General features: G+C 39.7%; 1 protein-coding gene across 1 annotated transcript; it reads right to left on the reverse strand.

Annotated features, from left to right (window-relative positions):
• Positions 1 to 3,368: 3,368 nt before the first annotated feature.
• Positions 3,369 to 31,148, reverse strand: LOC311080806 (cell-death-related nuclease 7-like). The gene is made up of 8 exons (XM_084110944.1): positions 31,124 to 31,148; positions 23,935 to 24,041; positions 21,229 to 21,403; positions 18,289 to 18,373; positions 9,972 to 10,133; positions 9,720 to 9,896; positions 9,394 to 9,447; positions 3,369 to 7,717 (listed from the first exon to the last, which is right to left on the reverse strand). The coding sequence occupies exons 2-8, from the start codon at positions 24,033 to 24,035 to the stop codon at positions 7,236 to 7,238; spliced, it is 1,236 nt and encodes a 411-aa protein (XP_083967070.1). The 5' UTR covers positions 24,036 to 24,041; positions 31,124 to 31,148; the 3' UTR covers positions 3,369 to 7,235.
• Between the last annotated feature and the right edge of the window lie 39,398 nt (positions 31,149 to 70,546).

Here is a 70,546-nt window from a genome sequence, read left to right on the forward strand (position 1 = left end):
GTTGCTGTAATTGTGTGTTTTAGGGAGTTACGTGGAGGATTTTCCTGATGGTCAGTGAATGTGGTGGTGTAACTGTTGCTGTAATTGTGTGTTTTAGGGAGTTATGTGGAGGATTCTCCTGACGGTCAGTGAATGTGGAGGTGTAACTGTTGCTGTAATTGTGTGTTTTAGGGAGTTACGTGGAGGATTTTCCTGATGGTCAGTGAATGTGGTGGTGTAACTGTTGCTGTAATTGTGTGTTTTAGGGAGTTATGTGGAGGATTTTCCTGATGGTCAGTGAATGTGGAGGTGTTACTGTTGCTGTAATTGTGTGTTTTAGGGAGTTATGTGGAGGATTTTCCTGATGGTCAGTGAATGTGGAGGTGTAACTGTTGCTGTAATTGTGTGTTTTAGGGAGTTATGTGGAGGATTTTCCTGACGGTCAGTGAATGTGGGAGGTAACTGTTGCTGTAATTGTGTGTTTTAGGGAGTTATGTGGAGGATTTTCCTGACGGTCAGTGAATGTGGAGGTGTATATGTTGCTGTAATTGTGTGTTTTAGGGAGTTATGTGGAGGATTTTCCTGACGGTCAGTGAATGTGGTGGTGTAACTGTTGCTGTAATTGTGTGTTTTAGGGAGTTATGTGGAGGATTTTCCTGACGGTCAGTGAATGTGGTGGTGTAACTGTTGCTGTAATTGTGTGTTTTAGGGAGTTATGTGGAGGATTTTCCTGACGGTCAGTGAATGTGGAGGTGTAACTGTTGCTGTAATTGTGTGTTTTAGGGAGTTATGTGGAGGATTTTCCTGATGGTCAGTGTGGTGTAACTGTTGCTGTAATTGTGTGTTTTAGGGAGTTATGTGGAGGATTTTCCTGATGGTCAGTGAATGTGGTGGTGTAACTGTTGCTGTAATTGTGTGTTTTAGGGAGTTATGTGGAGGATTTTCCTGACGGTCAGTGTGGTGTAACTGTTGCTGTAATTGTGTGTTTTAGGGAGTTATGTGGAGGATTTTCCTGATGGTCAGTGAATGTGGTGGTGTAACTGTTGCTGTAATTGTGTGTTTTAGGGAGTTATGTGGAGGATTTTCCTGACGGTCAGTGAATGTGGTGGTGTAACTGTTGCTGTAATTGTGTGTTTTAGGGAGTTATGTGGAGGATTTTCCTGATGGTCAGTGAATGTGGTGGTGTAACTGTTGCTGTAATTGTGTGTTTTAGGGAGTTATGTGGAGGATTTTCCTGACGGTCAGTGAATGTGGTGGTGTAACTGTTGCTGTAATTGTGTGTTTTAGGGAGTTATGTGGAGGATTTTCCTGACGGTCAGTGAATGTGGAGGTGTAACTGTTGCTGTAATTGTGTGTTTTAGGGAGTTATGTGGAGGATTTTCCTGATGGTCAGTGAATGTGGTGGTGTAACTATTGCTGTAATTGTGTGTTTTAGGGAGTTATGTGGAGGATTTTCCTGACGGTCAGTGAATGTGGAGGTGTAACTGTTGCTGTAATTGTGTGTTTTAGGGAGTTATGTGGAGGATTTTCCTGATGGTCAGTGAATGTGGTGGTGTAACTGTTGCTGTAATTGTGTGTTTTAGGGAGTTATGTGGAGGATTTTCCTGATGGTCAGTGAATGTGGAGGTGTAACTTTTGCTGTAATTGTGTGTTTTAGGGAGTTATGTGGAGGATTTTCCTGACGGTCAGTGAATGTGGAGGTGTAACTGTTGCTGTAATTGTGTATTTTAGGGAGTTATGTGGAGGATTTTCCTGATGGTCAGTGAATGTGGTGGTGTAACTGTTGCTGTAATTGTGTGTTTTAGGGAGTTATGTGGAGGATTTTCCTGATGGTCAGTGAATGTGGTGGTGTAACTGTTGCTGTAATTGTGTGTTTTAGGGAGTTATGTGGAGGATTTTCCTGATGGTCAGTGAATGTGGTGGTGTAACTGTTGCTGTAATTGTGTGTTTTAGGGAGTTATGTGGAGGATTTTCCTGATGGTCAGTGAATGTGGAGGTGTAACTGTTGCTGTAATTGTGTGTTTTAGGGAGTTATGTGAAGGATTTTCCTGACGGTCAGTGAATGTGGTGGTGTAACTGTTGCTGTAATTGTGTGTTTTATGGAGTTATGTGGAGGATTTTCCTGACGGTCAGTGAATGTGGAGGTGTAACTGTTGCTGTAATTGTGTGTTTTAGGGAGTTATGTGGAGGATTTTCCTGACGGTCAGTGAATGTGGTGGTGTAACTGTTGCTGTAATTGTGTGTTTTAGGGAGTTATGTGGAGGATTTTCCTGACGGTCAGTGAATGTGGAGGTGTAACTGTTGCTGTAATTGTGTGTTTTAGGGAGTTATGTGGAGGATTTTCCTGATGGTCAGTGAATGTGGTGGTGTAACTGTTGCTGTAATTGTGTGTTTTAGGGAGTTATGTGGAGGATTTTCCTGACGGTCAGTGAATGTGGTGGTGTAACTGTTGCTGTAATTGTGTGTTTTAGGGAGTTATGTGGAGGATTTTCCTGACGGTCAGTGAATGTGGTGGTGTAACTGTTGCTGTAATTGTGTGTTTTAGGGAGTTATGTGGAGGATTTTCCTGATGGTCAGTGAATGTGGTGGTGTAACTGTTGCTGTAATTGTGTGTTTTAGGGAGTTATGTGGAGGATTTTCCTGATGGTCAGTCTGCTCTGCTGGAGCGCTGACGGACAAGTGACTTGCAGAGACCACAACAATGGAGAAGTGGACTGGTGAGACAACACTTCTACTACTACTACTACTACTACTACTACTACTACTACTACTACTTTGAAGTAGTTTATTTCTGTTCTTTTTTCAGCAGAACAATAAACATATGGGAGAATTAGCAGAGTGCAGTGAACTCCAGATTCAATTTCTGATTCAATGTCCTATTTCAGTTGCAAAACTAATTATCTCTGATATTTCTACAAGGTTCCCTCTTACCTGCTGCATTATTAAAAGTTTCAATGTTTACATAAAAAATTGCCCCAAAGCAGTTACATTAATGTACTTTTTACTGAACATGAACACACTACAACAGAATAACACAACAAAGTTGAACTCTCCAGACACTACAGTCAGAGAGTATTTAGTGACATTTCATTCAGATATCTCGACAGACAGAGAGACCCTTTTAAAATGGCCATGCCAGTTTTTCCCTTGCCAAAATGTAGCCAAACTTCCTATAAAAGCTAGCATGACCCAATTGGTACCAGTGGATTCCTCAGATCTTGTAGTTTCATATGATACAGACAGAGATCCATTCTGAACTGTAGTAATATATGTTGTTGTATGGTATTAAAAAGGTTTTGTATTTAGAAACCTTAAATTTACCATAATGAACCCTGCAGGTAACCTGAAAATTATGTTTTATTATTTAAAAAAAAAATAAGAAGTCAAAATGTTTATCACACTTTTATTCATTTAATCCGACAGACATTTCAGATCAAATTCTCCTGGTTCTTTAACCTCCTTTTGTAAATAGTGATAGAGGGTCCCAGACAGTTCAAGCCTAATTTAGCATTTGGAAAAACTTTGTGATGCATTTTTTTTTTGGCCACTAAACGAAGCTTAAAACACTATCAAAAGTTAGCTTTGGCTGCTTCTCACTTGCCATGATTACTCGTTTCACGAGTTCACATGTTAATGAAATCTGATGTAATATTATAATGCGTATTTGGCTTGCTGTCCGGGGGGAGGGCTCCGAGCTCGGAATTCGGCCCGACCCCAGGGTACTCCCCCCTATGAATGTATAGATCATAGGTATCTATGAGCAGACCCATCTGAATGTGAGGTGATGGGGTGGTGGCGGGATGCTGAGAAATTTGTCATGAGACAGGAGGTAAGGGAAGGCTTTATTTATACTGGCTTCTTCTTGTGCTGATTGGATGATTACCTGAACATGCTCCTCCCGAACTTTGTTACATAAAACTTCATTTGTTACTTTGTATCGCGTTACACCAAACACTGCTTTTACATGCCTTTATTTGTAGACTTATTCAATGAAAAGGGTTCTCAATTTGGTAGTGTGACTTTTACATTTTTAGTCAGAATTTGCGTTTTGAAGTATCTAAACTAAATGTATGACTTGGTTGACGTTGACCATTTGTAAGACCCGGTCTCTGTTGACCTCTTCCAGAACCAAGTCTCCGCTGCGTGTTGGACTTTTAAGGCAGAAAGCTGTTTTCCCATCAGGCACCGAGTCCTAGTTCACAGCCAACTGTTCACCAATTCCTCGCAAAGCACAATAGCACTTTTACAACTTTATAAAAGATTAAGTTAATATTACCTCATTCAAACTTCTTTTAAGGGAATTGTAGAGCCATTGTATAATGGATAATGGAGTACAAATCAAGGCTTCCCCACCTCTCTTGCTATTACACATGTTCTTACATCATAAAGTAAGCAAAAAGGAATCTAAACATGTTGCACTCTTGGTTATCATCAGGGCCAGACGGAATCTGCAGATGCAGAATTTCACAGATTTTCTGCAGATTTAGATTATTTTTTTAATTAAATGCAGAATGTTAACATATCTTCATCACATGCAGAAACACAGTCCTCTAAATTCCTGCAAATTTTCCTTTTGCATCACTGCCCAAAAATCTGCAGATTGCGTTAGTGCCTGGTTATGATGTACCTTGTGTTCTAAACGTATGACTGGTGTTTACCAGCTGTTACTAGAGACAGTTCAAAGGTCAGAGAACCGACCACATGGCTCGTTTGTTTAACACAAGCTTCAGATACATATGAACAGATACAGGGGTTACTATAGTATCATCTCTCAGTACATGGTGCATGGAGAATGGGAGCAATGTTCTACACTTTTTAAAATATATAGAAGAATCACAAAGTGATAAAATACTTCATAAATGCAACACTTTAAGAGTGTAATATACTAATACGAGAAAAGAAAAAAAAAATACGATCTTCAAGAAAATTATAAAATGTAACACTTTAAAAGTGTAATAAACCAAAGAAAGATTGGTTTCAGGATTCAGGATTATGTAATCATTCAGTAAACACACGTTAAGAGTGTGTACTATGAAAGTAATATCGGTTATTTAATTCAAGCAACATTATGATTAAAGCAAAAACTTAACACCGTAAAACAACCCGTTCTCACTCCCATCTGGTAAAATACAGACCCTTGGTCAGGTGGCTTTTGACTCTAAAAGTCTCCTTTAGAGTCAGATTTAGATGTGGTTGGTTGGCACTTTTGGTGTCACTTTTTGGTGCTTTGGATCTGGACGTAGGTTTAACTGACAACAACAGGACACTTAGGTTTAGGTTAAGATGGTTGGTGGGGTTACAAAATGTACGTTTCAGGGACACGCGGGACAAGAACGGGACCTGAACCCCGGTCTCCTGGGGGAAAGTCCTGTATTGTTTGACCCATCCCCCCCAAAACCTGCATCCTTATGCAGCATTTCAGCTTTCCTACCACTCTCTAGAGTTGCTACCGTTGTCTCTCCTAACACTACGTCATCTCACGGCGCCGCTGAGCTGCTGCTCTGCCCGCTGCGTTCCAGACAGACGCTGTTAGTGTTGGGTATCTGACGGTGAGAGATGCTGTCTAAGGGTCTGTATTTTACTGGTTAGGAAACAGGCTGTAAAACAGTATTTAGGAAAAACATGATTACTTCTTTTCAGACAATGTATGTGTGGATCATGTCTGTCAAACTACTTCCAGGATACCCACAATGTCAGCACACGTATGTTTGTTTCTTATTATCAACATTATTGGCATTATTGGCGTGGACACTCTGTCCCCCTCTGCTGTTATAATATAAATATAAGGTGACTATATTATTGTTGGGCAGATGAACTTGTAATGTTATAAGAATCATTATGATAGCTACACTGGCTAACTGTTGTAAATAAGTAGCGGTAAATCAGAAGGTAATCTACTGAGGGTGAGCTGTAAGACTGAAGTTTTAACTTATGACATGGTTAGACCTATTTCAGCTAGGGCAACCCTTAAAATGTTAAACGCATAAACTCTGACTTAAAGGGATACTTCACCTCTGGAAAGATGAATGTGTATTTAAAATAGGTCATTTATGTAGAAGAAATGTGAAGACATTTTTGAATTTGGAGCTTTCTAGACTGAGAAAAGCCAGAAAATTTATTTTTGGCTTATGTGGATGAAAGACAACAACTCCCAGAATGCACTTGCTTCGCTGCCCTAGGAGGCCACGCCTACCGGTAAGACAGCGCAGTTGAAAACAAGGTTAGGCTACCCTATGAGGCTACCAGTGAGTCTCCGTGACGAGTCTGCCTGGGATTTCGGGATCGCCCAAAATGTCCGGGATTCGGCTTTTGCGTTCTACAGTCACCATTCCTCATGTTTACTGTGGCGAGCAGGACGAGACTGAGGGCCGCGGGAGAACGGCGCGCGGCCGGTGGCGTCATTACTGAGACGCGCCGGGTCTCGCATCTCTCACGGAGGTGAGGGAATTTTCTTAGCAATGTTTAAAACGCACATCAACCGATCACTTGTTTAGCGTTCATGTAAACACTACATTCAGATTCACCGATTGGAATGAATTCAGTTAGATTGAAACAAAAGGTGTGCATGTAAACAATGAATGGCGACCGCAGAAAGCAAAAGCCGAATCCCGGACATTTTGAATGATCCCCGCCCGCCGGACAAGTCCGGGAAAAGGAGGATGGTTACCCATACTTACTCAGCTTTCTCCACAGAACAAGAGCCTGCTAGCTTAGCTTCCAAAGAAAGACGGCTGACACTGTGTACATTCTGTGAGTGAGATCCCTCTATGGGCGGGTTGAAAACATGCGGAACAACGCCATCTACTGGCTGTAGTCTTTAGCCTCTGGACAGAAAATCCTCCGATGACGCAAAATAACGATTTTTGAGTCATTGCAGGATTTTTTCCAGACAAAAAAATACATAAATCTCTCGTCTCAGGGGGATATGAGGGGGGAAAGCATGGTAATTCAAAAATACTACAGGTTTTCTACTAATACAAAGCTTAATGCTAAATCCTGAAGTATCCCTTTAAGTCAGAAACGTTCAAACTATTAACTTATTACATCAACACCGACTTGAATTGGTAGCAATTATAATTTTTTTGAAGTTATTTATATTTCTGTCCACCCTCTTTTGTATTTCACTATGGATTTAGAAATATATGTCAATACATAATAATTATAAAGTGAAAAACCGAAACACACTCAGACCCAAACACCAGAAAAAAAACAGGACTTGTAGACGGCGAGGAGAGGCGTATTTATCCTATTGATCATTAATCAGAGTCATCGTCACAGGCAGAGCCAGGGTCAAGTTTAGCTTTCTTAGAGGGAATAAGGTCAGGGGACGAGTGGTGACGCTTTAGGGGGTTTGGACTTGGGCAATCCTTAGTTCCAGCAATAAGAACTTTAAATAGGTCACTTGCCTGTTGATGTTCAAAGCACAGTGCCCCCCCCGGCCTTTCGTATTGGGTGACTGCTCTGTTTACATCAGCGATACAGATCAAATTATTATTATTATCTTTAGCTACACACCACTTGGAATGATCATTACAAGGCTCCCACTCAACCTCCCATTTATCATTCTCTTTACCCAGATCAGCTTTTACAGATTTAATATTGATCACTTGATGTTGATTTTGTTCGCAGTAGGAACCTTCACGGTAACACTGTTGGCCCCAGGTCTGGACTCTCACATCAATGTTGGATTTCTTTATAGCACTGTATCTCTTTGCAATAGTGAGGTAAAGATCTCCATCTGCAACAACAACAACACATGAGTCATGTTACAGAAACTGTTCACATCCTGACAGTTCAATACTGACTGATGTTACTCAAAATACTGTAGGACACTGCACAACACGCTCAAGCAAACTAAACACACACTGTGTGACTTTACAATTTACTGTGTGACGTGGATGTTATACGACAGTTCTGAGGTCTGTACTACGAAGCAGGATTTGGCGTTAGCAAGCTAACTTAAGGCTCAATCCAGGATTTTCTGTACTACGAAGGTGGATCAGTTATCGGGTTCAATCGCCGTGGTAACTCATGCTGAATGCCTAACCTGGTCGGGAGCAGGTTAAGTTGGAGATCAGAGATCAACAGGTGTTAAAGCCCCGCCTACTGACCAATCAATACTCGGTTGATAACGGCGTCACCGTTCTTTGAAGACCAGGCGGAGCTCGGTGCACTGAGCGAGAGAGAGAGGGGAGAGAGGGGAGAGAGGGGAGAGAGGGGTGCGCATATAAAAGATAAAACATTTAGAGACCGAAAACCCCGTTAACATTCCCTGATGGGTATTTTTATGAAATGTATATATTTTAATGGGAGGGAATTACATCTCGGCTATTTGTCGGCATCTTGAGCCGTGTGGTGCCAATGCGCACATCGGTTTGAATTATGTTTTTATATTTTTTATTTGCTCTCACGATCGCTTCCACTGCCAGGGTTGCAACTGAAATAACAGGCTAAAGCAACGGCAGTTTATGGAAAGCACCAGTGTAATTATGGTCAGATCTTGTTCCTGACTGATGGGGAAGTGATATTAATAAGAGTAATTTACGCATCTACAGCGTCGGCAATTTTTTTTTTTTTGCCAGCTTTCCTTCTTGTTTTAGGAAGCAGCGACTGTATTGTGTTTTCTCTGTAAAACCGTGTCTGTGTTCTTCATATTTATGTAGAATTATAGTTTGCTCTTCTTGTTTAAAATATGCGGCTCGGGTAGATGTTTGCGATTGGTCATGGTGCGCAAACACCGCCTCTTTTATGTGAACGCGTGCGTCTCTAGATTGGACAAACCTTGGACAAACTTGTTGATAACCACCTTCGTGACACCGGTCATCCGGGACCGCAGTTGTTAGGGTTAGTGAAGCCGGATTACTGAAAGTAATCCAGGCCATGTTGATCTTGCTTCGTAGTACAGGGGCCAGGTGCTGTTTACGTGTTTTAAATCCATAAATCCATAGACATGGTGAGAAAGCTCTGGCCCTAAATCAATCAGTTGTCAGGATAGAAAACTAAATGTCTCGTCCCGTGCTTCTAACAAGCTAATGTCAGCTCGACTCCAGTAAGTAAGAGACAGTGGTCAACGTCAAGAAAGATGTTTATATATGCAGCATTGAATTTATTTGCATTATGTTAAGGGAGGAGGAAGATAAACAACGTGAGCCCCTCAGTTTTCTACACCCTTTATGTCACACTTTTCCCTCAACATTCAGCAATGTGACCAACATGACATCATAACATACACGCCACTGTCTAAATTGGCGTGTCATACACTTCATGAGGTCAGTCTGATGTGACAATAAGCTAATCAATAAATCTGTTCCACTTCCATACTCAATGTTTAGAGTATTTAAGCTCTAATTGTTGAAATATATGAAAATGTTGAGTTTAAAACACTTTTAGTCACTGAGAACAACATTTAGTTACCAAATCTCTTTGAGTCCTTAAGTGTGTCCTGTCGAGGTGTAGTTTTAGTAGGTTCTGAAAAACAAACCGTAGAATTGTCAGTTAGTGTCATCTTCTTCACACTTGAGGCAGGGTTCATTTGTATTTTGTGTTTACAGCCCATAATGTCCCTGACATGTACAGACAATGTCAGGGACATTATGGCATTATGTTAAACTACACTAGTAAACTTCTCTCAACCAGTTCACATAATATTTGATTTCCACAGTAAAAATGTCTCTTTTCTTTGTAACTTTGTCTTTACTAAATTAGGTAATGTGATTCAAACCATCATGCAGATATCTTACTTTTATACAGTTCTTTAGCAATGCTACGGAACGATGCTTCTCCTTCTGCTGATGTCAGCTCCTGGATTCTATCTCCTGGTGATCTTTCCTTCTTTGTAACATCTATAAGCTCTTTAAGGAAGCCTTCTGGAATTTGATGATCAAACGGGAAAGCTCTGATGTTCAGCAGGTGTTGACCTTCAAACAACATTAACATCCTATTCAAATCAACCACTAAGACTATAAATATGAATATTTAACTGAGAACATTACCTATCTTTTTGAACTCCTTGTACTTGAATGTTACACAGATAAATGTCTGAGCATTTGCAGTTCCGCTGGATGGCCAGAAATTATTATCTCTTGTGGAAGGGAATTGTGGTGTGCTGTGTAAGAGCCAGACTCCTGTGGTGGTTTTATCCATCATCACAACTCCTGAAACATCAACAGATAGACAGACAACTATTGGCTGATAGAGGAGGATTGTTTAATATCATAATATGTGATTTCCTGAATGTTTTAATACTTTAAATAAAAGATAAAATACTGAGCTTTGTTGCTGCTCTGTTATTTACTGTTTTTTTTTATCAGCATGAGCCACTCTGCTTTTGCGTCACTATGATCGGTTGTAAACACAGATTCTCATTCAAATGATTCAAAGACAGCTGAAAAAGCTGAAGGAATTCAATTCAATTTTATTTATAGTATCAAATCATAACATTATCTCGACACTTTACAGATTGAGTAGGTCTAGACCACACTCTATAATTTACAAAGACCCAACAATTCCAGTAAAAAGGAAGTGAACAAATAGGAGTCACAGATCATTCTGTTAGGCTATGGTTCTGACCCAGCAAACAGAGAAACAAACACGGACAAGGAGTATGATTAACAAAAAGTATTTTTAATGAATATTCAGTTCTTTGGGTGTCCAAGGAAAGCAAACGCAGGGTAGGTCGGCTCTGGGCTGGATAGAGGCTGAGGCAGGCAGGCAGAGGAATGTCCAAAACTGTCATACAGTAATCCAAACGAGATGGTTGGAGTGACGGAGTGGATTGAGCTGGCAGCAAGGCACACCACGGCAGCAGGTCTCGCGGTGTAGGTCATACTGGTAGGTGCAACGATCTGGCGCCGAGGAGAGCCAAGCCCTGGAATATATACTGCAGGTTTGCTGAGTGGAATTGGAAGCAGCTGTGCAGGTAAGTATCAGTGGGATTGCCAGCAGCTGCGCAGAGAGGTAGACTCCCAGCCACGCCCCTTGACCTACTTCCAGGAGAGTAGGGTTGGGTATCGTTTGAATTTGAACGATTCTGATTCCGATTCCGATTCCTTGTTTCGATTCCGGTTCCTAACGATTCTCGATTCCGATTCTTTTAAGAGGCAGGGTCAAAAAAGTTTAGATCAATTTTAATTCTATGAACTTTTTACTTTTTATGAACTTTACTATGAATTTCTCACAGGGCTGTTTTCAACTACAATATAAATATCAAATCAATTTTAAATATTTTTTTTAGGACATTTTAAATGAGCTAGCTAACCAACGGTCTTTCTAAAGGGAATAGTCTGACCTTCTCCATCAATTGAAATATAAAAAAAATTGCATCACAATAAGTGTATTGTGATTGTCACTAGCATTTTAGTAACTAAACTGAATTTTATTAGGTTTAGTGACATGTTACAATGTTTACATGGTACAACTTCTGGTAAGCTACTCTTTTTATTATTATTTCAATTCAATTATTGTGATTTGATTTAATATTGACTACTTTGGATAAATATTAGGTACTCAAGATAGGCGTTAATTTAAAAAGTCTAATGCTGTAAACACACAGAGAGCCGTATCAGCTGGCAGTATTATTTAAGGTTAAAAATAACTCAAATTAAATATAATGCGTTATAAACGCATTATATAATAAATATGTAATATAGTAGGCCTACACATATAGCAAAATACTCTCTATAGCTCTTTTTTTATTGCCAACTATGTGCTATAGCCCATATTATGTTCATTAAATGACTTTCCTGAGGTAAATATGACATAATTGTTCTCCAGCTATGTTATTGACCTCTTCACGCTGATAAAAAACACTGACTGATCGATATTATGAGGAATATACATTTCGGTAAGTTGTACTGTATCTTTCAACAGTGTTTGTGTTTTTTTTTTACTATCAGCTAGAGATGATCGGTTCACGTGCGCTAGGGATCTGTCACGTCACATTTACAAGCGCCAAAACGGTAGGCCTATTTATTGTTTGATTTTCGTAATAAAATTGACAGAATCAGAGATTTTTTTTGTATAAAGTGCTCTGTCTAGTCTGTCGGTCTCCGTGTTCTCTTTGCTTCGCGATTTTATTGTGCATGAGAAAATGGATGTGTGGCGTGAAAGCGTGTGAAAAGTGTTAATTGCGCGAGTCTCACGGTGAATGCGTGAGAGTTGGCAGCTCTGCATGTGTAAATGTGTTTTCATGATTTTTTTTTTTACGTTCGCCGGCATCGCGCACAGTTTTCAAATGGACGAGCAGAGGACGAGAGAATATGGTTGCAACTTGCAAGATACCGAACAATAAGGAAACGTTTTTAAGGTTTAACGTCAGGGTTGTTTGCTCTAAATACATTTTATGAGACGCTGTGTGAGTTAATAAGGCAACTCACACAGTGTCTCACAGAATGTATCGGTTCGCAGTTAAGCATAACAATCCATAAACGTTTACACCTGCTAGTAATACACGCATTTACCATGCCGTGTGTACGTTACAGTTTACAAACTAATGTGGGGAAGTAGGCTACAGCTGTCAGTGTTCAGCGAGTTAACATTTGGCAGTTTGAAATCGATTAGGTAGTTACTTCAGTTCAGAATAGGGCTAGAAATTATCAAATTGGTAACTTAGACAGCGGTTTCTTCTTCCGGTCGGCGGACTGTGAATCGAAACTAGGAATCGAAATTTAAGATTTTGAACGATTCCGGGAAAATCGCAAAGCTATTCCCGGTTCCAATCGATACTCGATACTCAATACCCAAGCCTACAGGAGAGTAGTCAAACACCCATACAAACACCCAACACACAGTGGGGACAAACACACATACACACACCACTGACACAGTGGGGACAAAACAAGGGGAGAGAGGCACACAGAACGGGGAGAACAGCTGCCCACATAACAGATTCAATTAGAGATAAAATTCATCACCTTTTGCCCTCAACTTCAAATGGCTCACCTCTAAACGCAGGAGTGCTAGAAAGAACGATAAGACCTGACATATACTTAGACTGCTTTTATCCAATAAACCTTCAACAATTAATGTTAAAGGTCTCTTAAGCTAAGCCATCTACCGGTCTCTTAGACCCCATCCAAACGAGGCTACTTAAAGAAGCACTATTAAAGTGGTTAACACTACATTACTAGATATGATCAATATGTCTTTATTAACAGGTTATGTACCGCAGTCATTTAAACCTATTCTGAAAAAACCCACCCTCGATCCTGAGGTCCTATCTAACTATAGACCTACAGTAGATTTAACCTTCCCTTTCTCTCTAAGATCCTTGAGAAGGTAGTCGCTAATCAATTATGTGACTTTCTACATAGGAATGGTCTATTTGAGGACTTTCAGTCAGGATTTAGAAAGCATCATAGCACAGAGACGGCACTGGTGAAAATTACTAACGACCTTCTAACTGCTGCTGACGAAGGACTTGCCTCCATACTTGTCTTATTAGATCTTAGTGCTGCATTCAACACTATTGACCATACCATCCTGTTACAGAGACTGGAACATTTAGTTGGCATTAAAGGAATCGCACTAAGCTGGTTTAAGTCCTATTTCTCTGACCAATCTCAATTTGTTAATGTTAACTGTATATCCTCCAGCTATGCTAAAGTTAGCCATGGTTTTCCACAAGGCTCACTGCTTGGACCAATTCTATTCTCCTTATACATGCTTCCTCTACGCAATATCATCAGGAAACACTCAATTAACTTTTACTGTTACGCAGACAGACAATACTTCGCTAAACTTCAATTGTGCATTAAAGATATAAAATCCTGGATGACCTACAATTTTCTTATTATAAACTCAAACAAAACTGAAGTTATTGTGCTGGGCCCTAAACACCTCCGAACTTCATTATCTAAAGATATAGCTACCCTGGATGGTATTGCCCTGGCCTCCACCACTACTGTCACTACTGTTATTTTTGATCAGGATATATCCTTTAACCCTCTGGGGTCTGAGGGGTTTTTGGGGTCCTTGAGATGTTCTGACATGCCCTGACATTTGTGCTTTTTTCAGTTGCTTATAAACATATTAATGGCAAAGGTGTAAATTCACTCTATTTAGCACAAACAGGGCTACCATAATATGTGAACAACTTGCATGTACATGTTTGTATTTTTGAGGGAATAATGTTTATGCATGGTTTTTTAAAAAACAAAAAACTAAAGTTTCTGAAATAAGGCCATAAAACACATTCTAAATATATGTAAATAAGACTTTTGACGAATGGATTTCGTTGCCTAGAATTTTTTCTTCAAAATTATGTGAAAATCATCCTGCCTAATCATTCACATAACACAATACATTGATTTAAATCTTGTAAAACACTTTTTGTTTGGAAAGGCCATATGCGGGTGGGCGTGATTCACACCTGTGGAGTCAATGGGGCCCGCATAATGAGGCTGCATACGTAATGAGCCTTTCATTCAGGTGTGTGACTGAGCCACACGAATGCAAGGACAATATATAACTGGTTTGTTGTTTTTTCCACAAATTTTGCTTGCAAATTGTACAATATCCAAGGTAAACATTTCTAGTAATTGTGCAGTTAATTGTTCTCATACTGTATTTTCAGATTTGGAATATATTCTCTTCCCAAATGTGTCACTAATAAAGCTTAATAAAATTATTTAAAGAGAAGGCTTATAATGACCTTTTAAGATTTTGTTTACATCTATCCATATATATATATATATATACAATTTTTATATTGTATAAGGTTATACAATTACAACAACATTTAAAATTGTAACAATATTTCCAGTGTAATCTTTCTTTGTATTCGCGATTCATATTAAAACAGTATTTTTGCCAGCTGTAGTAGCTCCACAACAGCACGCATCTTTGCGTTCATTCATTCATAGTAACGCGATTCATATTTAAACAGTATTTTTGCCAGCTGTAGTAGCTCCACAACAGCACGCATCTGTGCGTTCATTCATTCAGATTAGAACAAAGCAAACAGAACTGACCTAATTCCTCAGCGGGATCCGTTTGCTCCTCGAAATGATACTTCCAGAACTTCTGAGGTAAATTTTTGCTGGATTATTATCAAGATAGTATTATTCCTCACAGCATCGTAAAGTAGGCTACATAAGTCTGAAAGTGAACGTGTTATCCAGCTGATGTGGGCGTTTTACAGGTTTGTTTGGATCGGCTCACATTTGTTAATGAAAAAATTATTAAAAGTAAGATACAATTGATACAAAACGAAATTCGTTTTAAAGAAAGGATTTGTACTTTCTGTTTTGAGGTCTCTGTGAAAGTTTGAAAGTCTTTTAGTGCTTTTTTTAGAGCGCTCACGACCATAATGGAGAACTGTCACGTAATATTGTTTTTTCCTCATACATGCGAACACGAAAAATAAAAGACAAAAGACTTTTAAGTAAAACTTACTCCGAAATTGTGTTCTCGGCGGAATTCGCTCTTCAATATGCTGCCGTTCGTCGTCTGAGTTACAATCTTCCTCTGAGGAAAAGGTGCATTCTTCCTCGCTGTCCAGAATCATCTGAAGGGCATCTTTATTACCGGAGAAGCGTGTCATACTCAAAACGCGATGAACTATCAGTAAGTCTGATGAAGAAACTTTTTATGGCATTGATCGAGGGGCGTATGCGATGCATACTAGATCACCTAACTATTTACATGTGAATCGCGCCGGGGGCGGAGCAGCCTCAGCACATTATAGAGTTAATGAGGCAGAAGGAAAAACGGTACCTCTCCTTGCTTTCAAACGGATTACATGAGTTGAAAACATTTGTTTTTTATATAAATTACTTCATTTAAAAGAGGAGATTTCAAGCTTCATAAAGACATATCTCACGTGCCTGTGTGAGAAGTATTCGCTGAGTTATGATTCATTTTCGGACGCGTTTCAGAATGGATTACACGGACAGAAAGAAGGCAGAACTCGCTTCGTGTTTATTTTTCTTTATTAGGCGAAAAGCACAACACTTTGTTTTTATTGTGAGTGTACACAAAAATAGTACACACTTAACAGGATAGATTGATGTATAACACAAGCATATAAGAAAAATTATTTTAAAAATATTTTTATTTTATTATTTTTTTGCACTCATACGGAAAAAAACGAGCCTATCGCGCCGGACCTCAGGGGGTTAACGCCCACCTAAAACAAACCTCAAGAACAGCCTTTTTCCATCTTCATAATATTGCCAAAATTAGGAATATCCAGTCTCAAAACGATGCTGAAAAACTAGTCCATGCATTAGTTACTTCCAGGCTGGACTACTGTAATTCTCTATTATCAAAATGCGCAAATAAGTCCCTTAAGACTCTCCAGCTGATCCAGAATGCTGCAGCGCGTGTTCTGACAAGAACTAAGAAAAGAGATCATATTTCTCCTGTATTAGCTTCTCTGCATTGGCTTCCTGTAAAATCCAGGATTGGATTTAAAATCCGTCTCCTGACCTAAAAAGCTCTAAATGGTCAAGCACCATCATATCTAGAAGAGCTCTTTGTACCTTATTGTCCCACTAGAGCACTATGCTCCCAGAATGCAGACTTAATTCTGGTACCTAGAGTCTCTAAAAGTAGAATGGGAGCCAGAGCCTTCAGCTACCAGGCTCCTCTCCTGTGGAACCAGATCCTAGTCCGGGTTCGGGGGGCAGACAGTGTCACCACTTTTAAGAATAAACTTAAAACTCTCCTCTTTGATAAAGCTTATAGTTAGGGAGTGAGGAGTTGCAGCGTCCGCCTAACCGGCCCACCTGCTTCTCTTCATAGTCATCAGATGTATGTATCGTATAATCTATAATATAGTGAGAGTAGAGGGAGGCAGGCCAGTACAGCCCGATCCGGTTGGGGAGAGTTCTAGCCCAACCAGGCTTCTCTCCTTAACCTGCCTCTTAGTTATGCTGTTATAAATTCTAGATACATTCTAGACTGCCAGATGACACACTTAGCTGCTCTCTCTCATCTCTCTTTTCATTTGTTTCTTTTTGTGTGCATCCTTGTCCCAGAAATGCAGGGCAGTGGTGGCCTATAGGTTAGAGGAGACCGGGAGGTCGTCAGTTCAATCCCCAGACCAACAGGATAAAATCTGGGTGGGGAAAGTGAAAGATCAGTGCTTGTCCCTCCCTCATTACCATCACTGAAGTGTCCTTGAGCAAGGCCCTTAAGGCCCGTTCACACCAAGCACGATAACTATAAAGATAATGATAAAGATAACTATATATGTGTCCACACCAGCGACCGATAATGGTCTTTTTATTCTAAGCAGGCGCGCGCCCGGATGATCCAGATCCATTTTAAATGTGCGAGACCTTTAAATTAGAATGGATTCTGATTGGCTGTCAGTGTTTTATCGTTCGACAGCTGGAAATAAATCGTTCTGAAAGTGATCCCAACGATATCGTTCCTCATATCTTTATCGTTATAGTTGTGGTGTGAACTCTGTTATTCTTTAATATGGAGAACGATTTTTAGAATTATATCTTTATCGTTATCTTTATAGTTGTCGTCCTTGGTGTGAACGGGCCTTTAACCTCAACCGCTCCAGTGGAGCTGCTCAGTGGCAGCAGAGTCAGACTGTGGTTGTACTGGGCAGCTTCCAGGTATGAATGTCTAACTGTGTGAATGGGATCAGGGCGTTCCTGCAAAAGAGAGGCTGCCTCTCAGGGAACCTCCCCAAAGTAAATAAAGGTTAAAAAAAAAAAAAATATGGTTTACTAACCTGGGACTACTGAGCTCTCTCAGTGTAAAAATGCTTGTTACTACGCCACTGCTGAGTCCTTATGTTTCTTCTTCGCGTAGAATATTGCCTTGGATTAGGGTGGCACCAAGATCTGGGTCGCCGTGGACCTGCTACACCCTGCTACGTGCTGCGATTCCCTGAAATGTCCGGCTGCGTCCTGCTGCGTCCACTGCATCCACCCATGCTCTGCTCCACTACATCCCGTAACGCCCTGCTGTGCCCTGCTATGACATGAACTACTACGACTACCATTGTAGTCACTGAGGTTTCTTCCTAAAAGGAGTTTTTCCTCGCCACTGTCGCAACAGCCACTGCTAATGCTTGCTCTTGGGGGAATTATTGGAATTATTGGGGCTTTGTAAATTATACAGTGTGGTCTAGACCTACTCTATCTGTAAAGTGTCTCGAGATAACTCTTGTTATGATTTGATACTATAAATAAAATTGAATTGAATAAATACGATAACAGAGATGTGATGTCATTACATACAAGAAGTATGATGACATCACACTGAGCAGACTCTGTCCTCTGGGATGAAAACCTGATGGAGGCTCAGAGAGATGTTTCCCGTGAGAGTGATGCTTTCTCTACTCACCTTTACTGTGACCATCCGTAGAGCCAGCACCCTTTCCATCTGGAGGTGGTTGATCGCTGTAGGAGATGAATCCAAAGTCTGCCGGCTATAAATGATGCAGAATGAAGAAAAGAAACATTATGATTTATTTTTAAATTATTGGGATGTCTAAAGAGGGGAACAGAAAAGTACCAAATCTACCGCTGCCAATCAAATACAACAATAAAACACGCTTTCTGGACACATTCTTGTTAAGACATGTTTAGGTCTGTAGGCTATGGTTAAACTGTAACAGAGAGGTGCAATCGATCACAAAACTCACGGTACGGATTGGATCCATTTTTGGATCAGCACAAAACAAGGGGGAACAATTTAATAACAATAACTATTAACAATAATACTTATTTCACCAGGAAAGTGCTGTTAAGTGACAAAATCAGCTGAGAAAAGGGTATTTTTAAATAACTTTGAATGCACCACGAGATTTACCAGTTTCAAGTGAACGCACCATTTAGTCATGCCTGTTTTGTTTTACCAACGACAGCTGCAGACGGTTGTGTGTCCTGGTGTTAGAATCCTCTCCAGTGAAATACAGTCTCACTTTACACCGTTTATCTGTCAGCATTTAAACCGTGTTTAATACAGTTACTAGCTAACACTAGGCTAACGTTACCTGCTGCCAAGTGTAACGTTAGTGTTAACCAGTGTGACATGCAGCGAGCAGCAGAGAGCAGACCAGGCATTTAAGTGTCCGAGAAATGCGGCACTGAAATCTGCGTTGCTATACCGTCTGGTAGATACCAATGGTTTAGGCCCCGGGGCCGTAGTAGCACCTGATTTTAACCGTTAAGGTGAACAGAAAATTGCGTTGCGTGTATATTTTCACGGCAACCCTCCCTAGAGATTTCTCAGCCTACTTTGAATAACAGTGACAGTAAAAATAGATTTCAGACTTGTTATGGTTAAATCTTTTTAAATTGATGTGCGGTTCACATGTATTCTGAACTGTGAGTATTGATCTGTACGGACCACAGATCAACCATGGTCTGTTAACCACTACTGTAGCAGCCTGGGGGCGTTTTCAGGGGATCTGACGAAGGTTAACATAGTAACACGGTAGTTACAGCCATGCATAATGGCAACTCAGTCAGGCACCGGCTGGCTGAGCATTCACAAACGCACACACACACACACACACACACACACACACACACACACACACACACACACACACACACACACACACACACACAGCTAGCACTGAACCCCCCAGGAGTGTAACAACAGGTGACTGTTATCTCTCGCTTTCAAAATCTTTTTTGTGTGAAATAAAGCTGCCTTCAAGTGCAGTCGGACAAGTTGGTTGCCACTGTCACTGAAGTTCGAAGCTCAGAAAATTGTTTTCCCTATTATAATTAGTACAGACAATAATATTTGCAAAGGAATTGACCCTAGCCTGGTGGCCTGTTTTTCCAACAATCTGTGGGCACACACACTGTTCCCAGCCTGTGGAAAAGATCTATTATTACACCTATTCCAAAAAAATCATGTCCAATGGATGATAACGACTATAGACCAATAGCGTTAACATCTGTTGTAATGAAATGTTTGGAAAAAATCTTAGTTCCCCTGCTTAGAGCCGATACTGACCCCCTGCAGGATCCTTTACAGTTCGCGTACAGGTACAGGAAAGGTACAGATGATGCGGTTAACTTTAAAACATCTAGAGGATAGCAAAGCCTATGCACGCTTGCTCTTCGTAGATTTTAGTTCTGCTTTTAACACGGTTCAACCTCACCTTCTGATTCAGAAGATGAGTCAGTTGAATGTTAACCCTTTTTTGATTAAATGGTACCACTCCTTTTTAACCAGCCGTACTCAGGTTGTAAGGGTCAATAATACCCTATCAGATTCTAAATTAACACACATAGGTGCTCCGCAGGGTTGTGTGAGTTCACCTGTTCTTTTCACAATCTATACTAATGACTGCGTGAGTCTACATGCTGGAAATTACATTTTTAAATTTTCAGACGACACAGCCATTTTGAGCCTACTGTACAAAGATTCTGATCCATCTCCCTATCATTTTGAGATAAAGAACTTTGAACATTGGTGCGATGCCAACAAATTGATTTTAAATGTTAAAAAAACAGAAGAAATAGTGTTTGACCCCAGAGCAGTCGGCGCCCACAGTCCTGTTGTTATCCATGATACTCAAATTAAACAGGTGTGTTCATATAAGTATCTTGGCATCTATATTAATAACACGTTTACATGGCAGGTGCATGTTGACAACTTATGTACTAAACTCCAACAAAGACTTTACTTTCTGAGGAGACTCAGGCTGTATGGTGTTAGCAAAAAAATGATGACTGTATTTTACCAGGCTGTTCTGGAGAGCCTAATCAGGTATGGGATCCAAGCATGGTATGGTAACCTCTCTGTACAGTTAAAAAACAGACTTTCCTATATTATCAAAACTGCCATGAAAATTGTGGAGTGGAAAGACTTTCCATCGCTTCAAACACTATACGAGCAGTCTGTGTATCGAGGGGCACACAGAACACTGGCGGATCCCTCCCACATTCTTTATCCTGAGTATGTTCTTCTTCCTTCGGGCAGAAGGTATAGAGTGCCCAAATGTCGACTTAACCGATTTAAATACTCTTTTGTGCCTGCCTCCATTAGAATCCTAAATGACAATACAAGTTCAAAGACTTGATCGTTTCTGGTTAGCACTGATTATTTTATTTTATACTGTTTTTTATTTACTAGTTTGTGTGATTTAAAATTGCAGCATACACACTGTGCCCAAGACAAATTTCCCTAAGGGGACAATAAAGTATATTGTATTGTATTGTATTGTATTGTATTGTATTGTAATATCTATCCATCAGTTTGAGTCATGGTTTCATTTTTATCAAAATAGAAACAGAGCTGCAGTTTAAACATGAATCTCACCATGGTTAGTTTAAAAATGGGCTTCAGGGTGTTTGCCAGGACACCGTTAGGATTGTCGATGAGCTTATTGTGATCTGTAGAGGTCTGCTTCTTCTTCCCTTTTGAATCAATGTAAATATATTCTAAACCATTAGTGTCGATCTCTTGCAGTCTGGGTGCCTTGTACATGATGTACCTGATGATAAGTAGAGAAGAGAAACATCAATGTGCAGAGAGGACAGAGACTACTACTACTACTAATAATAATAATAATTTAAATATCTAAAAGTTTGTTAGAGAGTTTGCTTTTATCTTGAGCCTTTGTTTGTCTTGTGTACCACGCAGTAGCATTGGTGCAGATAAAGCAAAGCTACAGCAGCAGCGTTTGAAGGCTTTAGTGACGTGAGGACCCCTTGTCCTATGCTGCACAGACGGTCAAACCTCTTAAAGGAACACGCCGACTTATTGGGAATTTAGCTTATTCACCGTAACCCCCAGAGTAAGACAAGTCCATACATACCCTTCTCATCTCAGTGCGTGCTGTAATGCTGTCTGACGGCTCCAGCGGCATCAGCCCATCACAGAACAGGCAGGCGAATGGTTCCAGTAATCCTACTGCTCCCAATAAGTGACAAAATAACACCAACATGTTCCTATTTATATGTTGAGATTTGTAGAGTCACAGCGTGTACAAAAAACACCGTAACATGAGGCACAGCCATCTTCTAACAGTAAACAAACCGGCAACTATATTCTCAGGCGGAAGAATATAGTACTTGGGCGGGGTGATATGCTCGCAGCAAGCCTGTCTGAGAATATAGTTCCCGGTTTGTTTACTGTTAGAAGATGGCTGTGTCTCATGTTACGTTGTTTTTTGTACACGCTGTGAATCTACAAATCACAACATGTAAATAGGAACATGTTGGTGTTATTTTGTCACTTTTGTCACAATTCGGAGCAGTAGGCTAGTTGGAACCAGTTACCTGCAGGATCTGCGCTAGGCTAAGCTAATGCTGGAGCCGTCAGACAGTGTTACAGCACGCACTGAGATGAGAAGGGTATGTATGGACTAGTCTAACTCTGGGGGTTACTGTGAATAAGATAAAGTCCCAATAAGTCGGCGTGTTCCTTTAAGGACAGTTCTTTTTCTAACTTCATGCAGTGTTTCACTGTCACTGACAGCACGTCTGTCCGTGAAAGACAGGTCGAACTGTGCTAGGGCCGTGCCCCCTCATATAATCACCATGAAGAAACTATACTAAGCTCCCTCAGCGCTTCTCGGCCATCTTGGTTGGTTATCTGCTAAACAATTCACAGACGGAAAGTACTACGTCACCGATCGTAGTTCCCGACCCAGTCTGGACTTGCTGAGCAAGTACTTCACAAGAAGTTTTACCTTGTTGTTACACAGTTTGAAAGCAGTGTCCGCGTCAAGGTGAACTGCTCCTCTGTCTAGCTAGTCGGTATTTGTTTATCGGTTGCTTAGCTGTGTAACTTCTTTAACCTCTATGTATGAGGGCGTGCCCTGACAGTACCTAGGTAAGGACTATTAGCCAGTCAGGAGCAGAGTATGAGGGCGTGCCATGCTAGCAGCTAGGCGAGCATTATAACGTGTGTTACAAAGTGACCCACGTTTGTCTCTGAAGTGAAGGCTGGACTACAATAGAGCTGTTTGGAGCAGTTGGTGAACAGGGTTTTCTGTTGGAGAAACGCAGGCCAGGTTTAGAAAAAAGTTCTTTGATGTTCAAGAAATTTGGTGGGAACATCTTTAAGAACATAAACCTTTTCAAGAAGTCAGCCATACTGATTCATCAGCCTATATGAGTAAAGAACTGACAGATCCTGTGGGTAAAACCAAATCCCCCAAAAATTACTACAGCTCTTGCGAAATAGGTGGCAACTAACTGCAGACCTGTCAGCATCGTAGAAGACTCTTGTCTTAAAGAAGTACTACGGTTGGCAATCTGACCCATGTCATTGCCGTCGAGGGGGCCAGCAGCCCCATGCACACACAGCCAGTACTCCACGGAGAAAACAGCCACACTGGAACTGCTGCTGTGCTGCAAAAGCTGTCTCATTAACCGGTGATCACTGGACGTCAGTGAGTAATCAAAATGATTTAGGAGTTACTAAACACTATACGGATTCTGGTAACGGTAGGGATTTTTAGTTTTTTTGTTGGGTACTTGGAGGAATTGTGCAATAATGACAGATTCACACATTTTTCTTTTGTTTACAGTAAATAAATATTAAACAAATACAAATCTTAAGTCAAGTTCATAAAGTAACTTTCTTTGCATTCATTTGATTCCCAATCAAGATACACTGGTAAGAATTGCTTTCCATTGTTAATATGTACTTAAAAACAGTTCTGAAATGCAAAATAATAAAATTTTAATCATGTGATAAAAATGCGATTAATAACTATAGAAATTCAGCGATTAATCGTGATTAAAAAAAATATCGTTTGACAGCCTATATATATATATACATACACACACACACACACACATACATATATATATATATATATATATATATATATATATATATATATACACACACAGTACATACGTATATATTATCATTTTTTAACGGTAGTAAACTTCTAACCCTGTATAGATGTGATATCATTGCTATCATTGGCCTGGCTCAGGTTAAACTCTTTGTAAAACATGAAGAAATACAGACAAAGAATTAATCTATAGTTGTTGAGTGTTGTCTCACCAGTCCACTGGTTCATCCTTTTCGTTTCTGCATCTCACTTCTCTGACTTGTCCGTCAGCGCTCCAGCAGAGCAGACAGATCGTCAGGAAAATCCTCCACATAACTCCCTAAAACACACAATTACAGCAACAGTTACACCTCCACATTCACTGACCGTCAGGAAAATCCTCTACATAACTTCCTAAAACACACAATTACAGCAACAGTTACACCTCCACATTCACTGACCATCAGGAAAATCCTCCACATAACTCCCTAAAACACACAATTACAGCAACAGTTACACCACCACATTCACTGATCGTCAGGAAAATCCTCCACATAACTCCCTAAAACACACAATTACAGCAACAGTTACACCTCCACATTCACTGACCGTCAGGAAAATCCTCCACATAACTCCCTAAAACACACAATTACAGCAACAGTTACACCTCCACATTCACTGACCGTCAGGAAAATCCTCTACATAACTTCCTAAAACACACAATTACAGCAACAGTTACACCTCCACATTCACTGACCATCAGGAAAATCCTCCACATAACTCCCTAAAACACACAATTACAGCAACAGTTACACCACCACATTCACTGATCGTCAGGAAAATCCTCCACATAACTCCCTAAAACACACAATTACAGCAACAGTTACACCTCCACATTCACTGACCGTCAGGAAAATCCTCTACATAACTTCCTAAAACACACAATTACAGCAACAGTTACACCTCCACATTCACTGACCATCAGGAAAATCCTCCACATAACTCCCTAAAACACACAATTACAGCAACAGTTACACCTCCACATTCACTGACCGTCAGGAAAATCCTCCACATAACTCCCTAAAACACACAATTACAGCAACAGTTACACCTCCACATTCACTGACCATCAGGAAAATCCTCCACATAACTCCCTAAAACACACAATTACAGCAACAGTTACACCACCACATTCACTGACCATCAGGAAAATCCTCCACATAACTCCCTAAAACACACAATTACAGCAACAGTTACACCACCACATTCACTGACCATCAGGAAAATCCTCCACATAACTCCCTAAAACACACAATTACAGCAACAGTTACACCTCCACATTCACTGACCATCAGGAAAATCCTCCACATAACTCCCTAAAACACACAATTACAGCAACAGTTACACCTCCACATTCACTGACCATCAGGAGAATCCTCCACATAACTCCCTAAAACACACAATTACAGCAACAGTTACACCACCACATTCACTGACCGTCAGGAAAATCCTCCACATAACTCCCTAAAACACACAATTACAGCAACAGTTACACCTCCACATTCACTGACCATCAGGAAAATCCTCCACATAACTCCCTAAAACACACAATTACAGCAACAGTTACACCTCCACATTCACTGACCATCAGGAAAATCCACCACATAACTCCCTAAAACACACAATTACAGCAACAGTAACACCACCACATTCACTGACCATCAGGAAAATCCTCCACATAACTCCCTAAAACACACAATTACAGCAACAGTTACACCACCACATTCACTGACCATCAGGAAAATCCTCCACATAACTCCCTAAAACACACAATTACAGCAACAGTTACACCACCACATTCACTGACCATCAGGAAAATCCTCCACATAACTCCCTAAAACACACAATTACAGCAACAGTTACACCTCCACATTCACTGACCATCAGGAAAATCCTCCACATAACTCCCTAAAACACACAATTACAGCAACAGTTACACCTCCACATTCACTGACCATCAGGAGAATCCTCCACATAACTCCCTAAAACACACAATTACAGCAACAGTTACACCACCACATTCACTGACCGTCAGGAAAATCCTCCACATAACTCCCTAAAACACACAATTACATTAAACAGTTACACCACACTGACCGTCAGGAAAATCCTCCACATAACTCCCTAAAACACACAATTACAGCAACAGTTACACCACCACATTCACTGGCCATCAGGAAAATCCTCCACATAACTCCCTAAAACACACAATTACAGCAACAGTTACACCTCCACATTCACTGGCCATCAGGAAAATCCTCCACATAACTCCCTAAAACACACAATTACAGCAACAGTTACACCACCACATTCACTGACCGTCAGGAAAATCCTCCACATAACTCCCTAAAACACACAATTACATTAAACAGTTACACCACACTGACCGTCAGGAAAATCCTCCACATAACTCCCTAAAACACACAATTACAGCAACAGTTACACCACCACATTCACTGGCCATCAGGAAAATCCTCCACATAACTCCCTAAAACACACAATTACAGCAACAGTTACACCACCACATTCACTGGCCATCAGGAAAATCCTCCACGTAACTCCCTAAAACACACAATTACAGCAACAGTTACACCACCACATTCACTGACCATCAGGAAAATCCTCCACATAACTCCCTAAAACACACAATTACAGCAACAGTTACACCGCCACATTCACTGACCGTCAGGAAAATCCTCCACATAACTCCCTAAAACACACAATTACAGCAACAGTTACACCTCCACATTCACTGACCATCAGGAAAATCCTCCACATAACTCCCTAAAACACACAATTACAGCAACAGTTACACCTCCACATTCACTGACCGTCAGGAAAATCCTCCACATAACTCCCTAAAACACACAATTACAGCAACAGTTACACCACCACATTCACTGACCATCAGGAAAATCCTCCACATAACTCCCTAAAACACACAATTACAGCAAAAGTTACACCTCCACATTCACTGACCATCAGGAAAATCCTCCACATAACTCCCTAAAACACACAATTACAGCAACAGTTACACCGCCACATTCACTGACCGTCAGGAAAATCCTCCACATAACTCCCTAAAACACACAATTACAGCAACAGTTACACCTCCACATTCACTGACCATCAGGAAAATCCTCCACATAACTCCCTAAAACACACAATTACAGCAACAGTTACACCTCCACATTCACTGACCGTCAGGAAAATCCTCCACATTACTCCCTAAAACACACAATTACAGCAACAGTTACACCGCCACATTCACTGACCGTCAGGAAAATCCTCCACATAACTCCCTAAAACACACAATTACAGCAACAGTTACACCTCCACATTCACTGACCGTCAGGAAAATCCTCCACATAACTCCCTAAAACACACAATTACAGCAACAGTTACACCACCACATTCACTGACCATCAGGAAAATCATCCACTTAACTCCCTAAAACACACAATTACAGCAACAGTTACACCTCCACATTCACTGACCATCAGGAAAATCCTCCACATAACTCCCTAAAACACACAATTACAGCAACAGTTACACCACCACATTCACTGACCATCAGGAAAATCCTCCACATAACTCCCTAAAACACACAATTACAGCAACAGTTACACCACCACATTCACTGACCGTCAGGAAAATCCTCCACATTACTCCCTAAAACACACAATTACAGCAACAGTTACACCACCACATTCACTGACCGTCAGGAAAATCCTCCACATAACTCCCTAAAACACACAATTACAGCAACAGTTACACCACCACATTCACTGACCGTCAGGAAAATCCTCCACATAACTCCCTAAAACACACAATTACAGCAACAGTTACACCTCCACATTCACTGACCATCAGGAAAATCCTCCACATAACTCCCTAAAACACACAATTACAGCAACAGTTACACCACCACATTCACTGACCGTCAGGAAAATCCTCCACATAACTCCCTAAAACACACAATTACAGCAACAGTTACACCACCACATTCACTGACCATCAGGAAAATCCTCCACATAACTCCCTAAAACACACAATTACAGCAACAGTTACACCTCCACATTCACTGACCGTCAGGAAAATCCTCCACATAACTCCCTAAAACACACAATTACAGCAACAGTTACACCTCCACATTCACTGACCATCAGGAGAATCCTCCACATAACTCCCTAAAACACACAATTACAGCAACAGTTACACCTCCACATTCACTGACCATCAGGAAAATCCTCCACATAACTCCCTAAAACACACAATTACAGCAACAGTTACACCTCCACATTCACTGACCATCAGGAAAATCCTCCACATAACTCCCTAAAACACACAATTACAGCAACAGTTACACCTCCACATTCACTGACCGTCAGGAAAATCATCCACATAACTCCCTAAAACACACAATTACAGCAACAGTTACACCACCACATTCACTGACCATCAGGAAAATCATCCACATAACTCCCTAAAACACACAATTACAGCAACAGTTACACCACCACATTCACTGACCATCAGGAAAATCATCCACATAACTCCCTAAAACACACAATTACAGCAACAGTTACACCACCACATTCACTGACCGTCAGGAAAATCCTCCACATAACTCCCTAAAACACACAATTACAGCAACAGTTACACCTCCACATTCACTGACCGTCAGGAAAATCCTCCACATAACTCCCTTAAACACACAATTACAGCAACAGTTACACCTCCACATTCACTGACCGTCAGGAAAATCCTCCACATAACTCCCTAAAACACACAATTACAGCAACAGTTACACCGCCACATTCACTGACCGTCAGGAAAATCCTCCACATAACTCCCTAAAACACACAATTACAGCAACAGTTACACCTCCACATCCACTGACCGTCAGGAAAATCCTCCACATAACTCCCTAAAACACACAATTACAGCAACAGTTACACCTCCACATTCACTGACCATCAGGAAAATCCTCCACATAACTCCCTAAAACACACAATTACAGCAACAGTTACACCACCACATTCACTGACCGTCAGGAAAATCCTCCACATAACTCCCTAAAACACACAATTACAGCAACAGTTACACCACCACATTCACTGACCATCAGGAAAATCCTCCACATAACTCCCTAAAACACACAATTACAGCAACAGTTACACCTCCACATTCACTGACCGTCAGGAAAATCCTCCACATAACTCCCTAAAACACACAATTACAGCAACAGTTACACCGCCACATTCACTGACCATCAGGAAAATCCTCCACATAACTCCCTAAAACACACAATTACAGCAACAGTTACACCACCACATTCACTGACCGTCAGGAAAATCCTCCACATAACTCCCTAAAACACACAATTACAGCAACAGTTACACCTCCACATTCACTGACCGTCAGGAAAATCCTCCACATAACTCCCTAAAACACACAATTACAGCAACAGTTACACCACCACATTCACTGACCGTCAGGAAAATCCTCCACATAACTCCCTAAAACACACAATTACAGCAACAGTTACACCACCACATTCACTGACCGTCAGGAAAATCCTCCACATAACTCCCTAAAACACACAATTACAGCAACAGTTACACCTCCACATTCACTGACCGTCAGGAAAATCCTCCACATAACTCCCTAAAACACACAATTACAGCAACAGTTACACCACCACATTCACTGACCGTCAGGAAAATCCTCCACATAACTCCCTAAAACACACAATTACAGCAACAGTTACACCGCCACATTCACTGACCGTCAGGAAAATCCTCCACATAACTCCCTAAAACACACAATTACAGCAACAGTTACACCTCCACATCCACTGACCGTCAGGAAAATCCTCCACATAACTCCCTAAAACACACAATTACAGCAACAGTTACACCTCCACATTCACTGACCATCAGGAAAATCCTCCACATAACTCCCTAAAACACACAATTACAGCAACAGTTACACCACCACATTCACTGACCGTCAGGAAAATCCTCCACATAACTCCCTAAAACACACAATTACAGCAACAGTTACACCACCACATTCACTGACCATCAGGAAAATCCTCCACATAACTCCCTAAAACACACAATTACAGCAACAGTTACACCTCCACATTCACTGACCGTCAGGAAAATCCTCCACATAACTCCCTAAAACACACAATTACAGCAACAGTTACACCGCCACATTCACTGACCATCAGGAAAATCCTCCACATAACTCCCTAAAACACACAATTACAGCAACAGTTACACCACCACATTCACTGACCGTCAGGAAAATCCTCCACATAACTCCCTAAAACACACAATTACAGCAACAGTTACACCTCCACATTCACTGACCGTCAGGAAAATCCTCCACATAACTCCCTAAAACACACAATTACAGCAACAGTTACACCACCACATTCACTGACCGTCAGGAAAATCCTCCACATAACTCCCTAAAACACACAATTACAGCAACAGTTACACCCCTCCACATTCACTGACCATCAGGAAAATCCTCCACATAACTCCTAACCCAGAGATTGGCATGGGGTACTTTCCATAAAATCATCTCTCAATGCAAATCAAACCAGCTATTAGGCTAACTGAAATAAAACCATGCCAATCTCTAGGTATGGTGAAGGCTATGTGATGATGTGGGGCTATTTTAATTCCAGAGGCCAAGGGAACTTTATCAGGATGCATAGTATCCTAGATCCATGAAGTAACTGGCCTTTAAAAATAAAAATCTGCCTGCCTCTATGGGAATTTAACATAGGGGTGTCCAAACTTATGCACCCTGTATTTTAAGGAAGAACATTTATTTATTTACGATACATTATTCATTCACAAAGAAAACTGGTGTCCTTAAAGGTTGGATTTTTCCTAATTTTTTTAATTAAATCATTAAGTTCAGTTTCCAAAAGATGATTTTTTATTCCTCTTTTTAGTCAACTTTAGTATGGGTGTCTAAACTTATGCATAGCACTGTAAGTTAACATCATTTCATACATTTATTTTGTAACTATTTTAAGTGTAACCATAACCATATTAAACATTTTCAATTACAACTAATGTGCTAACTAGTTTTGATTTGGTATTGACTTTGAAGTGCTTCATATTGCAATACAGAATTGTCACTCTCTATAGCAATGCTCTCCCACATATTAAGCTCTTGTAACTGCACTTATTTCCGTCGTTGGTATAAGTGGCAGTGGGTGGTATAGACAAGAAATGTTCAGTTTTAATTATCGGATTCTGAGTAAAAACATTGACGCAATCTAAGAAACAGTTCTTAATTTAAATTCAGCTCTTTTCATTTCAGTGTTCTTACCTGTGTTGTTGGTCTGTGTTGTTGGTCAGTGATGCAGAGGAGGCAGAGAGCAGTTTATATATCAGCAGAGGGGGAGGAGGATGCTCTGCGGTCACATGGTTTGGAAATTACAGTAAGTAAACTCCCTTTACTTCTTGTTAAACTCACACCCTTTCTCTGAATGTAACAACAAAATTATCAAGGAAGGTAACTTTTGGCACAATCCAGAAATTTGCATATAGCACCTTTCAACAACACCGTAAATTTTATTTGTATAGCACCTTTTATAACAAGTAAACCCAAAGTGCTTTACATTAAAACAGCATGAATAGAAAAGAATACAATAAACACAAGACAATAAACACATTTTTTTTTTTAAACTTTAATAATTACAAGCAATCAGAAGCATTGAAATGTATTGAAGATGTGAATTCAATTGTGGTTTCATCTCACAGTGTTTATTTCATTTTAATTCTGCTTCAGATGGAAATACAGTCAATGTTCCTTACATAATGTTGGATAGTTTAATAGAATAGTTCAGCATACTGGAATGGAAATTGAATGATTTGAAACAGGAACAATGCGCAAATAAACTTTAAACTTGTTAAACAAGAGAATATGTCTTGGGCCAGGTTATAGCAACAACTGCTAATTTCCACTTGTAGTCCCTGGGCTAACATACCATAATATAATTTAATAATATAAACATACAGTGCTATGCATAAGTTTAGACACCCATACTAAAGTTGACTAAAAAGAGGAATAAAAAATCATCTTTTGGAAACTGAACTTAATGCCTTAATTTAAAAAATTAGGAAAAATCCAACCTTTAAGGACACCAATTTTCTTTGTGAATGAATAATGTATCGTAAATAAATAAATGTTCTTCCTTAAAATACAGGGTGCATAAGTTTGGACACCCCTATGTTAAATTCCCATAGAGGCAGGCAGATTTTTATTTTTAAAGGTCAGTTACTTCATGGATCTAGGATACTATGCATCCTGATAAAGTTCCCTTGGCCTTTGGAATTAAAATAGCCCCCCATCATCACATAGCCTTCACCATACCTAGAGATTGGCATGGTTTTATTTCAGTTAGCCTAATAGCTAGTTTGATTTGCATTGAGAGATGATCTTATGGAAAGTACTCTATGCCAATCTCAACTCAGGCTTTGATCCTCAAGCTATGATTACTCCACGCGCGCGTGCACATAAAAGAGTGACGTCGACACTGAACAACCAATCGCGGGTAGAGCGAGAGCAGTATATTTTTACGCGGAGGAGCAAGAGATAATCATTCATAATTACTATGAATTTAAATATGTATTTCAAGCTCGAAACAACACGGTCTCTGCCGCCAAAGCAAGAGAAGACTGTTGGAGAAAGATTGCTGATTGTTAATGTGTAAGTTAAACAAATACGTTCTATATTTATGTAAAAGTATCTATAGCCTATACGTGTAATATAGCCTGTAGCCTATTTTTATAATATATAAAAATGTGCATGTACTAAGAAAGATTAATATTAATTGATTTTTAGATGCAACCCCAACTCCAAATGTTCTTGGCAGCAGATAAAGACAAAATATAAAAATATAATTCAAAGTGGTGAGTATTTACCACAGCCTTTTATTATTTGTGTGAACATTTTATCACAAACACTTGTTTGCAGCAAACAGAAATAAAGCGTTATATTCAGAAAACCAGAATACACTGGCGGAGGAGTTGGCTCTGAGTAGGCAATAAGGGACGGCCGATTATGGATGGGATTGCAAGTAACACTGGGTACGTGTGCAATACATTACTACTTTTTTAAATTTAAAATATGGCTGACTGTATGTTCTGCAGTAGAGGGAAACACATACACAGTCTCCCACACAGTGGTCAGTATGCAGCAGACAGAACACCAAACATTTCCTGCTTTACAACAGTTATGCTTTACATTGGCCTATTTTTATTTATTAGGGTGGAGGAAATGAAGACACTCTGTCTGTGTGTTCTCAGACAGTTGCTGATGTGAATGCGCTGGGCTTTTTATTATGGCAAACATTTGAATGTGTGGCATAAAAAGGGAATGGCCCTTACACATCTCTTTTATTGTAGGATTTTCCACAACCTGCCCCAGAAACTGAGGCCTCTACCTCAATGGGCTTCAGAAGAAATGTGTAAGGATTTAAAACCCTTGACATAAATTACAGTCAGTCCTGTGTTTGTAGGAAGTCAAGGAACTTTTTGTGCTTTTGATGAGCCTCCAGAAAACTTGTAATGATCATGTTTGTGGTGGAATTATGTTTCAGGTGGAAACAGACTCAGTCAGGGCCCTGTACAAAAGGAGTCTTGAACTAGACTGTTCACTAAAGGAGTCTCGAACTAGACTGTTCACTAAAGGAGACTTGAACTAGACTGCACACTAAAGGAGTCTCGAACTAGACTGCACACTAAAGGAGTCTTGAACTAGACTGCACACTAAAGGAGTCTTGAACTAGACTGCACACTAAAGGAGTCTCGAACCAGACTGCACACTAAAGGAGTCTCGAACCAGACTGCACACTAAAGGAGTCTTGAACTAGACTGCACACTAAAGGAGTCTTAAACTAGACTGCACACTAAAGGAGTCTCGAACTAGACTGCACACTGAAGGAGACTTGAACTAGACTGCACACTAAAGGAGTCTTGAACTAGACTGCACACTAAAGGAGTCTTGAACTAGACTGCACACTAAAGGAGTCTTGAACTAGACTGCACACTAAAGGAGTCTTGAACTAGACTGTTCACTAAAGGAGACTTGAACTAGACTGCACACTAAAGGAGTCTCGAACTAGACTGCACACTAAAGGAGTCTTGAACTAGACTGCACACTAAAGGAGTCTTGAACTAGACTGCACACTAAAGGAGTCTTGAACTAGACTGCACACTAAAGGAGTCTTGAACTAGACTGCTCACTAAAGGAGTCTTGAACTAGACTGCACACTAAAGGAGTCTTGAACTAGACTGCACACTAAAGGAGTCTTGAACTAGACTGCACACTAAAGGAGTCTTGAACTAGACTGCACACTAAAGGAGTCTTGAACTAGACTGCACACTAAAGGAGCTGACTGTGAGCTGAGGAGGCTCCAAACAAAATCAAACTGCTGGATAAAACTGATCTCAGTTGTAGCGACAATGGCATCTGCTTTTCAAATTAAGGAATCATGTGACGGCAAAACACATCGTCAAATGTCCTTGCTGGTTAATAATTGCCCCAGAGGGACATTTGAGCCATAAAGAGGACCCTGTTTTAAGAATCCCTTGTAAACCCCCCTAGTTCAGCATGGACTTCCTCTGACTTTACAGCCTCATGACATTCCAGAACACACACCCCCCCCCACACACAAAACCTCCTTTAAATGCCACTTCATGTAGAAATATGGCTCTTGAATGTATACCTTCCGATATGTATGTGTGTGATTAGCTTTGCTTTATAATAGAGATGTGGGTTGCTAAGAGTAAAATCTTTAATTCTGAAGGTTCATTGAAAGAAAATCACTCAATAGTGTCTTGTAACACGACCTCGACTTGGTCATAAACTTTTATGGCTCCAGAGCTGCAGCTCATCCTTTTCCTGCAAGCCCACATTCCATACACTTCCACACAGGCGATCCAAGAACCATGTTTTTGATATGTATTTTTATGTGTGTATAATTTCCATGGCAGATTGAGATTTTCTATGTTCTATCCTAAGAAATCAATTGACTCTTAAAATGCTCAGAATCCTACATTAGAAATGCATATCTGTATTCCCATGTTCTGTACACCATGTCTGGTATCATTCTAATCGTAGTGATCTCACGGAATTACATATATGTATGAGATTACAATGAAATGTATTCTTACGGGTAGTATCTTGTCTGAAAGAGGAAATACGAATTCTACCTCTCACATGACAAAGTCAAAGTAGGCGTCTTCCTCTTCACACAAGGAAATGTGCCTGCTTCAGATAACAAAATCTGATTGGCTGTTGTTACAAACAGGGCGTAAAACAGATGTCTGTTAAAAGGACGAGACCCCCACTCTTCTCTCTCTTCTCTCATCGATCCCGCTGATCTCTCTTCTCCTCTCCGGTCGCTCTCATCCCTGACCTCTCACCCTTCCTCCTCTTCTCCCCGGCGCAGCGCTTCTCCAAGGAACATCTGAAGAAGGCCTTAGTCTTCTCTATCGAGCGAGCACATGTCCGAGTCGTAGCTGCGTCCCTTGCAACAAAGACTTTAAACCTCTCCCATCCCGGGAGATGAATCTTATTTTCCGGGAACATTACATTCAGTGAGCCTTTCAAGCTTCTCGCGGCACTGGAAGACCCAGCAGAAAGGACACCGTCCGCGCTGTCCACTTCCTGCCTCAACCGCAGCCTCACCCGAAAGAGCACAGAATTCTGAAAGTATATTGAGCTGATAAAAGCTGTTTCCAGGGGTCTCGTGAACAAAGGTTTCTGTATGTAATAATTACTAATTTTCCCTTCTCTCTACTTCTCTTTCTTTCTTTCTTTCATTCCATTTCATTCTGATCACTTATGTTATTGTTTGGTTATATGTTTGTTTGTTTATTGTTTGCATTTTTACGTATGTTTATATTCGTAGCTCATATAATCTCTAGTTTTGCATTTATTAAAATTCATAAATACTTTTCACTGTCTCTGTGTTTGAAAATCCACCTTATAAGTCAATGAAACTTTAAAAGATCCAATTATAAGCTACAAAGCTCGATATATCGACTACTTGAGTAGTTTTAATTAATAAACTCAGAAAGTTTGATGTCCGTGGCCAGAACATAAAACTTTCTTGAAGTTTGTGAATACCTCTTCTTAACTGCAATGATTTTACATTTATTTCGCTGGACGAATTAAATGTTGGTCAGATCAGTTACAGAACAAGGTAATCTCGATAATTGATAAAATAAATGTGCATGCGACTTATGAATTATGACCATGAGTCATAAATATTAATATTCCCAAAATTCCCCATATTCTTGAGCTAATTCAAATTTACCCAGAGTCGTATACGCTACAGTTGTTTGGTGGAGAACGCTTGGCAGTTTCAAACGTTATTTGGTGGAACAAACTCAGTTTCAGCTGAATGTGTATTAGTAATATTAATAAATTGTAAAATTATTTTAAATTTGTGAGGTAAGTCGCTAAGGCGAACTCACCCAGCTGAAGGCAGGCACAAAGCCAGCTCAGCTCTGCTAAAACTGCAGTTCATGATATTACATTTGTCTCTGTAAAGACGAAGCAAAACTCTTTACAGTTAGTTCATGTAATACGATTTAAACCGACTAAATGAAGACGAAGGAATCTCTTTTAGGACGAAGACGTAAATCTGGCCTGAGCAGTGACTCAGTTTTTCAGTCGTAATAGGCCTTATGATATACAATACGTTAACGATAAGCTCCTGGTCAGAAATTGGCCTCGCGATCCAATTTCGTAAACCTACGCATTATCATAAAGTGCTATTTTGATTAATGCTTATGGGAGATGAGCAGACGCATAATCCCTGCTCACAGCTGTGCAATTAAACAAGAAGATAATTCCTGTTCACAGATGTTTAATTCCTGTCGTGCTCACAGCTCTAATTAATTAAAACAGAAGTTCTAATTCCTGTTTTTATTGTAAACCGTTTCATATATAATGTGTAATTGGAGACCAGTTTTATGAATTAAAACAGATGATAATCCCTGTTCTCATTCTAAACCGTCTCATGTATGATGTGTAATTCCTGTTAGTCACATGTTATGAAACTCGTGTAATTTTCCGCATGCAACAGAGCGCAAAATACTCGTGATCCCACAGAAAAAAAAATCTGCTGAATCACGCCACTGACCGACACTAGAGGGCAGCCTCTAGGTGTGTGGCAGTTCTCAAATCACGCGCCCCACCGACGTCATCCTGCGTGAGCGTCGCCTCCCACTGACGTCAGCCTGCGCGAGCACAATTACGCCCTCTGGTGGCGTTCTCGTAATACCTGCTTTCAATTTCTTTTTCTCTCTCTGCATTCATTTTCTCTCTCAAATACTTAACTGCACTCAAATCTTAGCTTGTGCTGATATTATTTGGAGTTTTTTTTTGTTTTGTTTTTCTGTTTTTGACTGTCACACTTTAAGTGAAGTTTGAAAAAAAAAACTTTTTCGAATTAAAGCTTAGACTTGATTCACTTAGTTTATTGATAGTCCACCCAGTCCCAGTCTGCATGGAAGTGCTTTATTGCTACCCTTTTCCTTTGAGTATTTTTATAAGCAATACTAATAACTTCAGTGTTATTGTAAGGATTATAGGAAGTCATTCTGAATTTCAGTTTAATTAATTTTAGTATTGATACATCCCTGTCATCATTCTAATTTTCTCTCCTTCCTTATTTTTATTATTTTGGACCTCTCCTTGCACGCTTAGTTGAATTTCAATTCAAACTAGTTTGAATTTTGATTTAAAATTGTGTCTAATCCACCAGGTAGACCACTGAGAGGACATACGCCCCTCACCCTGGTGGCACAAATCCACTGCCGGGGCCTATTCCTCTGCCTGCGTCTCAAGCCTGTGTTGTTATTCACATTTTATTTCATTGATAATTTTCTTTTTCCTCTTCCCTCTTTTCTCCAGTCTCTCCAAAAGGGGGGGGGGGGGGGGGGGGGGGGGGGGGGGGGTAGGTTATTCTGATAAATCACCATCAGTTATCATAATTTCCCTTTTGTTGTATCACTATTTTAGTAAAGCCTTTGCCTCTGACTCCTGCATACATATTTACTCAATTTGATGAAACCAGAAAGCCTTAATTTACATTAAGTCTAACCTCTTAATCCCTTATTGTGTATCTATTGGCAGGACTCAGTCAGTGCACTGTGGTGATTGAGGCGTCATCAATGGTTGGCTTCCGGTGGGCGGGGATCATCTGTCCGACGTTACTGGCACTGCGCTCTGTCTGGTGTTGGGACCGTCGGGGGGGTCTGACCGCGCCCGCTGGTTTCCACCTGGATGACCTCTATTCACCCCAGGTAACTAAAATTTGATAGAACCCATCCACTTATTATGAACCACGGAATACTAGATATTCCTCCTGGTATATTTTAAGTGTTTGGCCCACCTTTTTCTCTCTAAGACACACCTTCTTTCGAGGTCCTGTCCCGATAACTCTAGCAGTGTTAATAGGCTTAGGCCTCTTGATTCAATTTTTTTTATATATTATTTTTAATAACGCTCCCCGTGTTATTGTTTGTGACATTTCATTGCAGACCAATTCACTTCCTTGTGTTGTGTTTCCCTTTTCTTTCCTACCTCTAACTTTGTCTTTCTCCATTCTGTTGTGATTTGTTTCTCTCATTTCACTTACAGACAGAACCTAAGAGAGACCCCAGGAAAGCGAATAGAGTAACGATCAAAGCCGGCGTCATTAGACGACCCCCAGGCTACCGCCTGTCAAAATCTCTATTGTGGGTTTATCCATACCCACGAAATTGGCTCCGCTAACTGTTGTAGCGTTTATTGGTAACAATCGTAATTAGGTCATATATGAAATATTAGCTCGAGCAGTAAGGAAATTTGGGGAAATATTAAAATCATAACTCGTAGTCATAATTCATAAATTTCACATATGCTATTACATTACCTGCTAATTATCAAAAATATTTCGTTCTATAACTGGTCTCTCATCAGTCATTCGACCAGCGAATGCTTTGATTATACCAGTTAAGAAGGAATATTTATATTATCAAACCTCAGACAAATTCTCTCCTGGCCGTGGATGCAAATTGCTGGGTTTATGAATTAAAATAAAGAGCTAGTAGCCAGATCTTATCGCAATTTCATTGACAATTACATTGGTGAGATTGTAACACAGAGTCAGTCAAAGTATAAAAGATTTATTTAATCAAAAATGACACACAAAGAATTATATGCATATAGGAAGTAATATAGGCTAATCTACGTACGTAAAATTACACAAGACCCACGAACGTTTAAACAAAACAAACATAAAACATGACTTGATCAGAATGAAAATAGGAAGAAAGTTAGGGAGAAAGTATGGTAATTTACAAACAGAACCTTTTAAGAGACAACTGTGAAAGCCGCTTCGAGAGAGATCATTTTATACGTTACTTGCGATTCTGTTCCTTTGTCTGTGTGAAGCTGGGCTTCGGGACCACGTGCGTATCTTGGCCGGACCGTGTATCATCGATTTGTAGGCTTGCGTTTCGCGTGAAGTTCTTAAAAACTTACTGATCGTAACATTACCGAGAGGTACGAAAGTCTCTTCCCGGTGCGGGAAGGGCGAGAAAACTTGGTTACAGGACGAGACTGGATTTCTACATCCGCGGTTCGTTTGGATGAAGGCCCTGTCCCCTCTCCCGAGTGCAGAGTTCAGAGTTCGGAGTCACGAGGGTGAGAGCGTATGAGAGCAGAGAAAGAGAGAGGCGTCTGCTTGTGTTGTGGTTTTTAAAGCAGCGCGGGGTAACGCCCTGTTTGATGACGGGACCCAATGAAATCTTTCGGTTCTGAGGCGGGAGCGTTTCATTGTTTGTGAAGGAACGCCTCTTCTGATCGTACACAGAAAAATGCATTAAAACTTTAATACCACATTATGTCTAGGAATAAACATTTGTGCGGAATATAGTTTATATTTCTGTATAAAGACGCTCATTACGATCCGTAGGATATCACACCCGACATTAATATCAGGTAATGAAACAGATACATCTCAAATCTATCAACACACGTGTCCATTACATCTGCAGAAGGGCATAAATCTCTCAATTTATCCCATCACAACCCATAGACAAGAAAACTACATAAAAACATTTTGATAATGATTCATGCGTGTGTGTAACTTGTATTTTAGGAGTTTCAGAGTGGTTTGGTGTGTGTGTGATTCAGAGCGGGTTTTCTGTTGAGATTGGAATGTCAGTAATGTCTTTGAAGCTCACACTGTCGAGAGGGGGGAAGCGAGTCGTAAACGGGGGTTCAGTTACAGAGTTTGCCAAGTCTGTGGGACTTAGAAATTGTTTTCACTTTTAATTAGTATATAAATTAAAAGTCCATTTTTACCCATCGAGCCATAGTCGTTACACTGTCAGCATCAGTTAGCCCCGAAATTCTCATAAACGGCATAGCCCGTATGAGTATAGCTCATTTGACCCTAAAACAAACTTGCATTTTGTCTCTTTTTGTGTGTGCTGTGCTTCTCTCACCACAGTAAGCAGAGATGTCGAACTCACCCAGTCCCGCAGTCCGCTGGCACACTCTCGAAACATGGCTGAGAGAGATGACGGCAACCATCCTACCCCAGGACGCCGCTGACCCTCAGGACCTGGACCAGTTTGAGACCTACGATCCAGCCCAGAAGTACGACCACGAGCAGCTGGCCAAAATCTTCGGAAAACTCGCACTCAACCTCGTCATCAAGGCCCGGGCCAGCGAAAGGACCAACCTCGACCTGGAGCAGAAGGCAGCCGCACTACAGCTCCAGGCCACAGAGGCCCTGGAGGACCGAGCACACACACAGAGCCGTCTAGACCAGCTACTCTTCCTGACCGAGGAAGAGGACGAGACGGACACAACGCTACAACAGGAAGTTGAAAGACTTCAAAACGCCCGGAAGGAATTCGACGAAAGCCTCCGACGGGCTGAAGCTCGCCTTAAGAGAGCAGAGACTGAACTCAAAGACAAACACGCTAGAGCCAATGCCTGTGAAGGACATCTACACGTGGCCCGAGCTAAAATCCATGAGCTCGCTCAACAGAGACAAGATCTCGAAGACGAACTAGACATGGTTCGCAGAGAGACATGCTTACAGACTTAACAGTGACAGGGAAGGGGAAGAACATCTCACACCGTTTCCCCCTTCCAGCGAGTCCGCACCTTTCAGCCACACACCCAGAGCTGAAAAGGGGGGCGAAAGCCCACTGCACAAAACCTCGCCTGTCAGCCAAACACCACGAGCTGTAAAGGGTCAGAATCCTCTCCAGACGGATTGGGCCCCCAGCAACAGCTCTCGTCCAACAAGCCTTGACAAGCTGGCCAGAAACATTCCTACGTTTGCCGGAGACCACAGTGTTTATTCATACCTTCAAGACATTGATTTTCACCTGCAAACTGTCGCTAACGTGACAGCTTGGGACAAGTTGTACTTGTTACGAATCACCGCAAATAGAGAAGTGCGTAGTTTTCTGGATCGCCAACCAGAGGCTGTCAAAGCAGATTACAAGCAACTGCGACAAGCTTTGATCCGTGAATTCTCTGATCCAGAATCAGACCAAGGGTTTATCAAGGCCTTTGACGTCAAACAGGCCCGACTTGAACACCCACGCTCCTACTATGGCCGACTCCGACAAACGTTTTTCGGAGCAGCCAACACTCCACATATGGAAGAAGATGTAACCTTTAGAACTTTGTTTCTGCGAAATCTACATAGCACTGTGAGTAAACATCTTGATGTGCTCGTCTGCCCACGAACCATGTCTACTCGAAAACTCAGAGACTTAGCCCACAAGGCTTACACCAAGCAAAGGGCTATGGATGAAAAGACTGTCGAAACACACACCATTTACTCCGTCTCTGAGCACTGCTCAGAGCCAGACAGCAGGTGGCAGCACGACTGTGACGGTGCTCATCCAGAGCATCGGACCGAGCGCTCAGAAAGATTCTGCATCCGCCGTCCAGAACTCCAAGCCCAGACCGTCGAACCTGCAACCTCTCTCTCCAGAACACTGGTGAGCCAGAGTCTTCTTACACAACAGATGAAGACAGTGCAGCCACGTCTGACCCCGACACAGAAAACGAACACTGACACCTACTGCTTCAAGGTCATCTCTGACCTGCAGCTGTGTAACCAGACCAATGTCTGCGCCACATACCTACCACTATCACGATTGCAGTGACTACACAGCACAAACAAACTTTACCAACTACACTGCACGCCTCAGAGCCGCTTACGCCACCTCCGCTGTGTACAAAGAAAGGTCATGCGGGCCTCTGATGAACAGACCTTTCCTATGCCACCAATGACGCCCCATGTGCTGAACACCGTAGCACCACAGCCACGCATGAGATATCAAAGCATGTGGCATACCAACCTCAGCGAAGCAACAAGACTGTCCTAACCAACCAAGGACATCCATCGCTGAAATTTTTCCTCCCTTTCTCTCTCTCTCCCTTTTGCCTCTAACAGGATGCTGTGGTGGTTCGCGAGAAAGCAGCCACAATCGGACATCACCAGGTCCGGCATCCGGCATCGCATTAAGAGAGAACACCCCCGACTCCTGATCACCAAGGCAGGACTCATACTCAGGAAGTCTAACACTGTGATGGGCATCTCCACGGTCACCGACCACGCCCCGACACTCGTCTTGGCTTTCATCCTGCACCAGACTCAACGAGACGTGAGCACCCACAGCCAAGCTCACCAAGCCGTGTCTGGCGATTTCCTACGAACCCTGGAAAAAGGGGGGGGTCCCATACCATCGACCCCCTCAACCTCACTTGAGCTGAGTCATCGGCCTAGCAACCACCTGCTATTTGATCGTCATGATCCACCTGCCATCCATTGTGCCTATTTGTTGTTCGACGAAGTCCATCCCGGATTTCGTCTAACAACAGGGGGGATTATGTAGCGACAATGGCATCTGCTTTTCAAATTAAGGAATCATGTGACGGCAAAACACATCGTCAAATGTCCTTGCTGGTTAATAATTTCCCCAGAGGGACATTTGAGCCATAAAGAGGACCCTGTTTTAAGAATCCCTTGTAAAACCCCCCTAGTTCAGCATGGACTTCCTGTGACTTTACAGCCTCATGACATTCCAGAACACACACACCCCCACACACAAAACCTCCTTTGAATGCCACTTCATGTAGAAATATGGCTCTTGAATGTATACCTTCCGATATGTATGTGTGTGATTAGCTTTGCTTTATAATAGAGATGTGGGTTGCTAAGAGTAAAATCTTTAATTCTGAAGGTTCATTGAAAGAAAATCACTCAATAGTGTCTTGTAACACGACCTCGACTTGGTCATAAACTTTTATGGCTCCAGAGCTGCAGCTCATCCTTTTCCTGCAAGCCCACATTCCATACACTTCCACACAGGCGATCCAAGAACCATGTTTTTGATATGTATTTTTATGTGTGTATAATTTCCATGGCAGATTGAGATTTTCTATGTTCTATCCTAAGAAATCAATTGACTCTTAAAATGCTCAGAATCCTACATTAGAAATGCATATCTGTATTCCCATGTTCTGTACACCATGTCTGGTATCATTCTAATCGTAGTGATCTCACGGAATTACATATATGTATGAGATTACAATGAAATGTATTCTTACGGGTAGTATCTTGTCTGAAAGAGGAAATACGAATTCTACCTCTCACATGACAAAGTCAAAGTAGGCGTCTTCCTCTTCACACAAGGAAATGTGCCTGCTTCAGATAACAAAATCTGATTGGCTGTTGTTACAAACAGGGCGTAAAACAGATGTCTGTTAAAAGGACGAGACCCCCACTCTTCTCTCTCTTCTCTCATCGATCCCGCTGATCTCTCCTCTTCTCCTCTCCGGTCGCTCTCATCCCTGACCTCTCACCCTTCCTCCTCTTCTCCCCGGCGCAGCGCTTCTCCAAGGAACATCTGAAGAAGGCCTTAGTCTTCTCTATCGAGCGAGCACATGTCCGAGTCGTAGCTGCGTCCCTTGCAACAAAGACTTTAAACCTCTCCCATCCCGGGAGATGAATCTTATTTTCCGGGAACATTACATTCAGTGAGCCTTTCAAGCTTCTCGCGGCACTGGAAGACCCAGCAGAAAGGACACCGTCCGCGCTGTCCACTTCCTGCCTCAACCGCAGCCTCACCCGAAAGAGCACAGAATTCTGAAAGTATATTGAGCTGATAAAAGCTGTTTCCAGGGGTCTCGTGAACAAAGGTTTCTGTATGTAATAATTACTAATTTTCCCTTCTCTCTACTTCTCTTTCTTTCTTTCTTCCATTTCGTTTCATTCTGATCACTTATGTTATTGTTTGGTTATATGTTTGTTTGTTTATTGTTTGCATTTTTACGTACGTTTATATTCGTAGCTCATATAATCTCTAGTTTTGCATTTATTAAAATTCATAAATACTTTTCACTGTCTCCGTGTTTGCAAAATCCACCTTATAAGTCAATGAAACTTTAAAAGATCCAATTATAAGCTACAAAGCTCGATATATAGACTACTTGAGTAGTTTTAATTAATAAACTCAGAAAGTTTGATGTCCGTGGCCAGAACATAAAACTTTCTCGTAGTTTGTGAATACCTCTTCTTAACTGCAATGATTTTACATTTATTTCGCTGGACGAATTAAATGTTGGTCAGATCAGTTACAGAACAAGGTAATCTCGATAATTGATAAAATAAATGTGCATGCGACTTATGAATTATGACCATGAGTCATAAATATTAATATTCCCAAAATTCCCCATATTCTTGAGCTAATTCAAATTTACCCAGAGTCGTATACGCTACACAGTATGTATTTAGTTATATAGTGTATATATAGTATAACTTATTTAACCAAGTAACACTTTAGTATGAATATATATTAATGCAACTTTCTCTTGCTCTCTTTCTCCCTCTCATCCCACAAAACCAATAAAACAGTTTGAGACCTATCTGCAGTTTCAATGTGCTCAGTTCAAATTAACAGTGTTTTGTACTGTACCAAATTTAACTTGCTTTCCTCAAAGTGCTGACACAACACAGACTCATGGAAAATTTGTGAGACAAGCACTGGAGCCAGGCCATTTGGCATCCAAACTTAATCATATGTTCATGACCACAAGTCGTCTGCAGATGAAATGTTTAGCAGATCATTGTTATATCTGTTAATGTTACTATTAATTTAAAGATTCATCTCACAGAAAATAATCTAACATATTCCCATCATCTCTACCTGAACATTATGGCTGTGATAGGACTTCCTATTAACATAATCTGCCTCATGTTCCCTAGAGCAGTGGAGATTGGAGCAATAGACTGCATACATGTTGCAATGACTTGGGAATCCTATCATAAGATTAACAGAAGAATAATAAAAAAGTTTCAAAATAATTCTTAACATGTATTATATTGTATAGCCTAGTACATTTGTGAAATTTGCTTTTTGAAAAAAAAAAAAAGTGTTCATGTGATGTCACCCTATCAATATATCTTACTGGCACTTTTATAAAAGCCCTCTTTTATGGACATGGTCGATAAATGTCCGGGGAACACTATTAATGAAACTTTTCATGTAGGCTACTCCTGCAGAGCCAGGACCACCTTGCGAATGGTTCGACAAACATATGTTTTCCCCCAGCTTCTGAGCGTCACCTTGCAAGAATGTACCACTTGCAAAAAAAACAACAAAAAAAACGCAATACAACGTGAATACAGACATGCATCTTACAGACACTTTATTTTCTGGCAGCATGGCTCATTAGGACAGGGGAACAGGAGAGTCATTCCCAGCTGCTGTGTTTGCAGGATTAGGGAAAAATTCCCAGACCCTCAGGGACAATACACCGGCTACATTCCAGGGATCTAATAACATTTTTGTAAATACTGTAAATAGTTATATCGATTTATATATTTTGTATTCTTTGAAGTTCTGTGGACCTCAAACTTTATTTTAAACAATAAAACATTTTTCAATGGACTCTGTGCTGTATTTGCTCTACATTAGGGATAGAGAAAAAAACTCAAAATTATGTGCAAAAACTTTTTGATACAAAAAAAGATTGAAATGAAGTTTGTTTGAAAACACAAATATAGATTTATTTACAATGAATTTTGATTATGCATTTACAACTCAAATATCAGCAAAACAACATCTCAATCTGTCTCCAAGTTGGAAACAGCATGGAAGGCTGATCTTGTGAAAGACATGTGCACAAAATTCAGTATCAGTTTGAGGCTAAGTTAATGGGCTACAATAAGGGCAAGTAGATGTTTGACACTTACCCAGACCTCTGCTGACCTGTGTATTTACCAACTCTGATGTCAGTGGTGGCAGTATCGGTGGCACAACACCAAGCCGCCTTGGGTCATCTGCTCTTAGGGACCTCTTTCGCGGCATCCCAACTCCGCTTTTGACTCTTCCTTGCAAGATGCGTGCTTGTAACTCGGTGATGTAATCATATGATTTTGGACACTTTATGGCGTAAAGGCTGTATCTCCTCGCATTTTTATTGTACTTCTTCCTGTAACTAAAATTCACAAAAGACAATTATGACAAGTCATTTAGTCATTCTGTGAAGTAAACCGTCATACTTGTGAATACATAATTTATATTGTGAATATGCAATTATTTGAATACAACAAATTTTGATGAGAGTTTGACATACACTTGATGGCCCTCAGCCGTTCTGTATGTTGGCAGTTCGCGGTGAAAATTGTAGTCCAGTGCTGCGAGCACAACTCTCGTGTCATACACTCGGGGAGTGAAGGCCTGGCGCTTGCTGGCATACATTAGAATGTGGTTTTAAAATGACTCCAGATGTGCTGTCGATCTGAAAAAAAAATATATATATATATATTTGACCCTAAAAACACCCACCCACACATGACTTGTGGCACTGTTACATTTCTTTTTAAATGTCATGTCCCCACACTTTACCTGAAGCGCAGATACTTGTGGACATCCTTCTGCCAGCGCTTGTTGAGGACGATCTCCACTAGCGCTTTATGGCTCTTGGAATCTCTCTCAATCCACTCTTTATCCTGAGTGTCTTCAAGGTGATCGTGTTGGCAGCTTCCCGTTTCCCTGGTGTGATTGTTGCAAACATGATGCAGAACTCCAATCCAAAGTGCCTGAGGAAAGTAAAACAAATAAACACAAAAACATTATCATATCACAAGTATTTGAATCATGGCATTATTACCATTTTTTTTTTTATAACATTCCTTCTGCTTACAAGAAACTGCTGAAATGTTTCTGCTGTCTTGCAGCACCACCAGAAATGGTTTACTATATCCCTCAGCCAGTGAAGGAGAAGAGACTGTCCTTTCACCTTTCCTGTCTCACACAAACAATGGAAGTTATTCCTTGTAAATATTTTTGATGGAGATCTAACATAACAAAATTATTCCATCGACATGCAGGAAGGTACAATTCATTATTAAAGGTCCCGTTCTTCGTGATTCCATGTTTCAAACTTTAGTTAGAGTGTAATGTTGCTGTTAGAGCATAAATAATATCTGTAAAATTATAAAGCTCAAAGTTCAATGCCAAGCGAGATATTTTATTTAACAGAAGTTGACTACAGTGAACGGCTGGATTGGACTACACCCCTCTACTTCCTTCTTTAGTGACGTCACTAGAACCGTAACCTCCGCCCACAGGAACACAGGCATATTGATAGCGAAATGTCAACAGACGTGGTTGATGTTTATCTATAATCGGATACCGCAAAAGTTTTAATTCGAAGTTGTTAGTTTGCTCTGTCCATTTCACCACGGACTGTTTTTCTAACCTGGGATAATATCAAGCAGGGAAATAACCTTCTCTCAGCGTTTCATACTGACGAAGGGGGCAGTTTCAACTATATTCCAGCAAGCGGTAAGTAGTGATTTACTACAAAAGTAGCGATCAACTTCACATCGTTTCTCTTAGTAGGATGAAAATAATCTTACTTAAACTGTGATTAATATACAGAAAGCGATCACAGAACAATCCCTTTCCAATCGGCCAAGCTGTCAATCACACAGCGCGAGTTTATCTGGACACTTGCCAAAACTCGTTATGAAATCAATGACGCTGTTACACTGCACAACGAAGCTCTTACTGTATTTATATACCTCATGTTTGCATTGGTGAAATCATTAGTGAGAGTGCAGAAACTGCGTTGCAATGATAAGATCTTCATTCACGCGATCAACAGGCTGTCATCTGCTCAATGCTCATCATCACTGCAACCTATTATGTGATGGGAATAGATCTAAATACCTAAAAAACTTATCACGATTCGTTAATCCAGATCAGGGGTGGGGAACGTCGGTCCTGGAGAGCCACTGTCCTGCAGAGTTTAGTTCCAACCCTAATCAAACACACCTGAACCAGCTAATCAATGTCTTTAGGATCATTAAGGCTACAATCAGATGAGTTTTTATCAGGGTTGGAGCTAAACTCTGCAGGACAGTGGCTCTCCAGGACCGACGTTCCCCACCCCTGATCCAGATAGCTGTAATAGTAAAAACGTATAATAGCTGTAATAGTAAAAGTTTTCCACATGTAATGCCAGATATTTCATATGCAAGCATGTCAGCCAATCACAGGAGAGGGCGTTTACACTGAAGTCTCACAGCAGACACGCCCCTTCAAACAGAGCGTTCAAATCAGAAGATGAAATCAGGCTAGGAAATATGCCTTTTATTTTCTAAATTATAACAAATTTTGATCTAATAAACATACTAACATTATAAGGGCACCCCAGGAAACATTATAAAATAATAAAAATAATCCATGGAATGGGACCTTTAATGAAATTAGATTAGTGTTATAATTTACGGTTGCTATTTTTTTGCACAGATTTTTGGCACCATGCCACATGTCCAGGCTGTGGTGAATTCTCAGATCCTTATATCTGCCTTTGTCTGGGACTGTGGAGTATGTAATAATTTTAGTCCCAAGTGTCAAGTGTCTTGTATTCAAAGATTATATAATCTGACCACTAACTCAAAAGGGCTCCAATCTGGACATGAGCATCCGTGCAGAACTCAACTACCTTTATCTCTTGGGTAAGCTTGTCCACTGTCTGGATAAAACCCTCCTTCTCCATGATATTGGAGTTCCAGTTGGTCGGCCGCTTGTCTACAGTGGCCACATGGATGATTTCCTTAGAGTCAAGCTCCATGGTTGTGTAGCTACAGTATTGGGCAGAATGCCCTGGTGAGTCATTTCTGCCGTCACCTAAAGAAAAAAAAGGTAATTTAAAAATACAACAACTGTATGATAGATGATTGCAAAATTAGTTTAATTGAATAGTACCATAACTTTTTATGTAGAAGAAGGTCCAATATAAAAATAAACACACCTAGGAGCACAACATCTTTCCCCTTTTAGTCGGCTGATGGCCTCAGGCCTCTTCTCTTCCCAGAAATCTTTAATAGGGTCAACACAGTAGGTTTCCCGGATGGTGTAGTGTGTGCTAGGGTTTACCATTCGCATGTTCATGAATTTAAATAGGAGAGAAACTTTAGTGTAGTTGTTTCCAGAGAGTAAAATGTTTGTGGAAAGAAGAAAGTCCTCGGCCTGCATGCCAAACTTCAACACAGGCTGTGAGTTCCACCGCCATAGGCAGTGTCCATTGGGGCAGATCTGGTAAGATAAGGGTAGCCGTATAAATTCATAAGGCATATACAGTGCTGTCTGTTACCATACATTTTGATGTGATCTGAAAGGCTTACCCATTCAACACTCATTGCAGTGCCCCTGATGGCGATGTTTGTTGAAAAGGGGGCAACACTGTCACACACCAAACCAGTCCTCAAGACACCAGTACATCTGTTCACGGGCAGAGTTAAAAATGTGACAAGCAGCCTCAAGCGGTTCTCATAGAGCACTGCTGCTCTGACGCCAACAATGTCATCCTCACTGAGGACCTTCTGAGGGCCTGGCAAAATTGTCAGCTCGTGACTCAAGGGCTCATCAAGAGGAACTTCAGGGGCAGGCAGATCATGCACAGTCTCATCAATCCCAATAGTTGGCAGATTATCAATTACCTGTGCTCCCTTCAGTGCACCACCCATTCTGGGAAAGCAGAAAATCAAGAATCATACACAGAAAAATTAAATTATTTCTATTATTTGTTGCCATATAACCATGATCTTATTTATCACCCGCAACATCAGTGTGAACTAAAAGAATACAAAAACATTTCAAAATAGCACTGAATCTTTTTAAAATGTAAAAACTCAACACATAAACAAAGTAAAAAGTAGTAATAAATAACTCACCGCAATGAAATGGTTGGAAGGTATTCCTCATCAGAGCTGTCGTCCGGGTTACCATGAAGTGAGGGTCCCTCTTCTTCCCAATCAATCCTGTAAGAAAAAAAATGGAATGAATAAAATCAATTCAATAAAAATCAAAAGATAGAATAGAATATAAGCCCACTTACACACTGTTCATGGGGTCATTGAAGGCATTTTCATTCAACTCCTCTTCAACAATACTCATGTCATGCATACTAAGAGAATAAAGGATCATTTAAAACATGTATCAGATGAAAACATGCAATTGAGAAGGGACACAGACTAAAGAACTAAAAAAAAAAAAAAAAGAAAAGATTTATGGGTAACCTATGGAAGCTTGTTTCCGCCACAAAATAATAATAAAAAAAAAGATAATTGCGACTTTTTATCTCACAATTGCGAGTTTACATCTCGCAATTCTGACTTTATTTCTCAGAATTGCGAGATATAAAGTCAGAATTGCGTGAAATAAAGTCAGAATTCTGAGATATAAAGTCAGAATTGCATGATATAAAGTCGCAATTGCGTCTTATAAAGTCAGAATTCTGAGATATAAAGTCAGAATTGCGAGATATAAAGTCGCAATTGCGTCTTATAAAGTCAGAATTCTGACTTTTTTTCTCGCAATTGCGACTTTATATCACGCAATTCTGACTTTATATCTCAGAATTCTGACTTTATTTCACGCAATTCTGACTTTATATCTCGCAATTCTGAGAAATAAAGTCAGAATTGCGAGATGTAAACTCGCAATTGTGAGATAAAAAGTCGCAATTATCTTTTAAAATGTTTTATTCAGTGGCGGAAACAAGCTTCCATAGTTACCTCTGCTCTGCTCAAGGGTTTCAATTTCCGGTGCACTCATATGTTCATCTCTACAATAAATAAATAATATATATATATATATATATATATATATATATATATATATATATATATATATATATATATATATATATATAACTTTATTGCAGACACAGGTCCATATAACAACATACAGCATAAAAAAGGAGATACAAAAATACATTAAAAAAAATTCCATAATAGCCTATAGAATATACAGGCTATTACACCAGTGTCGTCTAAGCCTCGAAGAGTATCTATAACAGCTTTTCAGAGGATTGACAAGGGCTTCAATTATATGGTTCACTGAATTGTCCAATCGACACATAAAACCAAACATCAGTTGCCTTAAGAGTGCCTCACAGGTTGGCACTCTATTAGCCACAAACAAATGACTGGCACTATGCCACCTAGGGACACGGAGCAGCAACCTCATTGCATCATTGTATGCTACCTTTAGCCGCTGCATACTCGTTTTCTTATAGTTAGACCACAATTGAGCAGTATATAGCGGTGTGATATAGGTTCTAAACAGAGAACACTTCACAGAGTCAGAACACATATAAAACTTCCTTATGAGCATATTGGCTTGAGCATAAATTTTACAGCGCTGACGGTATAGGTCTTTGTCATCTGTCCAGTCATTAGATATAACATGACCTAAGTATTTAACTACCTCACACACAGCAAGAGGGCTGTCTGACAAATAAAAAGTCGGAAAAGTTGATTTATTGTCCTCATTGCTTCTAACTACCATTATGTGGCTTTTCTTAGTGTTATATTTAATATCATAATCTAAGCCATATTGCGAGCAGACTTTCAGCATCTGCTGCAGCCCAGCGCTGTATGGACAGAGCAGGACAAGATCGTCTGCATACATAAGATGATTAACAACAGTGTTGCCCACAAGACAGCCAGTTTTTAGCCTATTTAACTGGTCTGACAGATCATCCATATAAATAAAATAGGAGACATAATTCCTCCTTGTCTCACTCCATTACTGACATGAAACGGAGCAGATACAACATAACACACTATGAGATATAGGTAGATACAAGTTTTATATGAAACCTGAACAATTACAGAATAATTCCCATGGAATGACTTACCTATCTGTTCCACCGGAAATGCTTGACAATGCTGGAGCATATGCCACTTGAGAACGTTTTGCTTGAGGGGGGTTGATGTGTTCCTAATCAAAAGGGTACTCTCATAACTGGACAAATCAGATGGGGAAATCAGATCAAGGTTTATTGACCAATTAATCATACAAAAAAGCAAATTGACTCCAGCAGTTGTTGACCCTCTTCAACATGTTCACAAATAACACTATATACGCGTAAGATACATACTGAATTACTGTATGCGTCTGTATTATTCAATGCGAGGACACAGTATAAGTGATAAATAACAGAAAATGTCAGATAACATTAATTTGGTAGCCTTAGGTGTGTGTGCAAACAATGCAAGAAAAATCATATGCTCTATTAAAATATTTCTATAGAATTTCTAGGTTACAAAAAGTAAAACTTACAAACATTGTTTTTAGCACCTTCGCTACTTTACTCAATAGCTGCTATTCATCAAAGAGCCTGTTTAACTTTTAACTATAAATGTTCGTCTAACTATATAATAACAACCAAGCAAATAACAAAGATTGTAATTAAGATTGTAACACTGACTTACCTGTCGAGAAGAAAACAGGCCACTTCAGCGTCTCTTTTGAAATCTTTCCACCTGGAAAAAGCTACCCCGACATTAACTCTTGTTTTCTGTAATCTACGGTCACGTTTCCTTTTACGTTCTATTTTTGACGACGATGTTTTCTTCTCCTGTGGCGCGGCATATGTATGGTCCATAATAACAATGCAATCCATGCTGTAAAAAATGATCTGTTGGGTATTTTGGGCTGAAACTTCACATACACACTCTGGGGACATCAGAGACTTATTTTACATCTTGTGAAAAGGGCATAATATGGGACCTTTAATGCCTGCGAATTGCCCCTACATGAATAGGTTGAATAACATACTGTTCTTCCAGTTTCCCCACTGATATTCTAACAGTTGGGTAAGTTAATTGTATTACTAACTACAACTGCCATCTTCAACAGTGTAATTAGATTAATGTAATAATGACTATCTTTAGAAAGCATTGGTCTACTTATTACTAAATTCCATATCAACCTCAACCACTTGAACAACACAAGGAGAGACAAGAAACTGCACTTTTAATGCTTTCAAATAAACAATATACAATCGCATGAACTATTCTTGAATTGACCAAAGTGTGTAGAGGGAGAAGGTTACATTAAAAATAAACCTTTTAAAAATGTGTTAAATATACAGAATTGTTCTATAGTCTAATGCAATTACATCAGATTTTACTTTAAATTACAGAATAATTAAGAGTAATCCCTTTAATTAAATTACAGTATTAATGTTCTAATACTGTAAAATTACAGTAATAATGTTCGTACTGGTGAGAAATATGCAGACCTCTTTTTGGCTGGCGCTGTTGCCATGGTGACTCGTAATATCTGCGCTCCATTGATAATGCAGTTGTATAGTTGTGGTGCACGCGCTAAACTCAGAGTAGGTCAACTCAGAGTTCATTGAACTAACTCATTTCAGCTGTTCTGTAACCGAAAAGTTTCCCATCTCAGGGTAAGTCAACTCAAGAGTTCAAGTTTTAACTCAGAGTTGGTTGAACCTCCTTATTGAAACAGGCCCCAGAAGGCCTACTCTCTCGTTCCTGCATTGAAAGACGCACGTGCAAACGAGGCTCTAACTTTAACACGGTTAAAAGAGCAACTTACAAAGAAAATAATCGAATCACACTGATACACATTATGATATAACCTCTTAACATTGTTTTGACATATAAATAAACTGATTTCATTACAGAAAATCAGTTAATACAAGACAAGTAGGAGAGATAAAAACTACCTCCGCTTCCCTGTCTGCATACACCATGCGTCTGAGCGCGAACGCTTAAAGCTACACTGTTTGATTTTTACCCCCATCTAGCGGTGAAATTTTATATAAGACTACCCAGTGAATATTAGTTTCTGTTCCTCTCAATTCCGAGGGCGTTTTAACTCCTACGGTGGCCGTATTATTCCAAGATTAACATGGCTTCCAGTCATCACTTCGTCCATGACTGTTACGATAGCAGTAGCGGATGGAGGCCCAAAGTGACAGAAGAAGCCGTTGGTCAGGTTCAAGGATACATTTTTTTTATTTGCCACACTTGAGTCACTCAATAATTGGGAAACAAAACACAAAAACAAAAAAAACTTAAATACGAACTGCACCAGACACATAATAAAAATAAATTATATTGACAAGACAAACTCTGACCTGTACGTGCAGCCGCACGACACAAACAGCACTTCCCATCCCCATACTTCTTCCTCTTTTTCTTCTTCTAGGATTTAATGGCGGTTGGCAAACCAACTTAAAAGGTGCATTCCCGCCACCTACTGAAATGGAGTGTGAAGCGCATATTTGGAAAGGAAGTTTAAACTAGATCTACTCTTTAAAAAAAAAAAAAAAAAAAAAAAATTATATATATATATATATATATATATATATATATATATATATATATCCATATAGAATTTACACATAATGGAGTTTTAAATCCTATTAAATAATCCTGTTTCCTTTAAAAATATAAATAACTCATGATAAACTCTTGATTGTTTAGCACCTTGTCCTAGGAGAACCTGAAGTGTCAACTCATTGATTTCTACACTTCTTAAAGCATGTCTTAACTGGGACCGCTCTCTTTCATAAGCTTCGCATTCTAAAAGGACATGCTCTATAGTTTCAACTAACCCACATTTGTCACAATTTCCATTCTCATGTTTACCAATTCTTTGTAAGCTTTGATTTAATAAACAATGTCCAATACGCATTCTTGTTATTAAAACATCCTCTTTCCTGTTTCCGAATCTTCTTCTCTCTGACCCAACTTTTCCTTGAATGCAGTAAAAATGTTTACCTTTTATTCCTTCATTCCATTCTTTCTGCCAAATTTCCTGTATTTGTTTAGCTATTATCACTTTAATTTCTGTTTTACTTAATGCCACTTCAATGTCAATTTGTGAATGATTTAATGCCTGTTTAGCCAGATTATCAGCCTCCTCATTTCCTTTCACACCCATATGCGATGGAACCCATACAAGATTTACCAGAAGTCCATACTGTCTTGTTCTGTAAAGACTCTGCATTACTTCATTTATCATGTCTTGCCTTGCTGATGATGTTCCACTTTCCAAGCTCCATCCCCATACTTCTTCTTCTTCTTCTTTGGTGTTTATTGGCGGTTGGCAACCTAGCTTATTGGTGCATTACCGCCACCAACTGGAATGGAATATGGATCAAGTTATTTGCTTTTATACAAAACAAATAAACATAACAACCAAGTAAAACAAATAAACAAACTGGAAATAAAACATAACAAATAAACAAAAAACAAAACAAAACCGCTATATTCTATTATATAATTTACTTTCTTTCACAAATGTAATGATTTCATCATACAACTTACTATCTGTTTCCCTTAATAGACCTGAGAAAGTAAAGTCATGATGTTTTACTTTCTTCAATGCTTGAATAAGGTGACATCTCTCATTATTATATTTCCTACAATGGATTAATACATGCTCAACTGTTTCTTGTTGGCTACAGTGTATGCATTCCCCAGTTGGGTGTTTTCCAATTTTATATAGTGTACTGTTAAGTCCAGTATGACCTATTCTCATCCGAGTTATGATACTTCCTTCTCTTCGATTCCTACTCTCCCTCCTCCCAGCACCAACTTGTTTTTGTATGTTGTATAAATGTCTACCGGTTTCATTATCATCCCAATATATCTGCCATACTGATTGTACATATGTTTTTATGAGTACTTTTGCTTCTGCTTTGCTTAATGGGACCTGAAAATCTACTTGCTTTATTCTTAAAGTTTGTTTAGCCAGTATATCCACCTTCTCATTTCCTTCCACACCAACATGAGCAGGAACCCAAATGAAATGTGTAGAAATACCCATAACTTCCATATTATACATTTTACTGAATATTTCATTGATAATATCCATCCTAACTAATGACCTGCCAGACTGTATACTTTCTAGTGATGAGTAGCTATCTGATGCAATGACCGTGTTTTTAATTTTCTTCTCCTCTATCCACTGCAGGGCCAGTAATATTGCCAAATGTGGTAAGTATATTTGTATGACTCTTAACACTGTACTTAATAAATCATATAAACCAAATAATAATAGTGAGGTGTTTTATTTCTGTACATCAGACAACAATCCTATTATGTTATATACACTGATGTTACAGCCACTGATTCCCCATATAACTCACGTAAACCAGGTAATACTAACATACAGGACATAATACACCACAACACACCTTTAAACATACAATAACATCAAATTTTACACAAGTCCGTGTGTACATGATTGTCAGTGCCGGCAAACAGACTGTGTTAACATGACGCCCATGTATGTATGAAATGTGCCTGTGACAATGACAATAATAAACAATACGTCTAAAATGAATAAAACTACAGGACAGATGTCAGGAGGTAAACGTCACCCTTGGAATCGGCTATCCCAGCATAATCAGATTAGGCTAACGTTACAATGTGTACAAAGTAAAAGCAATTAAAAATGACTAAAATTTGCAGTGTCCTTTTTTTTATATAGCTTAAAAAATTGCGCCTTTAAAACTATTCATTACCTGTAATCCGTCGCAGCACAGATTTATGTTACAAGGTAAACAATACTTTTTCACCATAGACGCGAGGATGAAGTTATACTAGAGGTCGTTCTGGCGTTATGCACAACCATGCTATGGTTAGACAAGCAACTATAAAACTTCGAATTTACACAAATGAATTACAACAGGCTGGATTACCTGTCGAGAAGAAAGCAGGCAACCTCGGCGTCCGTTTTAAAATCTTTTCTCCTCATGAGCTCTTTCCATCTGGGAAAAGTTACTCCAATATTGACTATGGTCTTGCTGATTTGTCTGTCGCGTTGACGTTTTAATTCTCTCTTTCAAATGTGAGTACGCACGCACCACAGTATCTTTCAAATCTGCCGGCACTCGCGAGCAGTGTTGGGGAAGTTACTTTTAAAAAGTAGTGTTTGCTCGTTACTCGTTACTTTTAAAAAAAGTAATCCGTTACTTTACTTAGTTACCCCATTTGGAAAGTAACTTTTTACGTTACTCGTTACTATTACGTTACTTTTATGTTGCTTGACTTTGGGCAGAACCCAATATCTGTTCCTAAATATGTAGACATAAAGTTATACAATGGAGGACATAACAGGTAATTATTTTGTGCTCTTTATTATAAAAAATAGTATCAATTTCGAAAGAAAAAAAGTCCTTCTCATTGGCGCTGCTGTGTGCGGCAACTTTTATTCTCAGCCGGCTCTGCATCATGGGGTAGAGTGCGACACTCCGCGATGAGCAGCGCGGCCGCACCACTTCTCTCCGCTCCGCTCCCCCTATCCACCGAACTTTAAATTTCGGCAACAGCCAATAAAGCGCTCCTGCTCTCTAACACCGGTGCGCATCGCGTCTTGATAGCATAGGACAAAATGATATAGAAGACATAAGCTTAGTTTTCAGACATACGACTCACTCTAAGGGAGTAGGAGAAAAAATATATATTTTGAGAAAAAAATATATTTTGTTTAAAAGTACACATATTCAAGCTTTCTATATATTTCTCAGGTCTGTGAGACAAGTATAGCTTATCTGAGTTTCGGTTCATTTACAGTATGGAGAGGAGCTCCAGTTCACGCGCTGGTGCCGTCATGATTATTTTGCATGCCATATTTACTTATTTATTAAATTCAGGCAATTAATTGGTTGGTAAAACATTGATTAAAATTAAGATACAATTAATACACAACGAAATTCGTTTTAAAGAAAGTCTTTCTACATGTCTGCCCACTCCATTTATCTCCCGATATATTGCACAAAATTATGATCTTACTCATGCTTTTCACTTTTCATATAATCAACATAGATTAAATTATTTATTTATTTATTTTATTTAAACATAAATATGAAACTAAATAGTTTTCTTTAATTTACTTATTAAATAAAGGCAATTGATTGATAAAACATTGATTCAAATTAAGATACAATTAATACAAAACGAAATTCACTTTAAATACAGGTTTTCTACAAAAACAAACTTAATAAAGTGGTAAAAATCATGTCTCCACACAAAATTGTTATTTTATTTTTAATTTAAACATAAATATGAAACTAAATCGTTTTCTTCAGTTCTCAACAGTTCTCTTCTCTCAAGCGCGCAGCTGAGGCAGTGTCGCTGTCAAATATATCCATGGGAAAAGTAACGTTGCGCCGAATTGAAAAAGGAACTACGTTTCGTTACCAAATTTTTAGTAGTAACGCGTTACACTACTTTTTACCCGAAAAAGTAGTTACGTTACTTTGTAACGCGTTACACACAACACTGCTCGCGAGTAATCTCCCCCTCGCATTCGTCACGGTGTCACTGAGTGAAAAACGCAAAAGGCGAAGTTTGAATTTACAAGCATGTCCCTCTTTGGCTAATGTAGATTCAAGATGGAGGGGCAACATGGCGACCGGCATTCGAACCATAGACAGTAGATTCGAACCTCTCACCCGTATGTACTTTCAATGACAGATTATAAACTTAAGAGAATACTTTATTACTTGAAAGAAGTAAATATACATTAATGAGCACATATATTTTTGAAAGAACTAAGTGTTTTTTGCTAAGAATCAACTAAAAAAGTTACACAGTGTAGCTTTAAAGGAGAAGCGATATAGTTTCCTTTGGAGTCTCACTAATTAATGCCCCACATACAACAATAGGGCTTGGGCGTCGTGACGTCATACTTGGCGTGGCGGCCATGTTGATGGCCTCGCGAATGTAAACATACAGCAAGTCAACGAGGAGAAGCAGAGTTGGGAGAAAGAAAAAAGAAGTTAAAATCCCGAAAAGGATGTGGAATTTACGGGGATACGTTAAATAGGGAAGCAAGGGACCAGTATGTGGACAAAATCGGCAAAAAAAAGTGTAGTAAGTAGCTGTCAACCCTCCCGTTTTTTCCAGGTTTCTCACGTATTTGAGCTATTTTCCCGCTGTCTTCCCGTTTTAGTATTTACCTATAATATATCCCGAAAAATTACAATTTCAACATTCATCTTTCTGTTGCTATCCCTCTGCAAAACTGCAGCATTATCTAAGCGAGTTGTGAAGCTAGGTCTAACGTGACCTTGCTTACAGATTGGCGTGAAATCGTGCTCTCACAACAACCACGCTGTTATCTAAAAAAAGGCCAATATCACGCTAAGGTTGCCTTCAAGTAAGCAAAACGATGCTTTGAAAACATCTGTTTTTCTGGAAGGGCAAGGGGGTAGCAACAGGACAACAGTACAGAGACTGACAGGTCCGATGGAAGGGCTAACATTAATGTTATGAATATGATAGTAAGTTATTAAAATACGGGATATTTTACAGGAAAATTTGTCCACATAACTTACTGGTCCCTGGTTTCCCTATTTAACGTATCCCCGTAAATTCCACATCCTTGTCGGGATTTTAACATCTTTTTTCTTTCTCCCAACTCTGCTTCTCCTCGTTCGACTTGCAAATGTTTACATTCGCGAGGCCATCAACATGGCCGCCACACCAAGTATGACGTCACGACGCCCAAGCCCTATTGATAGGAACTCTTGATCGGAACCATTGAAAATAGTACATTGAAAACAAGTTTTGCTGAAGTTAACAGTTTATACTACATTTCTTATTACACATAAAAAAAAAATTCAAATAAAACTCAAATGCCTAAATTGACCGGCTACATAAGCTTGCAACTATTACAAAAATTACACCTTTGGTATGAGTCAGCAGTGAGCGGGCGCTTAAGGCGGGCATACACTGTGCGATTTTCGTCCGATTTTGAGCCGAATTCTGACTCGTACTCTTTTTCGGGTCGGGCCGATTTTCTGCTTTGTCGTGCGTCGTTTGTAGTGCAGTGTACAGGGGGAAACAAGAGGCGATTTTTTTTTAAATAAAGCTGTTTTTAATTTTCATTGATGAATTATTGCAGTTTTCGGACATATTATAGACTATTAATTATTAATTATATGTATATAATTCATTGTAATCGATCTAAATGTTTTAGACAATTTTTAATGAGGAGAAGTAAAGCTTCTATGTAGGCTAATATTTTATTATCCTCACAGCGCGTTGGTTATGCGGTGATGCACTATGAATTTGTTGCGTGGCTATTTAATTATAATAGCCTATCACTTTAATAATAAAAGTAGCCTTCCCTAATAATAATAATAATAATACAATAATACTAGCCTACTAATAATTTAATATATAAATTGGAAATGCTAAATCTTCTTGATATTGATAGCTGATGCTTGTTTTGACAATATCTCTGGATAGACTACATGATATCGTCCATAAGTGCAACCCGGCACGAGGATTTATCGCGCTGATTCGCGCATATTTCACACGTATAGTGTGAGCAGTCAAGTCGCAGCTCGACGTTCGGACCGTACAGTGTGAGCACATAAATCCTGAGCTTTGGCTTTACATCGCATGCGATCTTCTCGCTCAGTGTGAGTAGGTACCTTGCTGAAATCGCACAGTGTATGCCCGCCTTAAGGGTAGAATAGTTGCACTGCACCCTCTGACTATTTCAGGACTGGCTGGATCGTGATTGTGAGCACACATTTACGACATGACGTTTCAAAGTGACACTGGGTCCTTAATGAACAAATATTTGAAATTATGAGATGCTCAGAATAATTAAAGGAGAACTCGGTAACTCTAGCGAACTCTAGTCACTTCTTCGCTGATTTTCCCTTTTGTTGTCGCATGTTTTCCCCACGAGCTCCCCCTACAGCTGTGGGAGGGTGTATATTTCACAACACGGTCGTAAAAAACTCACTTGCGGCGGCCTCCTCCCCCTCTCTACCGCTGCTCATGTGCGTTTGTTTTGATCGGAGCAAGCCAACTGTATCGTGTGGAGCTATGTCTACCGAGGTGGGTAATCTGGTAATACATCATACATGCGTGTTTGTTTATGTCGAATTGCCGTAAAGCAATTCGTGTTTCGCGCTCGTTCTCATTCTCGTTCTCGCTTCTCACGAGACTTCCAATTTCTATCTTGCCGGGACGGTAGTCCCCAAGTTGCAAGGTTAGTTTTCCGCCTGGGAACGCTGGGGGGAGCGGGGAAAGTCACCAATATCACCAGAACAGGTTGTTTAACCATCCAAATGATTTCTAGACAGTTTTATTACGTTAAAAAGTTACCAAGTTCTCCTTTAAAGATCTAAATTAATTAATAATTTATATTATGACTATTTTCTAATAAGAAACAAGATCTAAATTTGATTATCATTTGAAATTGGAGTCAGATTAAGCGTAGAGCTAAAGTAATATTGAAACTAAATTCTAATAAATTAAGTGAACTTCACTGGAGCGCTGAAAAGACATGTACACATTATCCCTTCGTCCACCGTTGGACTCCGTCTTTGGGCCAATGGGTGGTCTTTACAAAGCCATAGGATGATTTAAACTTGATCTAATAGATCTGCAACCCAGTGACAAGGGGAGGTACAAGTTCATTTTCTCCTGCAACAAACCCACAAACAAAGTGTTAAACTCCTCTCTAGAAGTGTCAGCTCACATGGGATCTGATCAGGGAAGGTATTTTATTGGACATGTAAGGAAAGTTGTGTGAAATGTAAACATCAGGCAGAAACTGTACACATGCAATGGTCTTCTCGCATTTATCTTATTGTGTGACTGTCTGGAGTCAGGTTTCTCAACTGACTATGAAACCTGTTAGATCACTATATAAACAAACACTAAACAGTTTGGACAAGAAACCTGTTAGATGGCAATGTTGTAATACTTTAAAAAAAAATTGTTTGCTTAGTTGTGAAAATTAAAAGTCTCTCATTAAAATGTTTTTTAAATGTGTAAATAATCTTGCTCCAGGTAGTAAGGGGATCACTACAAGAGTTGCAACTAATCAGAATTGCACAGTACCGAAGAGAAAAAACTAATTTGCACAATCGACAGTTTCAGTTCAAGGTTCACTTCTTTGGAAGAGCTTATCAGGTGAACTGAAAATGCAAACATAGTTGAACATCTTTAAAAGAAATCTAAAAATTGGTTCAAACAAAAGCAGGTTTGTGAACACTGATGGTCGTACACTGTCTCAGCTTTCTGTTATTATTGTTATATTTTTTTCCAATGTTTGCTTAGTTTTAATTGTTGAATAAAAGCCTAACCAGCGACTGGGGCTGCAAAATAGCCTTTGGCTAGAAGCCTGTATGTGGAGCATCGGCTGCTTGAAACCTGTTTTATTGTTTTTTGTTTTGGCTGTTTTATTTATGCTGGCTGTTTCAAGTCACAGAAGTCAGATAAATTCCAACACATAGGGTCAAAATGTTATTGATGTTAAACAAATAAAAAACGAATATAATACAGATGAACAAATGATAAAGCTTGGGTGGCTGAATATTTGATCCCTTTCTTCAGAAACACTTTCTTACATTATTTTAAATGAGTCCAGCCCGCAAGATTACTGTTATAAACATGAACCTCGTCTGAAAGGCAAAGGGGGAGGTATCGCTGTAATTTTTTTAATATTTTCAGTATTACTGAGAAGTCTAGTTTCAAATAATTATTTTGGTGTGTTGAATGCTTGAAGTGGTCACTTATGCTCCCAAAAATCTGTGCAACCTCAAAATTGACAAAATATTACGAAGTCTGTTAACAGGACGTTAACACAGGCCGAAGGACACACTGAAGATGGACGCAAAGATGCGCACCAGACACAGCAAGATCACTGTTCATGATGCTCGAAATATAGGAAGAAAAATAAATATTGAATTGGGTGGGTTTATATGAATGTATCTCTGAAGGAAACTGACTGTCTTCTGAATAGTTTTGATGGCATTTTCTTTTCCTCTTACCTCGTATAAAGTTGTGCTTATAAGCGCAGCTGCTTTTTTACAGCGGTACCCAAAGGAATGCATATTTTCCATAAGCGCCACCTACTGTCCGAGAGTGAATTTGCATTTTCATTCAGTCCGTCTGTTTTTGTTTTATGCAGGTGTCTTATGTAATGATTTCACAAACCTAAAGTCAGACCATTCCATATTTGCTTTAAGTCTTGAAATTACACAATCTAGTTTAAATCAAAAACAACTGCTCATGCTACATGTGTGTAGCATCTTTGTTTGGATTGTGATTAAAATGCAGTGGTTGACTCATTTCAACTGGCTACAGTTTTTTTTTAAAGGCCAGTTTGGACTGTTATAGTCCAAATGGCAGCTGGTATTGGTATTGGCCAATTTGCTTGTAAAAACAACTCCGGAAAACGGATGAATTTCACATGAAAAATCTATAGGTAGATCTAGCCTTTCATCAAAGCTGAGGTCAGGGATCTTGGCCTTGAAAAGGTTGGTGACCACTGACTAGTGTGAATGATTAATCCCGCTTGACATTTGTGCTGGCTACTGTATACAGGCCACCAGGGCACCATACAGACTTTATCAAAGAATTTGATCAAAGAGTTAGTACTGGCTGCAGATAAAATCCTAATTGTTGGTGATTTTAATATACATATAGATAATGAAAAAGATGCATTGGGATTGGCATTTAAAGACATTCTGAACTCTATTGGAGTTAGACAAGTCAAGTCAAGTTTATTTATATAGCGCTTTTCACAACATAGGTTGTATCAAAGCAGCTTCACAGTAATAAATTAAAACAATACATCAATGTTTGTTTCTAGTGGAACGTCCACGTTTGGTAATGCTGATCAATAGTATTGTTGATTGATTAGTTAAATTAAATATCCCCAAATATCCCCAACTGAGCAAGCCAAAGGCAACAGTGGCAAAGAACCGAAAAACTCCATCAGGTGACCTAATGGAGAAAAAAAAAACCTTGGGAGAACCCGGGCTCAGTCGGGGGCCAGTTCTCCTCTGGCATTTATGAACTAGAGGTCGGATTTAACTGTGAGATTAACAATATTATATGAATGCCTGGCTGAAGAGATGCGTCTTTAATCTAGTTTTAAACTGTATCTAGTTTTAAATGCTACTCTATAGGTACTCAAGATTAACATGAGATTGACTGAAACTGAGTGTTTCACCCCCCCTTTAAATGAAAATGATCTTGCTAAATAATATTGAAAAAAATAATAGAGAAAAAATATTGGTCCATCACTGCATCACGACTGCTGGTAAAGCGCATCTGAACCCCATGTGAGACGAGATGATGCCTTATAGCAGGGGTTCCCAAACTTTTTCAGTCTAGGACCCACCTAGACAAGTATAATCAATCTCAAGACCCACCATAAAATGTTTAAATGGAAATAAGGGGAAAAACGCATCTTCATTTAGTAGTAGAGAACAGTTTTTATTTTCCTATTAATTTAATTTATTTTCATATGAATGAAATATATAATTGATTGCAATACCAAAAGGCTTGAAAGAAATACAGAAAGTTATAACCACTCAGATGTCAAAACAGCAGCCTCATTGTTATGTTAAGGTTATGAGAGGAATAGCTGAGTACTACAAAAAAACATGTACAAATCTCAAGAACTGAAATATTGTGTTTAATAACTACTTCAAGCTTAAGAGTAAGCAAGTTAAATGTATTAGTGTGAAGGGTGTGCCTGCTTCTTTGAACACAACACATCGAATCTAGGAATTATTTTCGACAGACTGACACGCATGTCTTGTGATGGTTGTAGCTGTGATCTGTATTTTGTTTTCATTGCAGTCAGAGCAGAAAATCCACTCTCACATAGGTAGGTGGTAGAAAAGGGTACCAAAACTTTGAGTGCAGCAGCTCCTAATGTGGGGTATTCCTTGGAAACAAACACCCAGAACTGTCCAAGACTCTTTGACTCTCTGAAAAGCAGTTGAAGGCTCCTGTCTGAAGCCACATCTATCAGCTCCTCCTCTGCTCTTCCTGTTAGGACACAGTGCTCTCTTGCCTCACTACAAAAAGGATCCCGTATCCAGTCCCATTCTGTCATATCTACAGATGATTGATTTGATAGAAAAAGATAAAATTGCTATTCCAATGAAGTCAACTGATAAGAGTGTTTAACATGTATAAAATAATAATAATAATAATAATAATAATAATAATAATAGAACCAAAAATATGTATCTTACCTCTAATATCAGGAAAATACTCGTGGAATTTCTGAATGAGTGCGCCGAGGTGAGAATGCACAGTGTCTCGGATGCGTTCGCCGTCATTGGCGCACACCTCGCAAAGTGATGGAAACATGTCCCACACTCCTTTTTCCACTCGGGATCTCCACAATTTCAGCTTGCTAGTGAAAGCTGTGATCTTGTCCATATAGGTCAGGATGGATGATGATGGACCTTGCATGCTTTCATTCAGTACATTTATATGAGTGAATATGTCCGACAGATAGGCAAGCTTCGCGCACCATTCTTCATCTGACAGATGTACAGCAAGAGGAGAATTAACATTTGCTAAAAACTGTGAGACCTCTTCTCGCAGCTCAAGCAGACGAGTTAACACCTTACCCCGTGATAGCCATCTGACCTCGGCGTGAAGTAGGAGGTGCTGATGTTCTGAGCCCATTTCAGTGCATAGCGATGTAAAAAGTCGTGAGGAGAGTGCCCCGGCCTTGATAGCATTTACTATTTTGATGGCAGTCTGCAACACATCGTTTAACTCCGGGTGCAGTTTCTTACTGGCAAGGGCTTCTCGATGTAAAAAACAGTGGGTAAAAGTAGCTAATGGGGCCAGCTCCCTTACTCGAGCAACAAGACCACTTTTCTTTCCTGTCATTGCAGCCGCACCGTCCGTGCAGAGGCCCACACAGTTTTCCCACTGGAAGCCCTCGGACGTTATGAATCTATTTAAGCAGTCAAAAATATCTGCCCCTGTCGTTCGTTCTTTCAGTTCTTCACAAAATAAGAAGTCCTCAACGATGTCAGTGGAGTCAACGTACCTGACATAAGCCAGTAACTGTGCACATTTTGCAACATCTGTGCTTTCGTCCAGTTGTAGAGCAAATGCAACATTACTCCGGATTTTGTCACTTGTCTGTTCGCGCAAATCAGAGGACATTTCCTCAATACGTCGTTGTACTGTGTTATCAGAAAGTGGAACTTTAGCGATCTTTCCTGCAGCTTCTTTACCCAGCATTTCCTCAACGATGTCTATGCAGGCTGGCAGCAGAAGCTCCTCTCCTATGCTGTGTGGCCTTTTGGATTTTGCGATTCTGTATGCAGCTAAAAATGAGGCTCGCATTGCTTTTTCAGGGATGCTGGCTGTACCTTTAATCAGTTTTTGCTGACGAAGATACTCTTCTTTTTTTAGAAGAAAATACGATCGCCCCTTGTTGGCGTATGCAGAGTGTTTTGTTGTGAGGTGCCGTTTAAGTTTTGAGGGTTTCATGCTAGCACTGGCCAACCTTTCTAAGCATAAAAGACATTGAGGGACTTCCTCGCCGTCTGGACCTCCGCAGGCAATAAAACCAAGATCAAGGTAGGACTGGTCATACTTTCTTCGTGGCTCCTTTTTAGATTGTTTTGTTTCCGACGACTTTTCACAGGTCTGTGATGCCTTTAGTTTTAAAAACTTTTCCATTTTTTTACGCTACGCGGAGTGCGTGGTCATTGAATGCTGTATTTGTACTGATGTAGGCCTAGAGACACGTGACAGTTCAACTCAAATGAATCAGACGATTTTATTCAGCGAGTCATTCGTTGATTCAGATTTCTGATTCTTATGTAGGCTATGTATGTGTGTGTGTGTGTGTGTGTGTGTGTGTGTGTGTTTTAATTCCTTAAAAGAATCGTCACTTAAGAGCAGCTGCGGCGCTACCATTGGGCCGGGTGGGCATTTTAGGTCCGGGCCCACCCAATTTCTACTATGGTTTTGTACGTTTCTTCATTCGGATCTATTTGCGATCCATTCCATTCTAAACAAACAACATAGTTCACATGCTTCGTCCTTACATTATTCATTAAGATAATAATTAATAAATGCACGCATAATTATCAGTGAACTTGATAAATGTTGCAGATATATTTTACTATGCATGCACAAACAAATGCCTTTCAACTTGTGTGCAAAATTCAGAATAAAATGAATGTGCAGCAATTTGTACAGATAGAGTGTCTGTACGTGTTGTAGTCATTAAATAAGCTCACTTAGTTTCATATTTGTTAAAATATTATAATGTAATTTTTTCATCCATGTTGATTATGAAAAGTGAACCGCACGAGTAAGATAGGATGCGCAATATATCGAGAGACATAGAGTGGGTCAGACATGATTTTGACCACTTAATTAAGTTTTATTTAGTAAAAAAAAACTTTTTTTAAGTGAATTTCGTTTTGTATAAATTGTATCTTCATTTTAATATATTTTTTAATCAACGATTGCCTGTATTTAATAAAGAAGCAAATATAGCAGACGACAATCATGGAGACCACTTGCATTGCTGCTCGTGAACTGGAGCGCATATCATCCTAACTTAACGAAAACTCAGCGTATGCCTCACTCACAGACATACGAAAACGAAAAGAAAAAGGCTTCTCTCTGATAATGTAATCCATGATGTGCATTTCTCTCTATAGGCGCGTTCATTACGGAGATGGCGATCGTCAACGGTCAACTTAATCTTTACAGCTGTAGCTGTTGTTGCTGTTAATAAACTAAAAATTTGGCCTATAATTTTATTAAACAATAAATTAAATGGAATTGTAATTGTATTAACAAAAGCAACAAAAAAAATCCTGTTTAAGTTTTTTTTTTTTTTAAACCTATGCTATGCATTAAATTCGGGTAGGCTACTGAGTCGCTGTCCTCAGTGCCCAGAAAAGCGCTGAAACGGAGATGAAGGGGAACCCGTTTTTATTTTATTTTTTTATTTTTTTTGGCTTATTTTAACTGGCCCATCCAGCTTTCTGGAGGCCCACCTACAATCAAAATCCTGGCGCCGCTAGTGCTTAAGAGTCGTTTTTGGTCATTAATCGGACTGGTTTTGTTTCACTCATCGTAACGTAAATTTAGCTGCAGCTAAGTGACTTTGTGCGACCCACCTTTTCTCACTGTGCGACCCACTAGTGGGTCGCGACCCACAGTTTGAAAACCACTGCCTTATAGCAAAATGATTTTGAGCCATAGTTTAAGAACAGAAAATGTGCTGTTAGACATTTTCTCACTCAATCATGTGGATTTTATTGTTCTTCTCAACATGAACATGTGAAACAATATATTATAGCTATATTCTGACTCAAGTGTATATGTACGCTCTATACGATAACTGGCGCAGTCTGCTTTAATAGCATTTTTTTTTCATTTGCGCTGCTTGAGCTTAAAGGTATAGCGGAGGATTTTCTTTTTCCGGGTGGGTAGTGTAAACTATTGGTCCACCTAAGTGTCAATCATTCTGGTGATATGTTTACGTAAGGCCGTCGTACGTGCTCGTCCCTTAGTTTTCGCTTTCTGCGCATGCGCACTTTCAGGTGTTTATGTGTGGTGGTGAGCTAGAGCTACGGTTTAAGCCATTCATTGAAGCTCGCCGTTTCACCGGGTCCTTTGAAAATGTCTGAGGGTCGCAAGAGAAAGAGTTTGTACGAACTGTATGAGAAGAAGAGAAAGGCCTCAGAAGAGAGAAACAAGATCAGAGTGTTTTTGGGAGATTGTTTCACACGATGGCGTGCGCTGAAAACACAGGCTGGGCTTCCCACTGATGCCTCAGTCGCGAAGTTTCTACTCGACAGGTAAAGTTTGGCATGCTATTTGGAGAAAAAGTGCAAATCTTCTTTTGGAAAGTAATCTTGTATGAGTGATGCCGACAGCAACTTGTAAACAGAGCGTGCACGAGGAGAACCTCGCACACGTTTAATAGGCGTTCCCTCTCGGGAGCAGACCGTGTGTTGCGCATGTGCATTTTTTCAAAAAGTGGAAAGGGCGGTTCTTATCTAAAATTCGGAAAGATCCTCCGCTATACCTTTAAATGCTTTTGTTCTTTATATTTTTTGTTTACACATATTGTTTCATGTTTTTCACTAAAAGAAAACCTTAAAATATAACCTAAGCTCGTTGTGTATATTGCCTAATCGTAAGCTTGTTCAGAAATGGTGACAAAAAAAAAAAAAAAAAAGTATTTCTCGTTAAACATCATTTAAATAAACGAATATTACGATTTTTACGAGGTTAAATATTCAAATACAATATTTTAGAAAAAATATCCATCCCTACTTTAGACACAGTTGTTCCTTTGAGCTTAAAGAAGATTAAAGAAGATAGTCCAACACTGTGGTACAACCAAGCGGCAACATTCTGATCTGAAAAATGAAGCCTACCCGGAAGTGTGAAAAACTGCAATATATCGAAAATCCGCTAGAGGGAGGTCCCAAAAGGGAGCAAATGTCCATAGCCCCCATGTTAAAATGTCCGTTTTCACAGCATAAATTCATGTTTTTACAGGTTGGTCCCATGGACTTTTATTGTATTTTTCGATAGCTTCCGAGTGCCTGACAACTGTGAGGGGGGTGAATTTTTTTCTAACTCGTTAGTTTAGATCGTATTTAGATATAAAATGTATGTCAATAAGGGCGTGGTTAACTTTGATTGACAGCTTGATTGACAGCTGACAAGGCAGCGCCACGAAGAATGACAACATAAGAAGCGCCATTTTTTAATACAGTTGACATATAATACTACTGTTTCTGTATCATGAAATGTAGTTTTAAGAGTTTTTCAGGCGAGAATGTAGTTGTTTAAAGCTCAAATCTGTGGTTTATTTAAAGATTTATGAAAACTTTATCCAGTTGATCCAGCGTTGATGACCGGGCGCTCGGCGTTCATGTAACCCGCCTGGAGCACCCTTTCCTCGGCTTGACGTTCTGATGTTTGCCCCCAATGCCGCGGACTCTGGCGTCTCTGTAGTGGTTAAACATGAGATATAATTAGTCTTGTGTATATCTAATGGGCGATTTTTGGTCTCGTGAATCTATAATTTGTTCCCTGGGCAATCGTTCTGGCTGAGGGGAAGTTTCATAACTTTATAAGCTATTTAACTTTACCGATGTATGGTTAGACTAGAGCGCTGACTTTGTATGTTTGACTGAATTGTTTGCTTTATTTGTTTAGCTTCTTGTAACTTTACCTTTTACTTATACTTTTATAATGGCTAATATTGATAAAACTGAAATTTAACAAAAAGAGACTGGGTTGAGTTTTGTCATTTTAAATTTTAATACAACGAAGATGATCTGTAATGTTGTTTACTGCAAAATCTGTTGTTTAGAACAAATGCACATATTGCCTGGACCATAAAATGTTTAATATTTTTATATTATATTTAAAATGAAAAGAGGCAGGTTTGTGTTTTATATTTTGTTTTTTCATAAATAGGCAAACGTTATGTGCAGTTGAATATAATCAACAAGGAAACGTGAGGAATGAAAACAAACTAAAAGTCTATGAACTGAATATAACTGAACATACAGTAATGA

This window comes from Abramis brama (assembly GCF_963993115.1).
Source record: "Abramis brama genome assembly, chromosome: 4".
In the NCBI taxonomy this organism is placed as follows: domain Eukaryota; kingdom Metazoa; phylum Chordata; class Actinopteri; order Cypriniformes; family Leuciscidae; genus Abramis; species Abramis brama.

What these genes read in the sequence shown, in the direction of transcription:
- LOC311080806 (XM_084110944.1), bottom strand. Translation starts at nt 24,035, where the DNA reads ATGTGGAGGATTTTCCTGACGATCTGTCTGCTCTGCTGGAGCGCTGAC. An exon ending in TGCTAAAGAACTGTATAAAA is followed by an intron (nt 9,448 to 9,719) that starts GTAAGATATCTG and finishes TTTGTTTTTCAG; the next exon opens with AACCTACTAAAACTACACCT. An exon ending in TAAGGACTCAAAGAGATTTG is followed by an intron (nt 7,718 to 9,393) that starts GTAACTAAATGT and finishes TTGTTGTTGCAG; the next exon opens with ATGGAGATCTTTACCTCACT.